At 44.5% G+C, this 69,540-nt stretch overlaps 7 protein-coding genes and 1 pseudogene across 14 annotated transcripts in view; 2 read left to right on the top strand and 6 right to left on the bottom strand.

The window, feature by feature from the left end:
* The window catches only part of rrbp1a (ribosome binding protein 1a), an 18,346-nt gene extending 12,540 nt beyond the window's left edge, over positions 1–5,806 (bottom strand). For all 4 annotated transcript variants that reach the window (XM_084459291.1, XM_084459294.1, XM_084459293.1 and 1 more), the window contains exons 1-3: positions 5,604–5,806; positions 2,738–4,427; positions 32–183 (exon numbers count right to left, since the gene is read on the bottom strand). In XM_084459291.1, coding sequence (XP_084315417.1) covers positions 32–183; positions 2,738–4,412 — 1,827 coding nt within the window. In that variant the 5' untranslated portion in view covers positions 4,413–4,427; positions 5,604–5,806. The remainder of the gene's footprint in view (positions 1–31; positions 184–2,737; positions 4,428–5,603) is intronic.
* A 7,633-nt stretch (positions 5,807–13,439) lies between these two features.
* Positions 13,440–20,707, bottom strand: snx5 (sorting nexin 5). The gene is made up of 13 exons (XM_084449421.1): positions 20,557–20,707; positions 19,703–19,807; positions 19,474–19,584; positions 19,077–19,198; positions 17,456–17,579; positions 16,742–16,837; positions 16,434–16,539; positions 16,258–16,333; positions 16,114–16,153; positions 15,876–15,962; positions 15,564–15,723; positions 15,383–15,468; positions 13,440–15,269 (listed from the first exon to the last, which is right to left on the bottom strand). Exons 1-13 carry the CDS (start codon positions 20,590–20,592, stop codon positions 15,219–15,221), a joined length of 1,200 nt encoding a protein of 399 aa, XP_084305547.1. The 5' UTR covers positions 20,593–20,707; the 3' UTR covers positions 13,440–15,218.
* A 2,050-nt stretch (positions 20,708–22,757) lies between these two features.
* Positions 22,758–24,807, top strand: mgme1 (mitochondrial genome maintenance exonuclease 1). Its single transcript, XM_084452740.1, has 4 exons — positions 22,758–23,383; positions 23,808–24,051; positions 24,191–24,323; positions 24,432–24,807. Exons 1-4 carry the CDS (start codon positions 22,849–22,851, stop codon positions 24,564–24,566), a joined length of 1,047 nt encoding a protein of 348 aa, XP_084308866.1. The 5' UTR covers positions 22,758–22,848; the 3' UTR covers positions 24,567–24,807.
* On the bottom strand, positions 24,799–25,938 carry LOC311321358 (glycine N-acyltransferase-like protein 3; annotated as a pseudogene). The gene is made up of 2 exons: positions 25,743–25,938; positions 24,799–25,364 (listed from the first exon to the last, which is right to left on the bottom strand). The product of its transcript is annotated as a glycine N-acyltransferase-like protein 3 (transcript).
* A 9,877-nt stretch (positions 25,939–35,815) lies between these two features.
* On the bottom strand, positions 35,816–38,062 carry LOC311328819 (glycine N-acyltransferase-like protein 3). Of its 3 annotated transcripts, XM_084461323.1 has the most exons (5): positions 37,907–38,062; positions 37,666–37,773; positions 37,452–37,572; positions 36,899–37,031; positions 35,816–36,735 (listed from the first exon to the last, which is right to left on the bottom strand). In XM_084461323.1, the coding sequence occupies exons 1-5, from the start codon at positions 37,979–37,981 to the stop codon at positions 36,336–36,338; spliced, it is 837 nt and encodes a 278-aa protein (XP_084317449.1). In that variant the 5' UTR covers positions 37,982–38,062; the 3' UTR covers positions 35,816–36,335. The 3 variants fall into 3 exon arrangements, with proteins under 3 accessions (XP_084317449.1, XP_084317450.1, XP_084317451.1); XM_084461324.1 differs by lacking the exon at positions 37,907–38,062 and having other exon boundaries at positions 36,899–36,999; positions 37,666–37,679; XM_084461325.1 differs by lacking the exons at positions 37,666–37,773; positions 37,907–38,062 and having other exon boundaries at positions 36,899–36,996; positions 37,452–37,492.
* An 808-nt stretch (positions 38,063–38,870) lies between these two features.
* cst3 (cystatin C (amyloid angiopathy and cerebral hemorrhage)) lies at positions 38,871–41,135 on the bottom strand. Its single transcript, XM_084456069.1, has 3 exons — positions 40,793–41,135; positions 40,506–40,616; positions 38,871–39,187 (listed from the first exon to the last, which is right to left on the bottom strand). The coding sequence occupies exons 1-3, from the start codon at positions 41,006–41,008 to the stop codon at positions 39,092–39,094; spliced, it is 423 nt and encodes a 140-aa protein (XP_084312195.1). The 5' UTR covers positions 41,009–41,135; the 3' UTR covers positions 38,871–39,091.
* A 282-nt stretch (positions 41,136–41,417) lies between these two features.
* On the top strand, positions 41,418–47,982 carry ephx5 (epoxide hydrolase 5). Of its 2 annotated transcripts, none has more exons than XM_084456050.1 (9): positions 41,418–41,555; positions 45,459–45,672; positions 45,769–45,949; positions 46,057–46,266; positions 46,364–46,493; positions 46,815–47,029; positions 47,254–47,362; positions 47,476–47,601; positions 47,695–47,982. In XM_084456050.1, the coding sequence occupies exons 1-9, from the start codon at positions 41,533–41,535 to the stop codon at positions 47,894–47,896; spliced, it is 1,410 nt and encodes a 469-aa protein (XP_084312176.1). In that variant the 5' UTR covers positions 41,418–41,532; the 3' UTR covers positions 47,897–47,982. The 2 variants fall into 2 exon arrangements, with proteins under 2 accessions (XP_084312176.1, XP_084312177.1); XM_084456051.1 differs by lacking the exon at positions 41,418–41,555 and adding an exon at positions 42,205–42,780.
* Positions 47,983–48,123: 141 nt separating this feature from the next.
* On the bottom strand, positions 48,124–50,274 carry mad2l1bp (MAD2L1 binding protein; the record flags this gene model as incomplete). The annotated part of the gene is made up of 3 exons (XM_084453311.1): positions 48,124–48,990; positions 49,119–49,325; positions 50,218–50,274. The coding sequence occupies 3 exons, from the start codon at positions 50,272–50,274 to the stop codon at positions 48,457–48,459; spliced, it is 798 nt and encodes a 265-aa protein (XP_084309437.1). The 3' UTR covers positions 48,124–48,456.
* Between the last annotated feature and the right edge of the window lie 19,266 nt (positions 50,275–69,540).

The following is a 69,540-nucleotide window of genomic DNA, read 5'->3' as shown; positions in this document are numbered from 1 at the left end:
GACCTCTCTGCCCGGCGGCTTCTTGCCGTACCGTGTGCCAGGTGTCCTGGACGACGCCGGCCTTGTCAGACAGGATGTGGATGAGCCGCTGAGCTTCTCCCTCGCTGAAGACCATGCTGCTGATGGTGGAGAGCAGAGCCTCGTAGGGCAGCTGGAGGGGGGCGTCCGCACCAGAGTCCACAGCTGGAGGAGGAGAAGGAGGAGGAGGAGGAGGAGATAACAGGATGTGGAGGAGGAGAGGAGGAGGTGGTGGTGGAGGAGAGAAGAGGATGTGGAGGAGGAGGAGGTGGTGGAAGAGAAAGGAGGAGAGAAGAGGATGGGGAGGAGGTGGTGGGTGAGGAGGAGGTGGTTGGTGACGAGGTGAAGAAGAGGGGAGGAGGTGGTGATGAGGAGCAAGATGAGGAGTGAGAGAGGAGGTGGTGGAGGAGAAGGAGGAGGACATAGGTCAGACATTGTCATTAAACACCAGTGTTTAACTGTAGTCAAGTGTATGTGTGTGTGTGGCACATATGTATGGGGGCTGTACTTAGGGTTTGTTTTTTTAAGGGTCTGGGGAGGTTAAGATGTGGGTATAGGGATGAGTGAAATCTCTGCTATATAACTTTTTTGTATTCCTTCTATGTATGTAACTCTCCTACTGTATACTATTTGCTCCACTATTTTAAGAATGTATATTTATTTGACCAGGGACTGCGGGTGGAAATTAGCTTTTTTAGCTATAACCTTGTGCAGTGCATCTCTCCCTATTCTATAGGGTAAATGTCTACTGTACCTTGTCCCCGTCTTACAAATAAATAAAAATCAATCAATCAACAACACACAACAACAGTATAAATCGATATCAACTCCTCTCAGCAAAATCCTAAGTACAATAATTAAGCTACAATTGAAGCCTACAGACGAATAAAGATATGTGCCATTTACAGGTGTGTTACTGTGTAATCCTAGTGTCTTATGACTTTTACAGCAAAAGAGGGTTAAATTAATATCACTACATACTGTAGAAGACATTGTATACTACCAAGTGATATGAGTGAGAGTATATCATTCACACAAAATATTATTAAGATGGTCTGTACATCTGTTAATGATCAAGCTCTCACAAAAAAAATCCAAACGCACATATATGGTTATTCGTTTATAGGCCTCATTCTGATTCTGATTCAATTGGGAACGGTTGTTGACTTGTGACTGTGGTTGCAAAATTCCAGGAATATTCACAAACTGCCCAAGATTTCCAAGGGGAATTAATGGTAATAAACCAGAAATTTATGGGAATCAAAAGGAATACATTCTGTACCAGTTAATTCCTGTTAATTCCCCTTAAATTGAAAAAGGTATAAGGCACGCACTAAAATCCAGGTGCTGGACAGAGAAACGTCAGTCTGAGGAAGAGAAGGCTCAAAACATTACACACACTAGGGTGTTAACCTAATAAATCAATTGGGAGCTATACTAGTGATGCGGACAATCTCTTTTTCAATTCCCCTTTAAATTCCCATAAATATTCCGGTATTTTGCAACCCTACTTGTGACATACAGTATAGGGAAAGGCTATATACTGTTCTCTAAGGTCTACTGGTAATACAAGTCAAACATTTAGAGAACGTTGTGCTCAATACCCTGCCAAAGTACAGGACAGTAAGACTGATTTCCCACACTGCGATAGGGCCACAGTGCCAGGCTGGGGTGGGGCAGACTTGGTGATGGGGCAGGTTGGCACCACGCAGAAACTGCCCTAGGTGGCAGAACAGGAACCTCCATTGTCAGGGCACTGGGAGCCTTTGTCAGCTAACACAACAGGACAGGGCTGTTTGGACAGGCCAGGGTGCTCCGTGCCCCTCCAGGGTGGTGTGCCAGACGTGGACCACCTTTGTTCACTGGCCTCACCATAGGACGCAGAACCAGGCTCCTCACCACTGACAAGGCTTACTGCATCTAATATTAGTGTGTGTGTGTGTGTATATGTGTGTACTGTAGGTGTGGTGGGTTAGTGTGTGTGTGTGTGTGTGTGTGTGTGTGTGTGTGTGTATGAGTGAGAGAGAGAGAGAGAGAGAGAGAGAGAGAGAGTGAGTGAGAAAGAGAGAGAGAGAAAGAAAGAGATGTTTCCAAGGAAATGTGAAGAGTATGACGGTCTGTTGACGCGCACACGCACACACTTATAGTTTTGCATTTGAAGACTGTACTACTAGCGCTAGACAGTGTTTTGACTAGCATAGTTCCTGGCTGCCTAGACAACCGTTTCCATTCATTCAAAGAGGGGGCTATTTTTAACAAGGCTAGGCCCCCCTTTCTGTGTCTGCCAATCACGCATTACTCATCTGAAAATGGTAAGACGGCTATTCAAAGTCAATGTTTAGATTTAATAAGCGATCCGCTCCCCAGGGTCTAGTCTGCAGTACATCTTTAACATGCAAAGCGATAGTGATCCTCTAGTGGTGGATCGTGCCCCATTAGCCATCGTACTGTGACACCCGAGAGAGAAACACATTCTCAGCAGGCTGCATCCTTTAGTGCGGTCGCTGGGGTTAGGGTTAGGGCTACAACATTTACAGCAAGCCTCAGACCATGTCCTGCATACTGTGCAGTATTTGAACCGGACGTATGCCAATTATGTCTACAGAGAGAAAAACCGGGCAGTCCGGCCTCTCAAGACAGATCTCTTAGGATTGCTTAACTACAACAAATCAAGAAAAAAGCCATCCAGAGTGGATTTACTGAGAATTTAGTAGCTCACCCAGCTCAGCCTTCTTCTTGGAGGTGCCCTTCTTCTTGGAGGGCGGCGTGGCTTCTACCTTGGCCTCCTTTTGGACAGCTGCAGTCTGCTGGGATCCCACTGGGGACACTGCCATCACTGGGGCCCCAGTAGACTTGGCAGGGGCCGCAGCAGACTTAGCGGGGGCTGCAGCAGATTTAGCGGGGGCCTTAGATGATTCAGCAGGGGTCTCAGAGGACTTGGCAGGGGCTGCAGCAGACTTGGCGGAGGCCTCAGATGACTTAGTGGGGGCCTCAGATGATTTAGCAGAAGCCTTTGATGACTTAGCGGGGGCCTCAGATGACTTAGCGGGGGCCTTAGATGACTTGGTGGGGGCCTCAGATGACTTGGTGGGGGCCTTAGATGACTTGGCGGGGGCCTCAGACTTGGCGGGGGCCTCAGACTTGGCGGGGGCCTCAGATGACTTAGCAGAAGCCTTTGATGACTTGGCGGGGGCCTCAGACTTGGCGGGGGCCTCAGATGACTTAGCAGAAGCCTTTGATGACTTGGTGGGGGCCTCAGATGACTTAGCAGCCTTTGATGACTTGGCGGGGGCCTCAGACTTGGTGGGGGCCTCGGACATGGCGGGGGCCTCAGATGACTTAGCAGAAGCCTTTGATGACTTGGCGGGGGCCTCAGACTTGGCGGGGGCCTCAGATGACTTAGCAGAAGCCTTTGATGACTTGGCGGGGGCCTCGGACTTGGCGGGGGCCTCGGACTTGGCGGGGGCCTCGGACTTGGCGGGGGCCTCAGATGACTTAGCAGAAGCCTTTGATGACTTGGCGGGGGCCTCAGACTTGGCGGGGGCCTCAGATGACTTAGCAGAAGCCTTTGATGACTTGGCGGGGGCCTCGGACTTGGCGGGGGCCTCAGATGACTTGGCGGGGGCCGCAGATGACTTGGCGGGGGCCGCAGCGGACTTGGCGGGGGCCGCAGCGGACTTGGCGGGGGCCGCAGCGGACTTGGCGGGGGCCGCAGCGGACTTGGCGGGGGCCGCAGCGGACTTGGCGGGGGCCGCAGCGGACTTGGCGGGGGCCGCAGCGGACTTGGCGGGGGCCGCAGCGGACTTGGCGGGGGCCTCCGAGGACTTGGCGGGGGCCTCCGAGGACTTGGCGGGGGCCTCCGAGGACTTGGCGGGGGCCTCCGAGGACTTGGCTGGGGACGCTTGGACTGGCACCACCTTAGCCACCTTCTTCTCCTTCTTCTTCTTTGGGGAGGGCGCAGGTGGGGCCTCGACAACTGCAGCAGGGGCCTTGGTTTGAGCATCAGGGTGCTCAGGGGCTGGTGCAGGGGCTGGGGCAATGGTTGGTTCCGGGGCAGGGGCAGCTGGTTCTGGAGCAACGCCGGGCTCAGGGGCCGGGTCAACAACAGCAGGCTCAGAGACTTGCTCTGCCTCTGGGAGCTCTCCATTGGGCTTGTCTTCCTTCTTCTTCCCCCGGTACTTCTTCTCGGACGCCTTGTCCTTCTTCTTCTTGTCGGACCGAGGTGCCATCTTGCCCAGCTCCCTGCGCTGCTTGGCCAGGGCGTCCTCGTAGGACATCTCCTTCATGGAGAAGGTGGACACCAGGGCGATGCCGATGGCTGAGATCACCATAAAGCCACCAAACACCATGAAGCCCAGGGTCTGGGGGTCGTACAGGCCTATATCCAACATCATGACGGCTTAGTTGTCCTGTTAAAACATGCAAAAAAAAGGGTTACCACAGGTAGGCATCGGCTAGCACGACTATATTGCCCAATACTAAATAAAGTTTAAGAGCTTTGGGGCGAATGGCCACATGTACACGCACACAAACACGTCAACACTGTCAACTGACACAGTTCTACTGAAACAGGAATACAAGGAAGTAAGGAAATGACACAGGGAAATGAATTTGATAAGGACATGTATGCCAAGACAACCATACTGGAATTAGTGTCTTCCTGATTGCTCTATACAGGAACTTTGCTCTCAGTTCCACAGTCCACTCTCTCACACCAGGGTTTAATTTAACCACACACACCTGCTCCACAACAACAACAACCAGGGCTCTAATTCTCTCCTTGCCAACCAAGAAGTGCCAGACCTTGAAAGGTGAACAGCAAATAAAGGAAGTCATGACTCCAGACACTCCATTTGGCTGACAAGGCTCCAGTTGATGTCTGTGCCTGTGGCTCACGCTGCTGCATATGGATCAAAGCCTCATGCAAAAAAGCAGAGCAGTAGCGTAGCCTACCTTTAAACCTACCTACCTGTAGCATACGATTTGAGGTGCTGTCATCCTCCTCCTCCTCTCTGCTCATACAAACAAACCACAAACCCACATACCACTAATTGTGTCGTACCCGATATATAGGTACGTACAGTAATGTTAACGTTAAATGATGCATATGTTTGACAAAAAACATTGTTCATCATGCGAACTCCGCCCAACTGGCCGTGAACCGACTGTCCCGTGTAACAAAACGTGGGCACCCATAGCTAGCTCGTTTCAGAATGAATAGTTATTCATATAAAAGAGGCATGCAACCCTAATATAAAGTTACTAATGCCACATTCGGACAACTTGGAGTGGGTAAGTTAGCTCTTACTAGCAAGCAATCTTCAAATGGCCAAAGGCGCGAGCTTAGCCGGGTGGTCCCCTGCAGGCTCAGCAGACCAATACCTGACTAGGACTGTCTCAATACAAAATAACCCACACATCAGTTTAGCGATTTTAAAAGCACTCTAACCGGTAGCACTGACTCGCCAGCTAGCAAGCTATGGCTGGAGTGTGGATTACTAATCAGCATTTTTCCTAAATGGATTGCAGCTGCTGCTTTCCGCCGCTCCTACAGCATCCATGCGAAATTCCATGAGAATTCCTACCTTATCACTGTTGCTGATGTTGCTAGATCCTTTCAGGTGGGAGAAATGACACGGGCAGAATTATTAGAGTTAAATTCAATCAAGGAAGCTAACAAATCAATATTGTTCGCAAATTTCCCAAGCTCTCCTTCTGTCTGTCTGTCCGTCTGTCTGTGTGTGTGTAAGAGAGAGCAAGTCTATGAAGTCGTGGCACTTTGAGCTGGCTAGACTCTGTGGCCCCGTGGCCCAGATAGCTACCAATAATCCAGAAGATCTCTAATTGGCTAGAATGTACTCAATCATACAGCCAACCAGCATCTCATTACGAAAGGTGCTCCTGGGAGTTGTAGTCTCATTTTAAGATACTTCTCTACTTTTATGCTCATGTTGTTTTACTCTGCAGCACTAGAGATTTGTTTCAAGTGCATTACAAATAAAATGTATTATCATTATTATTTATTTATTTTTGTTGTTATTGTTATTACATAACATAAAGGACTACGCAGCGACCATGTTGTCACCAGCCCATGATGATCTCCATGTCACCTGTGTAGCTGACTGTCATTGTGGTAACGTCTAAAATATAGTCTGGACTGCCTGAAAAATAGAAGATATAGGAGGACTGAGTGTGCATTTACAGCACCTTTCTCCTAAAACACAAAAGACTCTTTCGGGTATCAATCAGAATCTGCATGGAGGGTCCATTATTGGGGGGGGGGCGGGTCCGTTACTGGGGGAGTCCATTACTGGACCTTGGAGGGTTGTTTATTTGCCACACAGCAATTACACACAACACACATGTTAGTGAGAGGACACACAACACAACTCACAAGCACATCTTTTCTTTTTTACAGTTTTTTTTCGGTGGAATTTATTCTCTCTACATTTCTTCCATCCAAGCTGTCCTCCTCCAGGGCAGCGAGGAGCAGTGGGCAGCCTCATCAGTGGTGCCCGGGGACCAAGTCCAAGTGTTCAGTTTAAGTCCTGGTCAGGGACAGGACTGAAGAGCATCCTGGTTTGTTTATGGGTGAAATATTACCTGTGGAACAGGTAAATGTCACTGTGTACACACTATTGACACAAATCCATAGGATAAAAAATGGAATTAAGTTAAAACTGCAGTCGAGAGTATACCACCTGAATCACAATTGCATCCTCGACATGTATCTGCTCAAGCAGCAGGGTAAGCCTTGACAATTGTAAGCACTGGTCCAGGAAGCATTCGTTTCTCTTGTTACACAGTTACAAACCTAAAACCAGTATTATCCTAGAAACTGTTATTGAGTTATTTAAGACACTTAAAGTGTTTGTTTTTTTCAATTTAAAACAAGGTAAGCCTACATATTTTGTTTTCCACAGAATATCCCACCATGCTTCAATACCCTTCTTCAGAATCTCATCATGATTTGATTTCCAGCACACAATGGTGCAACTGATTTTAATTGCGTCAATGGAAGTGTGTCCAAGTTTCAGGTTTCAAGTTTATTATCATGTTGGCTACTTGATACTTGATGGGTACTAGCTTCAGAGCCAACTCAACCTTGTATAAGATAACACAAAAAAAACACCAAGAGCCTCTTTTGAAATATTGTGAAACACACTAGCAACAGATTGAGTACACAAACCTAACTGGAACCCAAGACTGCAATTTCATGTTTGACACATAATAAAAGTTTCCATAAGAAATAATTTCATCATCCACAGCCACCTCTTTCTATCTGCCTACCCTGCTGTCTGCAAAACCCTGTGACTCATTTCCAGTTTCTAACAGTTCAACATTCACATCAGCTCACAAATCCAGTTCACAAGTTAAACACGTTATTCCTCTCAGGATTCAAGACATATTAGTATGTCACACACTTTAATAAAATGAATTAATAAAATATGTATGTTAGACAGCTGCACCCTTGAAGAATACATGTAAGGTTCCCTGGTTTGTATAGCTGTTTTTTATAGTTGCCCTTTTGTGTAGTGTGTTGTGGGCATATTCGTTTTATCAATAGTGACATTTTGATGACATCAGTATTAATGCCGCAGTAGAGCACTCTAACCCAGATATGCTTATGAAATACTTGCTTAAGTACACGTCACATCTTTACTCAACACAAACGTGTGGCCTCAGTCTCACCCATGAAATGCACTGCAAAAGCTCATTTAGCCTATCACCTAAAGCCTACTACAGTATGTTGTGTAATTTTCATCAACTATGTTTGTAATTTAAAGAAGAGGAACATATTAAATTCTCCAACCCCTGACGGGGAGGCAGTTCTGGGCAGCTCAGAGTATAGCTGTCAGCTCATGTTAGCTTCAAAAAGTCAGTCCCACAGCTGTAGCAGCCCCTGGGACACGCTAAGGAAATCCCCCATATGCCCTGTATTCATGACTGACAGCGGTCTGATAGGCTACTGTGAAATTGCCAGGGGCTGTTCTGCAGTTGGTCTACAACTGAATACAGCTGCAGATGTGCCCCACCTTTCTGCGCCGAGGGAAAAAACTGTACACAGCAGTCTTTGACTCATGAATGACAAGTCATCTCAATTCTTTCACTGCAGGTGCATCTTTTCAAGTCCCTTGAGCGTAGTAGTTTTGGTCAGTTAATTGTTCCCTTCACACTTAATATTCTTCTTATCCCACTTCATTGTAGGCATCAAACTTGAAAACTTGACTCCTCCATTGAAATAATGTAAGTCTGTACATGTTAAGACACAGTATCCAGGGCCGTCCAGATGGTAGAAAAACCTCTGTACTTATCATGCAGACAGTATGCAAATGTATGAATGTGTTTCAAATATGATAAAGATGTGAATTGTCAAAACTGAGACCTTTAAAAACCGATGGGAGAGCTCAGGTTAATGGTTAATTTTCTCATCCACATAGTCTCAGCTGAGTGTTTGCTCTTCCACGTTTCAGCAGAGTGTTTGTTCTTTGGATCCCTACTCTGGGATCTAGTGACTACAGGTAATTGTCAAATGGCATGCTTCAAACACATGCTGTTTGCTGGCTGGCTGGGTCACAGCTGGCAGAGGATTTCCTTGAACACTGATATGATGTGTTGAGATTTCATTGGTTCTGAGTGAGTAGGCATGGCGTTGCCACAGTGACTCACCATGTCATGTCTGTGGGTGGAGGCTGCAGACCAGAGGCTGGAGTTGGCAACACATTATAGAAAATCATAGAGTAGCCTATCAACAGTACTGTATATTCCTTCCATGGGTGAGTTGTTTGAGTGATCATAATCCATTTCTTTGTTCATCATAACAGCTCTTTGAATTCTCTCTTGACTTAAAGGATAAGTTCACTATTTTGGACTTTAGGGCCTATTCTCTGTTTGTTTTACACAAACCTGACCCTTAGAGACCATAATTTCTGGTAAGATTACACCCTCCTGTTTCAGAAAAGCACATTTACTGTACTTTTTCCAATGTCTTGACTACCCCATTGACTTCCATTGTAGCCCAGTGTGAGCATGCAGAACTGTAGCTAGCTCAATATTGAGGCGATCATGGAAATGATACGTCTCTACGTGTCACATTCATGTAAAACAGACTGAGAATAGGGCCTAAAGTCCAAAATAGTGAACTTATCCTGTAAAGGGGCATTACACGGTTTGTGATTTCCTGTTAGACTGAAAATGCCATCAACAAAAAGGCCCCTCCCTTCAAAGCCACTCCTCCAAACTGGGGGAAAACGAATGACACTAGCTAGGTCAGTTGACTGAGAGCTAGGACATCCAATCATTTCAAGTTGGCAACTCAAAATGATTGGACGTGTTTACTGTATTAGTCCTGGGACTTCCACAGATTACAGATTTATTTCATTTTAGTGTCAGAGCACTTTATTTATTGCTGTCAGGATGTAATGAGAATTGCCAAAAATATAACAAAAAGTGCTTCTGCAGCCAAACCGCATACTGCACCTTTAATTTTCTGTATGTCAATATGGCATTTCAAGTCACTCTCCTGGGTGCTGACAGGGTGAACGTGTTCTTTACAAGGTTAGCCTGTGGGGAAGTCGGTTTGTGTGTCAGAAAGTCAGTCTGTGTTTGCTGCCCTCACATCAGTGCAAGGTTTGCTTAGAAAGTCTCACAGCTCCTTACTCTGGAAGACACACTCACAGTGTGCGCATACATACTGTACTTCACATGAGATTCATACTGGGAAGACGCACACACGTACTCTCACACATATACACACATAGGGGTGTGCCGGGAGCCCACTATTTGTATGTATTTGACAGCTAATTATTCGGATTCGGAAGCGGGCGGGGCTTAAACCGGAAGTCGGTTCAAAACGGTTTTAATATGAATTGGCATTGTAATTGCTGTGCTTTCAACACATCAGAATTGCTGTTTATATATATATATATTATTATTATTATTATCATTAATTATGAAGTATAATTCCTCCTCCTTATCATCCTGTATGTTTTTATTTTAACAAACTATGAAGTGTCAGAACCCCACCACCACCCTTAACTGGGGGACATTCTACATTTAGTTAGAAACTGAAAAACATTTTTCTAAATCAAAATATAAGTCCTCATAGCAACTTTGCTAGAACAGCTATAGTAGCCCTATTTCTCCCGTCATAATATATTATCTACAACCATGTGACACAGGAAACGTGGTGTACTAGTAATGGTTTTCACAAACCCAGCAATAGACATGTATTACTATCAATATAATTAAAAAGATAAACATTTTACACTCAAACCAATAAACTAAACTCTAAATTAATACATGCCTATGTTGTAGGGTTTGTGTTAGTTTGGACCGGTTGCATTTTAGCTGCGGAAAGTGAGGACGGGCTCGGTCAAATTGATTAACTTATTGGGTGGAAAAGTGGTTAAAAAGCCTTTAATCCATATGTAGGCTACAATAAAAACCGAAACATGTTGGTGTTTTAATTGTAGGCCTATATAGCCCGATGGATTAAAGGCTTTTTAAACACTGTGTGCTTGTTAACCCAGAAATAACTCAGAAAGTTGTCAGGAGTCCGTAATCCAAAGTTTCTGCTTTCTATTTCCTTTTCCAAACAAATCGGAGGGGTCATATCATGTCACTGCTTCAGCACAACCATTAAACACAAATTATATAGGTCTATTCAAATTAGGATCATGTGTGAGCCACTACAATAAAGCGTAGGCCTAAATGGTTCAAAAAAGCGTTCGCCTCTAGAACGCACTCTATGGACGAAAAGAACATACAAATGTTCAATAAACAATATTCCAACAACCCAAATATCCAATTTATAAGCTACATATTCAACCACTCATGCATTTGCACAGCAAATATGACATAAAGCCAAATTAAATGTAGCCTAGGCTAATAAGCCGAGGAAAATGACTAGGCCTAATTGTAGGCCTAAAGCCTACTCAAGTTTGAACAGTGCTTAAACCATGGGTAAGTAGGGTATTGTAGTGAAATTATTGTTATTATTTAAAAAAAAAAATCTGTTTAAATAGTTTATTATTGTTATATCACATATAAGGACTTTGATTATAGCCTATCCTAGGCCTACACTAGACTACTCTGTTGTGCTGAAAACTGAACGGCATGGATCAAACATTTGATCAGTTGTGTTTCAGTTGTTAAAATATACTTTCATAATTATTTCATATTTCAAAATCGCCGTACATTGTATAGGCTAGTGAGAGGCTGAGCATGCGTAGCTGAAATAGCTAGTGTTAGCTAGATATAGGTAGCCTACTACACTGAGCTAACAAGCTAGCTACCGGATCCTCTGCTCAAACAAACGCTACAGTTCACATAGGCTATTGCAGCAGGTAGGCTACGACAAGAAAACAAAATCCAATAACTGTCTCAATAAACCAGTTAACTAGGGACAAAAGCCCTCGGTGCTGCTTACGTTCGTTGCCTGCCTGCCTACTATCAGCGCGCTCCAAACTTTCTCTCCCTCTCTGCGTTGTCTAGAGTGTAGACAGACAGCAGGTGCGAGATGGCAAGCGTGTGCGCCTCCGTCTCTCTCTCTCCCTCGTCGTGTCATATCAACAAGCAGACAGAACGTGCGCGTATCGCTCGCTCATACAGTATTTGACTGTTCCCCCCCCTCCCAATTTTTTTTTTTTTTACAATATTCGTACAAATTTACTATTCGGGAAAAAGCTAATATTTGTACTCATCTGAATACCGTATTCGTATTCGGGCACACCCATAATGGATAGATGACCCTGTTTGACAGCACATCTCGCCATGACCTTAATGAGGCTGAGTGTCTTTAGTAGGCTAAACACTCATGACCGGAGGTAGCCTACGGAACAGTTTGAGGAGACTGTTTAAAAACCAGAGATCTGTTCAGAAGGTAGGTAGAGACCGTAACATTCGGCAAAGCACAAGAGGACCTAGACCTGGTCCAGGGCGATATCTATACGGATATCGCCCTGGACCAGGTCTAAAGAGGACCAGACCATAAACATTAAAAATCCCATTCACAACAAGTAGAAATATGTTACTAGCTTGAGCAGTGCATGATGAACAGTTTGTTTAGCAGGGGGTTGCTAAATTACACTCACCAAGCACAATACGTGGAGTTTGCTTAGGTGGCGGTGATTCCCAAGAGCACTCCGGCATTTCCTCTTAGCTCACCTTAATACTACTGTCTCAGGTAAGGATCAATGATGGCCGATGACTTCAACAGTCACATACATGCGCACGCACGCACGCACAAACAGCAACTGTAGCAGTCAAACTCACTGAAAATACCAAATATCCTGTCAGCAAATCTACTTGGCAGTGTACTTGATAAAGGCCTATATTTAGTGTGCGGAGGCTGCAAGATTCTACAGTACACATCTCTGGTTTCATACAGAGACAAAGCATTTCATATTAGAACCATAACTTTCAGCACCAGTAAATTGGACATAGCCAAAAAATATGATTTGATTTGGTCTAATGAACCTGACATGTGTGAAGAAGGCACAGCAGAGGATGTCCTACTTCCTGAGGCAGCTGAATAAATTTAGACTACAGTACCAGGTGCTCTTCTACACCTCCATCATCGAGTCCATCCTCACCTCCTCCATCACCATCTGCTACTCCGCCGCTATAGCCAAAGACAGGGCCAAACTGCAGCGCGTCATCCGATCCTCTGAGAAGGTACCCCGCCACCGTTGAGACACTTGCACATGACGACTGAATGCACTGTACATAGGACACACTGCACTCACATATCACGCCGCACACGCCATATACACACTCACACACACATTACACTTCACACACTCAATGTATATACTGCATTGTATTAAATCTTATTTTGCACTAATATTTTGTACTGCTCCTTGCACTGTCCTGTCTTTGCGCTGTCCTGTCTCGTCCCTGCACCCTGTCCAATGTCTCCATGTTATGCACCATGCCCGAAAGCAAATTCCTAGTATGTTGAAAAACTACAATGGCAATAAAACTTCTGATTCTGAACACAGAAGCAAATTGTACCCTTGTGTAAGAGGACTTTTTTCCTAGTACTTCTGTGGGGCAGACACCGCCATCTAGTGGTGCAAAAAAGTCATGGTCCAATGCACATTAACTACAACCTGACCTACAGCATGTGCTTGCAGTCCCTGTGGTCTATAGATTTGAGCTGACCCAGTGCGGAGCCATTTAAAGATCCGTGGTTCAGTCACGCATGCTGAGAGCACAGCATGAAGTCACTCAATAAAAACAGCAAATTAGCATACATGTGAAGTTCTCATGTACGCAATTCATTATATCGTACATTGTAGGCCCCCCTTAAATGTGGCATCTAAACCTACTTGAGCTTGAGCAAGAACGTTACTGTCCAATTCAATTTAACGAATAACATCGGTGAAGATTTTGGAAAAGTATTTATTCAATGCCATTATTGCAAATTTAGAAAATGCAGATGCTCTGTAAGAAAAAAACACCATGTAAAACCCCAGTCACATAGTTGCAATCCATTAGAAATACATTCATTTATCAAAAACACTATCTCTTAACACCTCAATGGGCTTGGAAATGATTGCAATGCATTTACCTTCATAGTGCATTTTTACATTAATATCAGTTTTTCTAAAACAATGCAGGAATTCAATAATTGTGTCCAATATTATGAACCCTTTTGGTCCATTGTCGAGTTTTCACAGGTAATAAGCTAGTAGATTCCATCATCATCAGTGGTATCGTCAGTAGGAGCTGGTAAATGTAAGTCTCCAAACGCAAAGGAAGTGAGGGACAGACTGAGGGGTTAGTGTCTCAACACCGTCAGGTAGGAGCAGCCCAAGTTTTAACACTTTAAACAAAGTTTAAAGTAAGCACCCAATAGCTGGTGAATAAAGTGTAGCAGTAAAATAGCTACGGGCAGAGGCTGCAGCTCTTGAGACAAAATGTCATATTTATCTGAATAAGTGCCCAAAGTGATGACTGTCCACAGGCCAGAAGTATCAGTGTAACTTCCCTTGCAGTCTATTGCTTAGTACTCACTTTTGATACTATACAGAATACAATGCATCAACGTAATACAACTGCTGGAAAGGAGAGTGGACTCAGCCTCCAGATCACACCTCCACCTGATGACTCGCTGTCACACGGTCAGCTACGGCTACACGGCTGGACTTCACTGACCATGTCAACGGCTCCAGTCCACACTGAACATTCCCACTGAGCAGGCCTGACTAGGCAGAACCTAGGGCAGAGAAAACTGTACGTACTGTATACAAAGTGGATCTTGTCGACAAGAGTGTGCATCTTCAGAGAAAAGGGATTGTTGGCCCTAGATATTACTGTCTGAAAGGAATCTGAGCAGATGTCAGGCTGCCATTCCTGAGGTATAGCCATTCCTATGTGTAGGAGGCTGTTTCCACTCCTCCTAACCACAAAGAGTAGTTCACCAGTGCTTCAGTGGAATCTGGCTTGGTCACTCTCCAATCTTGTTATTATGTGAACGCAGAGCATAAGGACCTTTATCTGGTCAGTAGGCACTAGTCTGTCACAGTTCTTTCCCAATCACCGCATCTTCTCATTCTAAAGAATTTCATCACTAAAAATCTTCCATTACTAAGCACAAAAAGTGTCAACTGTCAGCATGTCAACAATGAATCATAAGCATTAGAGTGGTTGCGTAACTGGCTATGCAAGGAGAAAACAAAGGAGAAAAAAACGCAATCTGAGAGTCTCACTCTGAAAGTGAGAAATTCAAAACTCCACTCTGCCTAATTAGTTATTGTTGGTGTCTCTGCTTACACGTATGCAAAGAAGCGAAGGGTTAAAGTGTGCCTTTGAGCAAGCAAACATCATAGTAAACGCTTAAGTCCACCATCTGCGTCAATGAACATGGAGGAAAATGCAAGCACACACAAAATAGAAAAAACGATAATATAATCCATGATGCCAAAAAAGATGCAAGGAAGATCATGAGTGTGTTGGCGGCTGCAGTCCCAGGTCCCCCTGGGGACCCCGGGATACATGGAAGAGAGAGGACAGGGTGTGGGAGGAGAGAAGGTATCTGTAAACATGGGGGACAGACAGAAGGCGGCTCCTGTGCAGGTTTCTGAAGTGGCATCTGTCTGTGGTTAGGGAGTGGAGGTGGAAGGGGAGGGGGTTCCCAGATCCCTTCTCACAGACTGGTCACTTGGTGGTGGGCGGGGAGGGCCGGCCACCGGTCAGTTGCTTTTGAGTTGATCAATGCAGCCCTGCAGGAGAGCCACGTTGTTCTGGGGGTGGTCAAAGAAACAGACACATCACCGCGGTGCATACACAACGCTATTAAAGTATCCCCGTCTAACAGAGACTGTGCACGCCAGTGGCAGTGTGCCAGCGCTCTCACCTTAGCGTGCTTTATCTCTAGTTCTGCCATCTCTATGAGGTTCTTTCGGAAGGCCACCACGCGCCTCCCCTTGAAATTGGTGAGCTCTGCGAGCAGAAGGGCAAAGCAGTTGAAACGAAACGCTGTAACCATAACAGAAACCAGTAAACCAAACAAACATTGTGCACACACACCCACCCACCTCTCTTCCCAGACTCTGAGAGCTTATCAAACTTCTTCAGACACTGTTTCTGGTGGTCCTCCGCCTGGGAGATGTCTTTGCTCTTCAGCCGGGCCTTGTCCAGGGCCTTGTTGGAGTTCTCGTAGTCGGCCAGGGCCCGAGCTCGTCGGTACAGGAGGTCCTGACAGACACAACCACCACCTCGTTTCAGTTACGTCGCAAATTCAACTTATCTGGTAGAGTTGCCTGACCACATCAGACCTGGCAACAGCCGAATGCGTCTGCGCGCGCTGGGTCTTTCAGACGTGGGAGTGTAAGATGCCAGCGCCTAACCTTAGCAGCCTGGATGTCCCTCATGTAATATCTCAGCAGTTCTGTGAGCTTCAGCTCCTGGTCAGATGCCACTCTACCTTCCACTTTCTGCAGGAGGAGACAGGAACACAAATGCCACCATGCACAAGATAGCACACACATGGTTATGCTGTGCATATGAGACTGTGATTACATCCATGTGTTTAAGAATCTGTAGGAAAGGTGTTGGATGTGAGCGGGAAAGAATGGAGGCCTCTACCCTAAGCTTCTCAAACAGGTCTGCAAACTTCTCAAGGTGCCTAAAAGGAGAACACAGATAATAAGCATACGATTCACAGTCAAGAATCTCGTTTTATGCACATGTAATATGTTTGTTTCCATTACGTTTTTTCCAGTCACTCACTTTTTAAGGACTGTGTTGTCATCAGCGGAGAGACTGTTCAAAGTGGCAGAGATGTGAATGTAATCATCGGCAACGTCTAAACAGAGAGACAAGCACAATCAACGCAAATTTCCCCCAAAATGCTCAACGGTAGCAATACTATTGAAGTGATTAAAAACCTCTGTGCTTATGCATACTTTTGTGAGAGCGTGTCATTTTCTCTGCTTTGGCAGTTGAATCCTTTATCTTGCCAAAATAATCCAACAGGAAAGTCTTTTCCTGCTCAAAGAAGTCATCAACTTCCTGCAACAGACAAACCAAAATGAATGTGAATGAAAATTGTATTTAGAAGAAAACAACTTTTAATACAAAGACACGCACGCGCGCACACGTACACGCGTACGCACGCGCACACACACACACACACGCACGCACACGCGCACACGCACGCACGCACACACACACACACAAACAGATCTTCATCCTGGAAATGCACAAGCCAGACCTTTATCCCTGAGATGATGACCTCGTCAGCAGTCTTCACCATGTTCTTGAAGAATCCCCCAAACATCTCCTTAGCATTCTTCCTCCGCACGGTCAGCTATAACAGACCAACAGAGAAATACAGCTATTAGGAAACCTCAAGAAAGAAAACAATATGAATCTCATAAAGTCCATTACAATGTGTCATGTCGTAGGGGTGGCTATAGGTCAAGAGAGAGCGGGTCTTCCAATAATTGTAGGGTCGCCGTTTTGAATCCCTGCTCCTCCCAACGACATATTGTCTTTGGGCAAGACATTGAACCCCAAATTGCTCCCAATGAGCAGGCTAGCACCTTGCATGGCAGCTGCTGCCATTGGTGTGTGTATGTGCGTGTGAATAGGTGAATGAGAGGCCTTCATTGTAAAGCGCTTTGGATAAATGCGCTATACAGTATAAGTGCAGTCCATTTACCATTTACCATGTCCTGCTGAGGTCATTCATAGTCTTATTAAGCCTTAACTGAGTATGCCAAAATACTACGATACCTCCCAGGTTGTCATAACTCTCTTAGCTGACTTGACTACCATCCTAACCAGCTGAACTAAGCAGGATGCGTGTGTCACAGGCGCCCTATATCCTTCCTCCCACCAACTTCTCCTCCTCTAGGCCCCCCATCACATGACAGGCCAGGAAAGGACGTTAGTTTTGGGAAAACATGTGGTCTGTTGGACTCACATCCTGGTCATACTCCAAGAATATCTGGAAGTTTCTGTCCTTGCTCAGGACGGGGTGAGAGGATACTCTCTGCAGGAAGACTTCGTGGACCTGGACAGTCTTCTTAAATACCGCCAGGTACTCGCTGAAAGACCAAAACACACATTTAGAATGAAATAGAACAGAAATAGGTATAGGTACATTGGAATTCTTATAGCTTGTCCCTACAATATCTTATCAGCACTAATCAGTTCCTCATTCCAGGTCCTAGGTACGCAACTAGACATTATAGAGAGTAAATTGTTATTGTCTATTGTAAAGGCAAGTTGTTCAATTGTTCAGGTGTTGGTTCAAGTGTTCATACACTGGACACACAGTAAAACTCAAGTCATTGGTTGCAATGACCATGTTTATGTTTCTTCACAGTACACAGAGCGCACCCCCCCCCCACACACATATATATATATATTATATTATTGAAAAATCGCTTCAATAATGTTAATCAGGCAATGACGCAACTGTTCCACCTACAGCTGGACGAAATTGATAAATACGATTCATTTGTGTTAATCTTTATTAAAACGTTAATGTTTGCATAATTAATTGTTAATCTAATTAACATGTTAATAAAGATTAACGCAAATTAATCGCATTCATCGATTTCGTCCAGCTGTAGGTGGCACAGTTGCGTCATTTCCTGATTTAACATTATTGAGGCGACAAACTTAATTTGGACCTGAATGACCCCGTAGGCTACGTCGTCACAAAAGCATTGACACAAAAGCATCTTTGCCTTCAAACAAACTTGTGGAGGCGGTTAATCAGACTTTTGTTTGGCCCTCTGAAAGGAAAGTTTACTTTAAAAAAAAAAAACTCCCAGATGGGACAGTTAATAAAAGTGTCATGTGCAATATCTGCAAGAAAGAATTTGCATACCATCGGACCAGTTCAATCCTAATTTATCATCTCAATGCTAAACATGCTAACAGCTGTCAGCCCCATTACTAGCGGATTTCACCAACCCACACTCACTAAGAACAGGCTCCAAATGAACAAGTCTACCTCTGAAAAATTGACAAACTCCATTGCAAAGTGGATTGCTGTGGACTGCAGGCCAATTTAAATGGTAGAGGACAAGGGCTTAATGGAAGCGTTTTTTTGTAACTACGGTGCCTCTTGAAGGCGGCATGCGAGTTGCATCAGAGGAAGCAATTTGCTTCCTCTGATGCAACTCGCATGCCGCCTTCAAGAGGCACCGTAGTTACAAAAATCCACCTGCTGTATGACACGGAAAAGATGACAAGAATGGAAGTAGCCTACTGGCGCTCTAAGCAGGGGTCCCTGGAAGTAGGTCAGTAATCACAATCACAAAGCCACAATAATGTGATATCTTTGAATTTAAATATCTTCATTTGGGGGCTTTTGCCAGCAAAAGATTTATATGCAATCAATTTGCAATTAATTAGATTAATTAATTACAGGACATGTAATTAATTTCATTAAATTGTTTAATCATTTGACAGCCCTAATATAATATAAAAACACAACATCTTGGATTAATTCTGATACCATTGTTAAATAAATATGAAATATGATGGTTGGCTTGGTGATGTTTGGCTTGGTGAAGACGGGCAAAACTCACGCTTCAAGCTCCTGTTTCATCTTGGTGTACTCCTCCTTGGTCATGGTCGCCTCCCCCTCCCCTAGTTTGTGCATTTTTTCCCTGGGGCTCTCAAAGTCGGGCTTCGGGGGAGCTGGAGGAATCTGCAGAGGTGATGGTGGATGAGACAAGAGAGACACCGGGAGGGAGTTTGATAAGAGCTCTCCCGGACGGCTTTTTTTCTTTACAACTCTCCGATGCACAGACACTACAACAGGCCCTAAAAGAGACCCTACAGCCCTGAACAGACACTACAAAGTCTTCCCCTTCATCAAACACTCCCCTCATATAATAAGGGGGGGGGGGGGTACAGTGCTCATACTAAGAATATGTTTGCCAATGTCGGTGTGCATGTGTGTAGGATGAACTCCAGACGTACAATGAGGCCAGCGTAATCCTCAGTCTCCACCAGCGTGTCGTGGAGCCAGATGAAGTCCTCATGCTGTCTGGGAACAGAGAAGTCCGGCTTCTGGAAGGAGGTGAGTGTGGTCTAGGGGAAACAGCATCACATACCAAATGTAAACGTTCATAGTAATATTGTAGTTGAAGCACTGGATATAAAGACAACCTCTTTGCTTGGGCCGAAACACTTCGGGTGAGCTTTTAACCTTGGTATGGACGGTGAACTTGACTTTGTCTCGTTCACAGAGTGCATCAGGAATGTCAATGAGGAGCGAGGCATCGCTGTTGAGGTCCACAGACACAGAGCGTGCCTACGGAAGAAGAACACATAGCACACAGCTAGTCAGAATACCAAGGAATGATGGATTCACCTTAAAGTTCTGGGCTGAGAAGAAATGTACATGGGACTCCTAAACAACAGCCTGTGACTCATTGTCAGTAACAAAGTCAACAACATACTTCACTAATCTGTATTGAATGTGATGGACAAGATAACTGCATGAGATAGGTGGACATCAGTCTCATAAATAGCATCTCAAGGAAGTATTCATTTTACACATCAGAGTAGAAAGAATTCTTCTCACAACTGAGTAAAATCCATAGACCTTGGCAGCTAGGACTATTCAGAACCGTGTCAATCAAAATGCATTAAGTTTGAGATTCTTTGAGAATGGACAATAGTTTGATAAAGTTTGATCCGTCTTGTGCAGTTTAGCAGTGTCGATAGCTAACATTCCACAACACAACGTTAAGACAGCTAGTGTTCAAAACAGTGTGCTCAAAACAATTAAACAATCAATCAATAAAGCAATCAATCTTGTCCACAAGATTTACTGCACACAATAAGTTATCCAAAGAGATAAGCCTGGAGTCTGGACTGGTTGCAACAAAGCACTGTCCTACAGAGAGCCTGATGCTGCCAATGCCAACTATTCGGCTAGTTAGCCGTTAGCCTAAATATTGCCTGTCTGCATAGCACTAGCCAGCTAGCTAGACTAGCTAGGGCTATTGTAATGCAAGATAATTGCTAGCTAAAAATAACTTACTATAAGTAACTTACCTTTTCTTTTTCACTTTCATCGAGGGAAGATGTCATGATTAGAAAGGTGAAAAGTGTGACAGGTGTTTCTTGTCTCAATAAAAAAGTATTTTAAAGTATTTTAAATATGTATATCTTAGGCTCGCCAGGCCAGCTAGCTGTCAGAGTGGGTTCGTACTGTCTGTTGACCCATTTCGCTCTTCTTCCTGTCATATGACAGGGAAATGGCTAGTTCCCATACACGCAGAGGCCGTTTAGGTACAGAACCGTTGAGAGAGTTGCGACACCACTTCTGTTGTAATCGTGGAATGCGGAAGTAACGCGTGTCGTGGGCATGGATGTATTGTCGTGGGGCTACCTAAAGTTCCAAAACATACAAGTATGTGTGTGTGTACGTGTGTGTGTTCAGCTCAGTGTACAGGTCACTCCAAAACATTATTCACGTTATAAAAATCCTGTAGAAATTTGAGAACTTCCCTGGACAATGTCAACTATTACTATGTTTTGAAGGTGTACAGTATATCTACTATATAACACCAGAAGCAGTGTTTATAAATTGCTTTTCTTCATTCAAAGTCCTTGATCACACACAGGATATGTTCTGAGGCCCCTAGTTGTCCCTGTGAGTAGTGAAGTTAAATACTAAGGTACACAAGCAAGCATCAGTCTTCGTCGCTGCTCCACACATCTTCAAAGGCAGAGTTGGACCTGCCACCACCATCCTAGCATACAAAAACACACTTCAATATTCAATTTTAACTCAACTCATACTACACTCAACATCCATTACCCCACTAAACAGCTAAAGGATACATGTTTTTGCACCACTAGGTTGATACTAGGCAATTCAGAACTGGGTATGTGTGTGCCTTGCTGTTTAGAGTTGTGACCCTAAATTCAAGACAGCATAACAAAGTAATGTTGTCAGTAGAATGCCACTGGGACCTGCCCTCTTACCTACAGTAGCACATGGAACAGTAATGGGATGACTTGAAGCCATGTCTGTGTAATTATGTAGCACCTAATACTATTAGTGCATAATTCATATTAAATGTGATATAGCAACTTACCATTTGTAGGATTAGGAATGATGGAGAGGCTGGTGGAGTGATGGAGAGGCTGGTGGAGTGATGGAGAGGCTGGTGAAGTGATGGAGAGACTGGTGGAGTGATTGAGAGACTGGTGGAGTGATGGAGAGGCTGGTGGAGTGATGGAGAGGCTGGTGAAGTGATGGAGAGACTGGTGGAGTGATTGAGAGACTGGTGGAGTGATGGAGAGGCTGGTGGAGTGATGGAGAGGCTGGTGGAATGATGAAGAAACTGGTGGAGTGATTGAGAGACTGGTGGAGTGATGGAGAGGCTGGTGGAGTGATGGAGAGGCTGGTGGAATGATGAAGAGACTGGTGGAGTGATTGAGAGACTGGTGGAGTGATGGAGAGGCTGGTGAAGTGATGGAGAGACTGGGGGAGTGATGACAAGGCTGAGGGAAAAACAGTAAGGGTAGGTTTGAATGTGCTAAGATATACAGAATGAACAGTATGAACAAAGTGGTATGAATACACTACGATACATTTTCAGCATAGTGAGGAATGAACTAAGCAAACTGTTTATCACAGAGGGAGGTGTGGATGATATAGCCTATGTACAATTTAAACCAGTGTGTTGCCCTGTCTCCCAACTGTTAGCTAGCACTACCCTACCGAGCTGTCTGATAAAACTGGCAATTAATGTAATGTGTATAATGCAAAATAATAAGATAAAAAAGCCTCATCATCAGGTAAATACACTATGCTTTAACAATTGGTAATGCATAGCATGTGTGTACGGCAGTAATTCATGAAGATATCTATACCCTGGTTAAGGCTAGGGTTAGGTTTAAGTTTAGATTAAGGATAGGGTCAGGATTCGGATTAGGGTTAAATTTGGGATTAGGTATAGGGTTGGGTGAAGGATTAAGGTTAGGATTAAAATTAAATTTGGTTATGGGTTGACCGGTCTCTGCGTTTATGGGAACTAGCCATTACCAAGAAAAATAATAGATGACGATCGTTAGATCCCGCCTTAAGATAATTTGATTGGACAACGTCAAATCCACAAACGCAACGATTGCATTTTAGGTGAGTCAATCAAATATGACCGTTTCCGACTCAAGCAACTTGCTAGTGCTAGCCAGCTAGTAGACTATACTGTAGTTTATTATTCCGATAACTAAGAATGGTTTTGTCCAAGTGTTTTAATTGTGTTTGACTGTACACACATGTTGTAGAGTGTGTGTTCATTGAAACGTGTTAGATAACTGCAACTTTCTAGAAGAATGTTAATTTACCAATCGTTGAGATGTGTCCAGCGTGGGGAACTAACGTTACTGAGACTAGTCTCTGGGCTGGCCTCCCACTGCGGCTATACATCTTCCTCTGTGAATACTTTCTCCACGTCCCACTCATGCAGAGCTCGTAAGAAAACCAGTCCATATAGTTCCGTTGACAGTGAGCGCTATTCCTCACTACTCAAAACGGTGGTTTCTTCGAGAGTCAATTCCCAAACCCCAGAGACCCTAGAAGAGGAGGATATGCACATCTACGGACCTGTTGTAAAGTCTCAAATACCTTCTCAAAGACTTGCACCCAAGATCCATCATCCTTTGCTGAACCCTAGTAGGAATTATGAACCTGGGCTTGGACCTCCAACACGAATCACTTTGCAGAGAGATCAAGGCATGTCCTCAGTCCCTAGTGTGACCCGCATCCTTCAGCAGACAATGTCTCCAGAGCAAGTGCTCATCTTGGAGAGATGGAGGAGGAGGATGATTGCAGAGCTGGGAGAGGAGGGTTTCAAAGAGTACACTCAAAGTAAGTAGGCTAGTAGTGGCTATAACTCATCTCAAACTTTATTTATATTCATTTTTGGGGGCTAGGGGGCCCAGAGCACCAACAGAGTCACCCAAGAGAGCAGGATGTCCAAACATCTTGACCTGTCTTCTTGTCATTTAAGTTCAGGAAGTTAATGTCCATCCAGGTTTTTATGTCCATGAGACAAGCTAGTAGAGGCTGCAGAGACTCCTTGCATTTCGATTTTAAAGGTAGATAGATCTGTACATACATCATCAGGTTAACAATGGAAGGACACATTATGCTTCTGGAGAATGGAATATAATAATATATATATGGTTAATTTAGAACAAAACAAATACTGTCTCTAGATGCTGTAAGAATGTGTGCATATCGTCATGACATGCTGCATCAATTCTCTCTTAATAACATGTTTTTGTCTTAGATCTATTCAGGCAAGGGAGGCTTTTCCACACAGCTGTGGAGGACTTTTTGGCACTGGTAGACGGGGCGCCTGTGGAGGACACAGAACCTGAAACGGCGTCTGAATGTCCACCAGTTGTAGAGGGGTACATGGAGAGTATCCGCCACGTACTGGAGGATGTCAGAGGAGTTGGAGCCATTGAGAGTGCTGTACAGCATGGGACTCTGGGTTACCGGGGTATAGTGGACTGTGTGGCCTACTACAGGTATAAAAAAAAAGAAAAGTATATCTGGTTTTAATGGAGACACGCTAAGATGTTAGGCTACTTGTTTGTTATTATAGTGACTTTTTTCCTTTCATGTTTCTAGTCTTCTGTTCCCTCATACTCTTGATTTTGTCCTCAGGGGTGTACTGTGCGTGATTGACTGGAAGACCTCAGAGAAGCCTAAACCCTCCCTCAACAGCACGTATGATAACCCTCTTCAGGTGGCGGCCTATGTCGGTGCCTTGAACAACGATGACAACTACAGTTATCAGGTGTGAATAAGAGCATGTACCACCATTGCCCTCAATCTCCATGTAATGACTAGATTCGTTCTTTTTGCCTGTGCCTAATGTCATCCACCGTATCTCCCTGTACTGTAGGTGGAAAATGGACTGATAGTGGTGGCCTACAAGGATGGATCACCAGCCCACCCTCATTTAATGAGCCCAGAGCAGGTCCTGCGTTATTGGGAGAGATGGCTGGTCCGACTGGAGGAGTACACAGAGAGGAAGTGAGTGACCTCAGTCACTTTGGCTGATTAACTGGAAGGAATCACACTGCCTGCCCTTAAACATTTGGTACACCGTGTTAATAAGGCGCTTTTGGGCTCTGCCATCATCCAACCATTAAAGGAAGTGGGTAGGTCAAGAACAAATTTCAAGACTGGAGGAACACACTGAAGTGCATATTTGATGATGAAGTGTACTGTACCATGGTTTCACCACCTGATGTCAGTATCAGCCTATCTAACTCAAAACTCAGAACGCCCATTATGTCTGCCTCATTGTCAAAACGTTGAATTGTTCTTAATTCAGTTATACAATTATAAAGCAATGTGCCTTCCTTTCAGCTACAGTTTGACTGTGTTTACAATTTGGAATCAAAAGATATCGCACAATAGTGCTCCAGTGATATGGGATATCACATTTTTCATTACAATACTGGTAATAGATGCCATACCAAGAATGCACAATATGTTATATGACATTCTATGCCTATGTGGTTACATTTGGACAATGACATATTACACACTCCAGTGTCGATATTTGAATTACAAAAATTATACAAGAAAAAAGTTTTCTCCTGTATTTTTTACTTACATTAAGTACCACTTACTTGAATTAAGTTACATTGAATCTGTTTATTTCTTCCATGGGTCTGTGTCACAAACTGTTAAAAACAAACCAAATCCCTCCTGTATGAGGGATCCTCAGTGAAGCCCAGGTCTTGAAAGAGCCTATAGGACAGTGTGTACTCCTCCTCTATGAATCAGTAGACTGGGTAGCCCTGAGCATGGAGTTTCCTGGGCCATGCTGCTGGCAAAGACTTTGGCTTTCTTATACATGCAGAGGCCGTTTATGGTAGGTTAGGGTTAGGTTTAGGGTTGGATTAAGGTTAGGGTCAGGATTAGGATTAGGGTTAAATTTGGGATTAGGTATATGGTTGGGTTAAGGGTTAAAGTTGGGGTTAAATTTAGGTTTGGTTATGGGTTGACCGGTCTCTGCATTTATGGGAACTAGCCACTACCATGAATGATAACAGACGACGATCGTTAGATCCCGCCTTAAACTAATTTGATTGGACAATGGCAAATCCACAAATGTGCCACAAAACGATTGCCTTTTAGGCGAGTCAATCAAATATTACCATTTCTGACTAAAGCATGCTAACTCGCTAGTGCTAGCCAGGCTATCCCTTGCCTCTGTGTTCAGGCTGAGTGAACAGCATACCAAGAGCACAGTAGTCATACAGGAGGATCCAGGACAGGGGTTGGCCCTGGCTGTCTGTGATGCAGCATGTCGGGTAGTGCCTTATGAGGTTCTGGATGATCATGTACCCCTTTTCATCCCGTTCGAACTTCCAGGTTTTATTCATTAAATCAATGTGTGATTCGTTCAGTGAGGAAATTCTTGATTCAATTTCCCTTTTGTGTTTGGAAAAGAGAGATGGGCAACAGTTAATCCAGTTGCAGACAGGAAGAAACAACATTACCCTTCCAACTATATTTTGAGTGAGCCCTTCAAAACATCCCTGATACCAGTAATATGTAATGTACATTGTTGTTGATGTAATATTTTTGTTGGGCTGGGGTGTGTTCTATGTTAAGGCAAAGAGAGCCGAGCTCAAGCATATCATTGTATTTCTAATACACTTTACAATAAACTTGAACATGAACTTAAAGCAGCAAGTGACTGTACAGTGTGAGCATGTGATACAGTACAATGCTTGTCTAAAGGGGGAAGGCGGGAGATATCCTGGAGGGTCATCATGTGACATGTAGCCACTTTGCAGCCCGATAGCTTTTTCTCTGAGGCCACTGTCCACACCGTCTCCTTTCAGCACAAATCTGTAGCTAGAATGAGACAGTGAATGGCAAGCTCTTTTATAACTGGGTAGCACCACACATAGCAAAAATGGAGGATACTTGAAAAGCATCTTAAAAGACTGGCTTATTGCTTTTGTCCAGCAGATTGCCATATCTGCAAATGAAACAGATTCATTGTACATTAACATAACCATCCAAAGGTTATAATTTAATGGTAGCAAAGTACTAGTGGAGGGATAATTACAGAGACAAAGATATTTGGTCCAAACAATAACATTGGTCTTTGTGAGTATTTCCCTTAAAGAGATGACACACGTGTCTTTGAATTGGTCACCCTCCTGGAAAATGAAGAATTTAATGTACTGCTTCATAGGAGTATATCATATCATAATATTATTAATGTTAAGCTATGTTAATAGCTAGTTAATTGTATTTGTGGAGGGAAAAGACTTCAATTTCAAATGGGTTCTTTAGTGAGTAAGGTCTTTCAAAGATATCAAACTTCTCAAAGTCAAAGAACAAAGAAACTTCTTGAAAAGTTGTACAAAGTATTTCCTCAAAAGTAACAGTATTTATTCAAAGAATCAAAGCAACAACTGGTGTATCAGGGAAGATGAGCTCGTAAAGCTTGTACATTAACTCAGGTTTATAGGCATCTCTCTTCTGGTTATTACAATATCTATGCATTGTTTCTGGGTACCCATCAAATCTACACATTCCAACCCTTCCCAGTCTGTGGCTCCCTTTAATATTCCTTCCCCATATCTGCACCCCAGCATCCTTAACTTCAAGTCAACTGTACACCAATGCATAGGAGAGAGAAAGAGCCAGTGAGAGCAACACTGTTAATGCACCTGTAGGGATCATCTCCAGCAGCTGTAGCTGTAGGTGGAATGGAGACTTCTGGTGCCACAGGCTCTCAGCCTATATATACCTGCTACCTGTCCTTTGAAGCTTTGAAGTTGTCTGATGAAGACCTAAGGGTCGAAACGTTGTGATATTTTCAATAAAGTGGACCGGGAGAATCAGTGTGCGGATCTTTCCTCTTCTCACGTATGTACTCCAAGATCCAGCACCTGGCCTACTAAGGTTGGATGTGCGCACAGCTCTTTTGCCTTAATGATTTACAGTAAAACACCATTTTCTATTTTGATACCATACCTTGAAACGACTTCTTGATCGTCTGGGGTCTGCAGGTACAGACTTGGGCTTGTCCTGGGCTGGGGAAAGTTCCACCTCGAATGGCAGTTTGGGAACAGGCTTGGCAGTCCCTCTCTGTGCTGAGGCAGGTGTCTGGACTCTTGGGGTCCGAGCCCCTCTTTCAAAATCAACCTCTTTGCTGTGAGGTGAGATCCTCCGTCCGTCCCTCTCGCCCTCCCAGCCTCTATCTCCCTCACTCTGTGAGTCTGGGGCAGCAGGCCAGGTGGTGAAGCCTGCTGCAACGGAGGACCCACCTACTTTGTTTGCATTGAGATTATTGTACATTTCTGGTAAATTAAACTGTGCTCTGTCAAACTACAGTACGTTCTATTAAACTATCCTCTTTCAATCTATACTTTGTTAAACTGGTCATCTACACTTTAATCTACGGGTAAATACTTAAATCTAATACTTTAATACTTTAATCTAAACTATGCTGTAATACAAAAGGTTCCACAAAGGTTTGCTTGTATAATTTGGCTTCAAATAGGTTACTTACTTACTTCATATAAATTGGCTTAATTTTTGTTAAGTTGTAAAACTTTATTATTGAAAAGATCATGTACATTTTGATGGATGGATGTGGGTCAGGTAAAAGGTCATACTTTCGACATGTGGAAGGTTAATACGCAGTACACAGGATTGTGATGACTGTAGTAGGTTTGCAGTACACCAGATTGGAGACAGTGCTGTAGTCGTGCGATGAAAACGTGATCGAGGAGGGTGTTTTTCTCAGTGGTGGCGGTTCTGATCATCTGTGTATATTCTTGTGACTGAAGGAGTGTAAAGATGGGCTTGGTCACGTTATTGGGCATTAGCTAACCTGTCACTCTTTGAATTGTTTGTGTAAGTCGGCATGTCTGTCTGCAAGATGCTTTGCCAGGTTGATCGTATTGGCTCCCTTGGTTTGTATAGATTTGTAGCATCGTTTACAGATGGGCTTTGTAATGTCCGTGGGCTTGCCCTCACTGTCGGCTATGTAAGCAAAATAATGCCAGATTTCGCTGCACGCATCAACTTTATCGACAAGCTGTGGACGGTCGACATTTGTACTTGTAGCCATCTCAGGTTAGCTACAGTCCTCTCGAAGATGCTGCGTGCATATGAGGGAGGGAAAAACTGTTGCGCTGCTATGCAGAGTGACAGAGCGCGCACACCCTATTAATATTAATACATCCATGGCACACCCACACACACACATACTGCCCCGCGACTCGGGGATCTTGGGAGAGAGAAGCAGAGCGCTATTAACCTACAAACAAACACAGCTTCACTGTCGCATTGACGCAACTCAATGTGTCTGTCCCAATTCAAGGGTTGCTTCCTACCTAGGTCGCAGCCTACGCGGTCTACGTAGGTCGCGTCCTTCAGGCCAGGTCGGATGTAAACGTTTTGTGAAATGGGACATCCTAGCCTACGGAGGATTCCCAACTCTTCATTTTGTTGCCTAGGCAGCCCCAAGCGTGTGCCAAGCGCGCCGCGTGCTGGTAGCGCGACCTGTCCTGAGGTAACTTAGCGCGACCTGTCCTGTTGTTATGGAAACACCACAGAAAATGCCTATTGAAATCCAGCCAGTCCAATTTGTATTGTTTTCTAATGTCATGCGTGGGGTCATAATTGTAGGAGAGTACTTGTGTTTTTTGAATATCCAGTCTGTAGCCGGTAAAAGACCCAAAGCTCTGGAGTAATGTCATCAATGCAGGAAGGGAAGATGAAGGATTACTAAGATAAATCAGAACATCATCAGCAAAAAGGGAAATTTTGTGTTCAGTGTCTGCTATACCTATACCCTTTATTGTGTCACTCTGTTTAACCCATTGACTTAGTGGCTCAATATACAAGGCAAAGAGCAGGGGTGACAAGGGGCATGCCTTGTGCCTCTCTCTAAAGAGATAGAATTTGACAAATTACCATTCATTTTAATTCTGGCAGAGGGTTCATTATATAGCCTATACATTTAATCGCTTTAATAAAATCATTGTGAAACCCAAACTTTCAATGATTGATTAATTTTATGTATATTGTGGTAAACCTAAACGGGGAGGAGTTGGGTTGAGGCTCAGGCTCCCCGAATTAGACTGATGAACCGCACCTGTGCCCGCGCATGGACTCTGTCCGAGACTCTGGTAACGCATAAATAGACAGAGCCGGGAGCTGAGCGGGTCTCTGGGAGAGCGGCTAGCGGTCTGACGGGACAGATAGGCTACATGTACAGAACCAGATCATTGTAACCGCATTGTCCGCACCGGTATTGGGGGGTGGGAGCCGTTCGCGGTGATTTAGAGCCGCCGGCGGTGAAGACAGCGAGAGGGGGGGAGAATTGGGCTAATAGGGCCAGACAGCGCTAGGGCCGGGTTTTAGCAGGTGCAATTTGGCCGCTCTCCACTGGTTGGGAGCGCTCCTATAGCCAAGGGGCGCCCCTAGTTCGCACACCGGGTCGACATCCCCCACAGGCTCTCCGCTACACGGGCCAGGGGCCTCATTTATAAACATTGCGTAGAATCCACGTAACTAAGTTAGCTTAGCTAAGTGATTACTAAAATATACGCACAAAAAATCTCCGATTTATAAAACGCTGCGTATCACAACCCGTGTTCACTCAGGCATGCCTACGCCAGCTGCCCTTTATAAATCACAATCAACACTTAACTTGGCGCACGTGAACGCGCGTTCTGATCACACCCCAATTAACGCCCACAATTGCCTATAAATGGTCAGTGATACGCCTATACATATGCAACGACAATGGAGCCGAGTGCAAAAGGCAGAAAGAGAAAGATACATTTTACCGATGCGAGGTGGAGGTATTGGTCAACGAGGTAGAGACGCCGCAAAAGTATCTTTTCGGAACGATGATTTCACATGTGCACGACTGATAAGAGCACCTGTTAGGCCTGAGTGGTCTGTTAGATAATGAATTATCTATCATGCAGGCTATATTGGCATTCCTTTAGTGCGGTAGGCCTTATTAGGTGGCTGCTTATATCCAAACTGATAATCATTATAAGCCTATAGTGTTGTTGCATGGGTAATGGGGTTTGGATCTATATTGCACGTAATCTAATGCTTCACAGGGTGGCCCATGAATAAAATGCCTAACTTATCAACGTATAAACGGGTCAATTTACAATGACATCCATAACAATGCAAACATGTAGGCCTATAGTGACTACTTAAGGCAAGTATCCCCAATTTAACTGTACGACAGATTTGAGGGTTCTTTGCAGCAGCCAATTTGTGTATTTTCCGCGATATCATGCATTTCACATACTTTCTCAAAACATTCTGTAGGCATATAGAAGCTGCGTGTTCTAATGGATGTTGCGGGATAGCCAAGCACATATTAGAACATCTGTGCCAAGTCCCGGCATATCCAAGGCCCCGTGCGTCATGGCCTACTATAATCCAGCTATATCAGTGCCTGTATCGAGGTCTTGTAAATATATGGGGTCCATGGATGAGTTTCATGTGATTCTATAAAGGGTAATTATTGCTACACACATGACGATTCGGCAAATTTATAATCTAACTTGCTCCCTTGTGTTCTTACAACTTGGAGACGCATCAACTCCATGCGCTGTTTTGCGCACAGCTAATTCTACCAAAGCGGCATGTGAGCATTGGGATGACATGCGTTTTTAGGCCCACATTCCTCGTATGCCTGCTACATGACAATCATACGACAATATGAGGATATATGATGATGTACAATATAGCCTAATGTAGCCTACAGTTGCCTCAAGTAGGACATTTCCATTCAGCGCTCAACATCATTGTTGCGGCTTGCCTCAGTGGTCATTCGGGTTTACATAAAAGCCTAATCAAATATAGGCTATAAATACATAAATACATTAACGAATGAATAGGTGGATAATTAAACATACGAATAATTAACTAAATAAATGATTAACTGAATAAATATACTTCAACGCCGAATGCAACATTTGTTTGGTGCGGTATAGGCCTTATAGTTGTAGGCTATCGACATACGGAATCATTACTATGATAAGCCTATAGGCTCGTGTCGTGTTGTGTTATCAACGTAATATGTGGCTTTTATTCATAGGCTACTGCACGTGATGCTTCTCGGGATAGCCTATAAATGAATAGGCCTACAACATAACATTATATTATGACACAAATGGGTCAATTCACAGACACATCCAAAGCAATGCCGACATTATTTCGTGATTAGGCTACGATGGCGATTGATTCCGTTTAAACTGTGTGACACATTGGAGGGTTTCTTGCAGCGACCGATGTATTTATTATTCAATATGTCATGTGTTTCGCAGACTTTCCCGAGTTTCATCTCTTTGCCATCGGAGTCGCGTTTTCACCTTTCTCCAGAAACGTGCTTATCGTAGTTAAAGGAGGGTCGAAGTGTGCGTAGAGTTACGCACACCTTCCGCCAACTTATCGCTCAGCTCGTTTTTTATAAATACCGAAAGTTGCGTAGAAAGTTGCTCAGCATGGGTTACGCACGCTTTTGTACTTACGCAACGTTTATAAATGAGGCCCCAGGTCGGCACGGTGCTTCTGCTCAGACCCCAGGGGGGGGTCTCGTCGCCTGGCGAATTAAGTTATTTTAATGCAACCACAGTCTGTTTAATGTTGTGTCGTCTTGTGTTAGGGGTAAGGGTTATAGGGGTTTTAATAAAAACGTCAGCAGGGGCGCACAGCGCAACCTGCCACCTTATAGTCTGGAGCGGCCTACCAGGGGCGAGGGGTCCTAGTCACCTGTGTGGGCAGTGTGAGCCGTGGTTACCGGGCAGAGTTCCCTATATGGTTGTGTTCGGCCGGTGTGGCAGGCCGGTTGTTTTGGAGTTTTGGTTTGACACGTTATGTTTCGTTTGCAGTGAGAGTGCAGTTATATTCTTTTGCAGTGCAGTTTATATTATTTTGCAGTGAGAGTGCAGTGTCATAATTTAAGCCCGGAGCTCCTGGGGGTGGGGCAGCTATAGGGGAGTTGGGGAGCGTCTCGAGCCATGCTGATGTTGGCGTTTTGGAGCAAATAATTAATAAAGCATGTCCTTTTTCTAAAGCCTGTGTGGTGTGTGTTCTGACCCCTGACGCCGGACCTCACCGGTTAAAAAAGGTGGTAGCGTTATTCGCTAAGGAACCCAGTAAGCAGCTCCTCCCTCTATTGGGTGGTTCGGGTTTATTTCAATATGTATGTGTCTCATAATATGGAGAGTTCTACGTATACTATCTTGTGTTTGCCTTTCCTTTATAAAGCCTGTTTGATCACGAGATATGAGCCTTGAGAGCAAATTTTCCATCCTCCTTGCCATTATAGAAGTATACAATTTATAGTCAACATTAAGGACCGAAATGGGTCTATATGATGCACATTCCCTTCTATCCTTCCCCTCCTTTGGGATTATGGAGATGATAGCTTCTCTCCAGGAAGGCGGTAATTCACCATTCTCCATAACCCAATTAAATGTTTTAAGTAGACCCAGTGTGAGTTGCTCTTTAAATGCCTTCCATTCAGAGGTGAATCCGTCTGCACCAGGTGATTTATTAACCTTAAGTCTAGAAATTGCTAGGTGTACCTCCTCTTCTGTTATTTCTGACCTAAGGGCTTCATTTTGAGCCTCAGTGACCGAGGGAAGATTAACAGATTGCAAGAAGGAATAAATCTCTGTCATTTTGACCCTGTGGTAGAGTATAGATTTTTATAATAAGATTCAAATTTACTTTGGATCTCAGGTAGCTTATGGTAAAGTACTTTAGATATTGGATCCCTTATTTTGTATATAGTTGAATCTGCTTCCTGTTTCCTTAAATTTCTTGCTATTGCTTTCATTGATTTGCCACCAGTTGCAAACTCTGCCCTTCCGTTTATGTCGCTCTTGAAGTTCTTACAATTTGAATTCTAATACATTGAGCTTCTGTTGCCTTTTTTCTTCAGAAAAGAAACTGCTGCAATTAATCTTCCCCCTCCACACTGCTTTTCCTGCATCCCAAAGTACAGACGGAGACACCTCGCCATTATCATTCAACTCCATATGTCTCAATCTCTGTCTTAATGTTCTCTTTAATTTGAGGGTTATATAGCCTATATTGAGTATATTTGAGTTAAACCTCCAAAGAGTATATTTTGGTCTGTTACCTAATTGAAGGGAGATAAATAGTGGGGCATGATCTGAAATATCAATCTTTCCGATACCACAATCAGTTATCCTATGTCTATCCCTTTTAAAAATTAATACATTTTTTTTTTTTAAATAGTCTATTCTGGAATAAACCCTGTGTGGGTGGGAATAGTGGGTGTAGTCCCGGCTTGTAGGATATAAATCTCTCCATACATCTATAATCCCAGTATCTTGCATCAAATAATGAATCTGCCAAGCCAAATTGCATTGGTATTGGTTATGTAGTTTTGATGAGTCTAATTTAGGGTTAAGACGCACATTCAGATCATTAACTTTCTCTCTCTTCAATTTGGTGAGAATCTTAGATTGTTTGATAGGATTGAGAACCCCATTTATATTGAAAGATATTATTTTAAGTTGGTCTGGTCTACTTCCATTCATTACAACCTTTTATCTACTGTTGATTCACATCTCAAAAAAATCTCCAATGTCGCTTTACAGAACTGCAACTTGTAACAATTAAATAACCAAAGAAAACTCAACAGAACTAATAAATGTCCAAACAAACTGGTGACATCCACACTGGTCCCTTTATTGCGGACCATAACAGAACTCTGGTGATAAGAGAGCTCTGGAGGGAACGCCTCCTTCTCTCGCTCTCGAAAGGATAGCGGAGGGTACGGTGGCCGACGCGTGCAAAGCACAACGGCAAATCCGGAGCACAACGTCAAGTTCAAACACAACAGCAAGTCAGAAAACACAACTTCAAGTTGGAAACGCAAATGCAAGACAGAATACATAACAGCAAGAGAGAAAACACAATCGCAAATTGGAAACCACGATTGCAACTCCCAAAAACACAACGACAATAACCAGAAATCACATTAGAAATGTGTCAACCGGAAAGGGATTTACTACTTGTTGAATCTGATTCGGCAGCTATAGTGTCAATAACAGTGGGACATGTGCGGGAAGCGAATACTCTAATTAATTTGAAATTATACGTTTATGACTGGGTTTAAGAATGGAACTATTTTTCTCCCACATGCAGGAGGTAGCCTATCTTGCCTCCTGCCAGTCTGTTATCTTGCCTCCTGCCAGGCTGTTATAAGAAGTTCTTAACTACTTGCCTGGATAAATAAAGGTTATTGTTTGCTGATGAGCTAGCTAGCTAGCTAATTGTCATTGATGTCATATCAAATATTGGACGTTTTTTCTAGTGACCTTTAGTAGAAGTGGCCTCAGTAGTTTGCACAAAACAGCTGATCAGATGTAAAGTTACGAGCCAGGCTCTTGGCTAGTCTAATGTGACACAGATGGCAATAAAAGCGAAAATAATGAAGATATGTTTTGAGTATATCTGTGGTGGTGATAGGATAACATTCATATACAGAGAGAGGACGAGTAGTTGTTTTGTTGTATATTGTATAATTGGTTTAGTGGGTAGTGGGTAGTTTATTGGTTATACATTATGCTAGCTAACGTAGCTATCTTACTCCAGCCAGCCAGCTAGCGTCAAAATCACTAGGACAACAGAATGAATGAACGCGTCATTATGAACATGTTCATTCATTCTTGTCCTAGTGATTTTTTGACGTTAGCTGGCTGGCTGGAGTAAGGGCCGACTGCTTCATGTTTAAAAGCAAAATGTCGCAGCCCAGCAAACACCCCAAGGAGGTTGGTTATTTGCAAGCAGTAGCGCCTCTGCCACCCCAGTTGGGTGGAGTGCGCGGTTCACTGGACCCTGGTTACGCACCGTTCCTGTTAGCTGGTTGGGGGTCTCTCAGTGGCACGGCGGCGGACCAGTGTCCAGTGCGCATATTGAGAGATACGGGAGCAGCCCATGTTTTGTTTGCTAGTAGATGGTATTCATTCCGTTCGCGATAACGTTATTGCAGCCAGGTAAATTCCTCCAGGGAGCCAGTGACAGGCGAGTTGAAAAGCTTCCCTCCCCGCCAGCAGGAGCTTTGGCCGCTGCTACCGCATCTCGGATAACCCGCTGAGTTCGTGGCTGCTATTTCACATTTGCCCTTGATCAATCCCAATACCGATCCATGGTAATAATGAATCAATCGTTCAGATATAGGTTGGGTTCCGGTGCATAGTTGAAATGGGATATTTTTTAGAATAACAGGAATTTATTCACATAGAACAGAACAGAGGGTGAGCTGGGGGAAAAAAGAGGTTCAGAGTCCAGGGGCAGTGGTCCAGGCCGGGAACAGGGGGTGAACCGGGGGTCCGGGGCAGGGGTGATGGTCTGGACTGGAAGCAGGGGGCAAGCAGAGCAGAGTGAACCAGGGGTCCAGGGCAGGGGTCCAGACTGGGAGCAGGGAGCGAGCCAGGCGGACCCGGCCATAACCATAACAGCATAATTTTAATGAATACATTTTTTGTCTCGTATTTTCTTTAATAGTCTACCACAAATTGTGAACATCAGCTACATGTTAGCAATGTCATTTTTGTGGTTTACAACTGCAATAACCTTTCCCATCAGAGCAACACCCTAGCATTACATATCCAATATGTCTTGGCTGGTAAACAGTAGTGGGTTATGTTTAATTTGTTTATTTGATTTGCACAAACACTAAAATCATGTGTCTGTATCGCTTTCATATGCCTGTTCCTAACACTTCGCCTTCTAAGGACTAATTCATGCACTAATAATTAAATTCAAACCAGGCCGCCCTGTATGAGGTATCCTCAGTGAAGCCCAGGTCTTGGAAGAGCCTGTAGGACAGTGTGTTCTCCTCCTCTATGAAGCAGTAGACCGGGTAGCCCTGAGCGTGGAGTTTCTTGGCCATGCTGCTGACCAAGACTTTGGCATATCCCTTCCCTCTGTGTTCAGGCTGAGTGAACAGCATACCAAGAGCACAGTAGTCATACAGGAGGATCCAGGACAGGGGTTGGCCCTGGCTGTCTGTGATGCAGCATGTCGGGTAGTGCCTTATGAGGTTCTGGATGATCATGTGCCCCTTTTCATCCCCTCCGAACTTCCAGGTTTTATTCACTAAATCAATGTGTGATTCGTTCAGTGAGGAAATTCTTGAATCAATTTCACTGTGCATTTGAAAAGGAGAGAAGGACAATTGTATTGATACAATCAACAGTTAATCTAGTTGTTGTGTGACATGGTTTTGCAGTGAATGAGTGTCATACACTGACCCGAAGAGGCTACTCCACCAATATAGTAAGACATGATAACATGGCAAGATGTGAATACCTGTTCGGGGTCAGCTGGGGTAGGGCACTACAGTCTGATAATGACATAAGATGCACGATGGTGAAGCATCTCACATTAACTCCCCTGGAAGAGGACATCTCCTTTAACAAAGGAGTGTGGCAGAAGTCAAACCCTGTAGGATTGAACAGTGTTGTTTCACATCTGGTCTGGCTCATTTGTACAATACCTTTTACTTACGTTTTTGGATGTATTGAAGTAGTTATTGTGTAATGTACAGTACCAGGTGTTTGTACATAGCGGTGTGTTTTATATAGTGAAGTATTGGTGTATTGAACTACTGATATATTGATTGATAGTATGTGTTAGTGTGCCTAGTGTTAGTGCATTCATGTATTGTAGATTAGCTGCCCCTGACCCGCCCTCCAAGGGACCACAATGGAAATAAGCCTCAGGACCTTACTGTGTCATCCTAACCCGCTGTTTTGTTTTAATGTATGGTGATGTTTGGCAGAGCTGTATTGTTTTTGTAAAGATGAAATTCGTCAAATAAAATCAATCAATCATACAGTAGCAATGCTCTGAAATGTCTTACCTCCAATCAGGAAATAAGTGCTCCAGTCAATTGCATTTTCTTTGATCAACATTCTTTTCAAGATTTGTTCATCTGTGCAGTAAAAAGTTACTTTTTTCATGTACTCCAGAGCCAGTTTGTTCTGTGTAATAAGCAAAACTAGTCAGTCAGTGCAGTTTTGGATGTTTCACTCATCACATTTTTGACTTTTCTTTTTACACTAAGAAACACTCACCCCTGCGTCTGGTCGACAAATAATGACCTTAAAATCAGGCCAGGTGTCCACCACTACTTCTAATGTGGATGGCTTGTTTCTGTTGATACTTAACAAAAATCCATACACCTGAGTGTATGAGAACATTTTATTTGTGAGCTTCCATGCATTTCTGGGCTATTTTATCATTCATTAACTTGAACTGACCCTGTAGCCTATAGCCTACATGCTACATTGTGAAATAATTATGATGAAAGCCTACCTTTGAAACTTTCGGTAAATGTGATTGCAGAATTCTCTCTGCAATGTGCAATTCATCAGAGTTCAGAATCCTCATTTCCCACAACCACAAAATAGCCTATTCTGAGATTTCAATCCAACAGGTTTCAACACGATCGGGAGACAGCCAGGCAGAACGGAAGTGTTACTGCAAAAGCGTTGGGAGTCTCGAATGAAAGTCACTGAACAAAAGCAATGAGGCTATGGGTTTATGGTACACTCAGTGGTGCCAATTTAGCGACTTTTGCCGCTAGATTTAGCGACTTTCCAGACCCCCCCTGGCGACTTATTTCATGAAAAGGGACTAGCGACAAATCTTGCTACTTTTTCTGGTCATGTGGGGAATTATTGTGTTTACAAGGAAGCGAGATCAGCTCACGAGTCACGACGAGAACTTTTTGTGCTGCCTTCACGTCCTCTCTCCCTCTCTCGCCCACACACACACCACACGCGCTGGGATCCCTCCCGCAACAACCAATCATATTGTCAGAAACGGCTAGTTTACCTAGATAATGGTGACGTAGGTTAAATTTTAATTAAGACATGTAGGCTATATTTTTTTCCCGTTATTCTTTAGGTTTACAGACCTACGTTGTTTAAAAGAAAAAAAGCAAATGTTATACAGCAACAAAAAAACAAGTTTGTAAATAAGTCAATAGTTTTGTTTGTTCCATGCCCATCATCATCACATGGCTGATGTAGGCTACTAGGGTTGCACTGTAAAAAAAGAAAAGAAAAAAAAGCTAATGTTATACAGCCCCCGCCATCTAGCGACTTCTGGGACAGCCAATAGCTACTTCCCTTACTAAAGAGTTGGCAACACTGGGTACACTTTTGAGCAACAATAGCCACCACCGGATCATTCAACTTTATTCGTCAATATAGTCATAGATAGACTTCGGCCCCATGCCTGCCCTTAGGCTACTAATCAAACAATGGCACATATGTTCAAGTTCCAAAGAGGCCATGTGTTTATTCAACAAACCATTTATTTATTCAAAAGCTCTACTGCATTAGTGTGTGTCTTATTGCGATTGTTTTTAATAGGCTAGGCTCCTAAGATTCTCACTAGGCTACAATATCAGCTTGACATTAGCATAAAAGTAACTTGTTTTAAAATCGATTATTTGTGGTTGAAGGTTGCACTTCTCCAGTGAAGTAACAGCGACTAGTAGCTTTCTCCAGGGGCTAGGCATGTGTTCTTGACCAGCTTGATGTCAGCCAGCCACGGGCGGCTCCACACCTCAAATTTGCACTGGTATGGCTGTGGGGAGAGGAACCAACATGATCAGAATGAGGAACCTAATTTGATGGAACAAGACAGTTGCTACAAGCCGGCACATAAGTCAATTGAGTATTATAGTTTATATGTAGCATAATCTTGTAGCCGGCAGCAACATTTCACTGTGACTGTTCACCGTACATTACATGACAAATAAAAGGAATCTTGATTCAATTCAGGTGCAACAAAGTGCTTCTACAATGAATGTCTATGGGGAAAATGTAACCCTTTTCAGTCCTGTTGTCGTATGCTCGCTCATGCCAGACAAGTCCTTTCACCCTCCATTCACTTCGCCGTCAAAATAAATCGGTGTCGGCCTATTTAGGAGAGGCGCTCATATTTACGGTCTCTTTGAAGCTTCAAAACACCGCCACTACCACAGAAGAAGACTACCTCGGAAAAATAATTTCACTCGGACAGAACGCGTCTAAATAAGCTATTAATGGTAGCGCCGAGGCTTCAAAACCCAGCATTTGTTTAAATAGACCCTTTTGCTTAGGTAAGTGAAGTTTCATGTTTATCTGACACTTGTAAATATGAGCGCCTCTCCTAAATAGGCCGACACCGATTTATTTTGACGGCGAAGTGAATGGAGGGTAAAAGGACTGTTGTCTGGCATGAGCGAGCATGCGACAACAGGACTGAAAAGGGCTAGGGAAAATGTAGCCTGGTATGACCATCCCGATCTAGCGAGCTCACTGCTTCGCTCCGCAATACCAGTCTGGCTTTCGCCCCATAGAGAGCGATTACGTGGGTGAGGGTACTTGCTTTAACAGACAAACACCTTCAGCCAATCAGCGTTCAGCAAACATTTGCCAAATCCAGTCGGAAGAACAGCAAAAACGTCTTTTCCACCGAGAAATTCCGCTAGTGCATCTTATTCTTGTCTACGTGTTGTGATTAAGTCTATTCCTGCAATAACTGCAATTATAGCTGCGTGTATTCTTCTAACGTTAACGTTAACACTCGTTGCTTCGGGAACCGCCATGTTTGTTTAGCGAGCAGCAGGGACACGAACCAATCAGGGACTGCTTTCCACTGTGGGACGGGACAGCAGTTAAAACGCAGTCCCTGATTGGCCCGGTATGGTCTGGATTTTGGCTGAATCGCTCTGGAGGCCAGACCGTTCTGCGTTAGTGAAACAGAATGTGAGCTCGCGAGAACGGGGTGGTCGTACCAGGCTAGGGAAAATGCCCATATGTGTGTGGTCAGCCCCAACCAGCTAGAGGCAAATGTGATGCTATTTATCATTAGAATTGACAATTATAATGTATTCCAATGACATTGCTGAAGTCATTACCAGAGCCATTTGTGCGTCCTCGTGGATAGCGCATACTTTCTCTGCACCGCCTTTCCTGCAGGAGGTCCTACCCATCTCCACCGTGAAGATGTACTTGATCCCAGCCACGACCTGAGGGCAGCGAGAGCTGAGTCAAGCATCATGTGAGGGTCCGAGGCTCCAAATTCAGTCAGCAGGAGACTGACTAGGTCTGACTAGTTGCCCAACGGTTAAGCACGGCCGAGATAAGTCTACATAAATTGAACAAATGCAATTTTGCTAGGCCTATATCTAAATCTTATACCGACCTGTTGTTGAGTCTTGATCACCCTAGCCACTTGGCTAACGAACACGTCATTTGAGTTCCTGTTGTGTTGTACCACGGCAAATTGCAAGGCATTCTGCGTGGATTTATCGTTGATGTTTCCATCCGCAATACCTCCAGTCATCTGGGCACCTCCAGTCAACGCAGCACTCGCGGTAAAGACCACCGCGATTAAAGGTACGACCATCCTCCAATTCATGATTGTTAATTATTCGACGAGTCTTCTTTGCAATAACCAACTAGCTTGTTGCGTAGCCTAATAAAACAGCAGAGACACAACAACAACTCGGTCTACGGATTGTTCTATAAATACAGACGTCGTTGTCTGCTGTTGGGGGTGGGACCTTGACGATCCAACCCAAAACACACGGGGGGATGCTTGTTTTGTTTTCCAGCGTAAGCCGAGCTGACACAACAGGCACTTGCAATAGCCTAAAGCACGAGGAACACCCCCCCCCCCCATTCCCACACACAAACACTTTAACAATTTATTTATGTCATAACGGAGAATTGGAGAAATGTTACTACAGTACTGTCAATAACCTACCCCTCCAACAATTGCCGCGTGCGCGCGCACACACAGACACAACCTTTGGAAATATTGTGAAAGTTGGACTGACTGAACTACACTGCGGTCACTGTAGCCTACGCAACACAGAAGCCTTGATAGTAACAAATCCGGATTGGAGGCCCGTTTGGGACAGCAGTACCACATAAGAAATAATGGAAAGAATTGAATATTTGAGGTAGGACAAAATGTGAGGGAGCATGCTCCCAGCAACCGTTCTTTTAAGGGTGTTTTCACTTCCTTATACTTTCCACTTTCCCTTTGCGGTCCGCTAGAATTTATGCATTAGTGAATAGGGAGCCAAAGCATAAATTACGCCCTCTACTGGTTGGGTTCGCACGGCCCTATGTTTTGCATGGGAAACGTTGAAATAATTATAAATCGATATCAACACAAAACTTATTGACAACACATACTGTTTTGGGTAATAAACTACTAACTATATCAACTTCCATCGCAAAACATGCGGTTTATTAAAAGCAGTCCTACTTTTTTTAATTCATTTTACGTTTTAGTTACTTTACAGCGAACTATGCATCCGGGTACTCTGCCGCGTTTTGAGCACTTCACTGGAGAGTGCAGCTGACCAGAGCGCTATGTTGGTGTGCTTCGTAAACAACAGTTACGCTTGAATTAGAGCACATTACTAGATTCTGTAGGCCAAGCGGAATTCAGTGATGTCCACCTCTTGAAATTTGGTCGAATTTACTGACCGCTAGATCAGATCAGAACTTGAACCAACGATCTCCCACTCCCATACTCCCAAATCTCGGTTAGGCCCAAACGAAACTTTGGGTCATTACACTAATCGCTTTTTAAAGGGGTCCACGTTTGCAAAACTAACTTTTTCATTGTTTTTGCATGTACATTTGAGTCTCCGATGGGCCTACTAACACACAAAGTATTAAGTGAAACAGCCCAGTCATTTTGTTGTGGTCAGCCAAAATGAAAATATTAGAAAAAAAGTCAGTCCCTGCAAGCCATTCAAATCTCCGGTGTCACTTTACGTCACACTCAGGAACCTATTATAATAATCCCGCGCTCATCTGAATACCTCCAATCACCTGCTTTTGTTTACCTGGCTATAGAGGCATTATTTGCAGGTCCCGCTAGCTAGCATGTCTTCGCACGGAAAATGCTCTGTTCTTGGATGTACTAAGCAGCACAGATCGTCTCCCAAGATCAAGGGCAGCAGAAAGGCACAAAGGACAGCAGAGCTGACTGGATATATTTTCTTTTTGATGGCAACGTTCCCACTGAAATTGGCAAAACACTGGCAGTGTGTGCTAGCCATTTTTTGCCCGATTGCTTTTCCAATCTGGGTCAGTACAATACAGGATTTTCAGATAAACTCTTTCCGAATGATCAAGCAATACCAACTGTCTGGAAATTATGTAGAAACTGTAAGTAATTATGCTGTGTTTGTTTGCATATAGTAGTCTACTAACGCTAGCTAGCTAACACGAACAAACTCCCCTTTTGCCTCAACCCGGATGCTTGTCTCATCAAGTTATGTTATGTTAGGGTAACGTTAATGGAATGAAATTGGTAGACTTCTAGTTCATCGTGCGGTTATTAAAAATGATGAAATGTTAAAAAGTGGACATCATTGGATTCCCCTCGGCCTACAGAATCAAGCTTTTATTGTTTGTAGTCGAATGGTGTCATATAGCCTGGTGGTGTCTAGCTAGCGAGAGGTAGCTAGAGGTAACAGCATGCAACCGTGGACATGGACGGATTATGGGGTGTGTGGGCCCCTGGGCCAGGCATCCGTCGAGGGCCCCCCCCTTCCCTCCTCCCCACGACAGCCCGCCCCCGCTACGGTCACAGCATTTTTCTTTTAAATTATTATTATTATTATTATTATTTCTCACCAGGATTTTGGCTACAGCATCAAAATCATTGCACTTCTTTCTTTTTTTTAAGCAACAGCACTATCGCTACACAACACAAGAAGGTAACAGCCCTGTGACTGCAAGAAAATCAACTGCTTGTTTCACGTAAACATAAATAATAAATCAGCTTCAGTACGCAGCCTTTGCATCCAGAAAGCACCTGTAGACATTGTGTCAAGTGGGATTTACATTATATATTTACAGCATATTTGGTATTAATATTTGCGTGTAATTGCCTATTATACAACACCAACACAAAAAGGAAGATGCGCTAACTTTTACAATATTTTTGGTTGCTCGCAAGATACTGAATAAACGTTGCCTCTTGGCTTGACATAATGGTAACAAGGCAATCAGGTGTTCTCCTACAACTGACAATTTGAACTTGATAGTGTCATATCGCTGAACAACTGCGCTCAGTCCGGCTAAGCCAAGCTAAAACAATTAGCACTAGGTATGCAACAGACAGAAAGTTGCAGTATGGACAGCGCCAGACAGTGTTAAAATAAAACCAAGCAAATATGCTGCCTCTCTGGCCAAAATCACAAATAATATGTCACCAAAATTAAAAGGCACAACCTTGCAGTGCATGTGCCTGTCATGGCCTATCTGAGTTGCAAGTAGGCCCAACCACAGGCCTTCATCAAGCAAACACATAGTCTAATCCAAGCTAATCCAAGAAAACACACAATCCACTGGACACAATCATGGCCGCATTAGACACGCGAGCGGAGCAGGCGGAGCGGCTGCCTGAGCAGCAACATTTGGAGGAGGAGGACCCCAATTCGTGGTGCGACACAGTCACCGACCCTGCATTATGGCGAAATTAATGGAGAGAGGCAGTACTGGAGGGAGGTTTAAAGAAGAGTTGTGGCCGTGATACAATTTTTAGGAGAGAGAGGGCTTGCTTTCAGGGGGGATGATGAGCTATTGGGGTCATCTCATAATGGGAATTTCCTGGGCATCCTAGAGCTATTGGCAAAGTTTGATCCATTCTTAGCTGGACATCTTATTGCTGTGGTGGACAGTCTGGGGCTGGACCTGTCGAACTGTAGGGGCCAGTCATGATAATGCGAGTAACATGTATGGAAAGTACAATGGTTTCCAAGCACATCTTAAATGATCCATTATGTCCCGTGTGCAGCGCATTCCCCGAATTTAGTTGCCGTCAACGCTGTAGACAGCTTGGAGACATTATGCACAACTGAGAGAGGTCAGATGGCTTTTTAGGAGGGCTAGGGGCACTAGAGCCCTCTAACTACCAGGGCCCCCGGGCCCTCCTATAAAGCCCTCTGACTTCCTGGGCACCTGGCCCTCTACTGGACCCTCTTACTACCAGGGCCACTGTCTCAGGCCCTCTGACTAGAATAGGCCGGGTAGTTGAAGGGATGGGGTTCCTAGTAGTCAGAGGGCTCTATAGAGGGCCAGGGGCTCTGGTAGTCAGAGGGCCCTATTAAATGGGCATAAAAAAAAAAAGATTGGTGATGGGCTTCGCGAACGCCCAGGGCGCCCCCAGGGCCCCCCCGGGCCCCTGGACGCCGGCCCAATTGGCCCAGTCCGTAATCCGTCTCTGACTGTGGAGATAATAACATGGGCACTAACGCTATCATTTTTAGTCAGGGAGAGAGGACAATGAAATTTGTCACAGTGGCATCGAGTGTGGAGGGTCGAGGCTAGCCAACTATATTTGAGGTAGCATAGCGGCGTCAACAGGCCTCGTTCTCTAGCCTGCCGATTTACTTTTAGCTGAGCTCATTTGCATATGAAAAAGCGCTCTATCCGCTCAATCTGATCACGGGGTCAACAGAGGGGTATAGAGGCATGTTAGAACGGTTATTCTGAGTGGTATTTTAAGCAAAAATACTCAAAAGACAAGTTTTGGGGACCCCAAAGATTTATATTAAATTGTTGAAAATTTGCATAATAGGACTCCTTTAAAATGACATTTTTGGCCCTCAAGCTCACGTGACACAACAATGCACTCCCAAAACAAATCCCCAGTCTGTCCCTGAAGGAATAGAGAGAAATAAATATAACTAAATAAAAGCTTATATAAACATAATTTTGAAATTCCAAACCCATATTTATTTATGGCCATTTATTTATTTCATGCTTTATTTCATAGCCGTATTTATTTATTTACTTAATATTGACTCAAATGGAGTTCCATATTTTTTTCCTTGCAGACAGATCTTCTCTGGTTTGGAGCCCCATCACAGGCTCTTGGCTGTGGGGTCTGCTGTTGCTGTGGGGGGTCTCCTGGCTTACAGGGCTGCTAAAAGGAGCGAGGCCATAAGTATTCCTATGGATGAAGGATGGTGGGGGGTTGGAGAAAAACCTGAATTAGAGGATGAGGGAATTCACCTCTTCGTGTTACAAACCTCTGATGAAGAGATACAGGTAACAGCTTGTCAAACAACTCTATTTAACAAGGGGTATATATATAATATATAGGTGTATGTATGTGTGTGTGTGTTTTCTTTTAAACATTTTTAGGATCTTCATGATCGCCTTGACAAGACACGATATACTGAGCCTCTGGAAGATGCCTGCTTCCAGTATGGCTTCAACTCCACCTATCTTAGAGGGGTGATTTCCTACTGGAGGAACCAGTTTGACTGGAAAAAGCAAGTTACAGTGCTTAATAAGTATCCTCACTACAAGACAAACATAGAAGGTACTTATGGCTTCACACATGCCATATTTTGTGGTGACAATTGCTGTGTAGCCTACCACACCCACCCATCATATCTGAAACTCTTCACGCTCTAACTCGCCCTTTAGGTTTGGACGTGCACTTCATCCACGTGCGTCCACCAAACTGTGAGGGTCAGAGGGTGTTGCCTCTCATGCTGGTCCACGGCTGGCCTGGCTCCTTCTTCGAGTTCTATAGGATCCTGCCCCTGCTCACAGAGTCCCAGGGTAGCTTTGTCTTCGAGGTCATATGCCCATCTATCCCTGGGTATGGTTTCTCTGAGGCCCCTCACAAGCAAGGTAAACCCCACATTACTAAATCACCACTGAGCAGAGAACACCATTTCTGGCAGACTGAGTTGCTGTTTATGTTTTTCTCCTGCCCTCCTTCCTCCAGGGTTTAACTCTCTGGCAGCTGCCAGAGTTTTCCTGAAGCTGATGGAGCGTCTGGGATTCTCCCAGTTCTACCTGCAGGGTGGAGACTGGGGCTCCCTCATCACCACCAACATGGCCCAGATGAATCCCCAGTAAGAGCCAAATCAAACCAGCCTTAACAGGCAGCCAGTGTTGCAATTCCACAACCGCAAAACTATTTCCATGACTCGTGTTTTTCCCCAAATGGGATTGTTGAGAAATTCTTAGTCATTTGTGAATAATGTCTGGCAGCTACACAGTGTGCACATTGTGCAGAATTGCTGAGAGCTAAGCCTACCATCACAAATATGTGGTAAAGCATATTATTTTGAATATGATTTGCTGAAATAGAATAGCTCTTATCATCAAATATAGTGTGACGAGAACCAAACAACAAGCATGTTAACAGTTTTGCTGTTTTTTTCTTTTGTGAGATGTGTGAGGGGTCTGCATCTGAACATGTTGTTTGGGCCCCGGAGGGGATTGGGAATACTGTTCTCCATCATGTTTGGCCGCCACCTTCCCTTCCTGGTGGGGTTCACCAAGGAGGACGTTCGCAGACTATTCCCTTTCATGGAAAGGAACGTGTATGAGATCCTGAGGGAGACAGGCTACATGCACATCCAGGCCACCAAACCAGACACAACAGGTTTGAGAACATAATCACCAGGATGTGCCCGTTTCCTGAAATGGGGATCAATATGTGATACTCTCCCACTGAAATAAATATAATAATAATTCAGTTTATTTATAAAGCACCTTTCATTATGAAACAAGTGCTGATATGAAGAATGCTCTATAAATATGAATTAAAATTCCAAGGTAATGACAGAGTACAGAGGTGTGATAGTGATGCCAGTGTGCCCCCTGCAGGTTGTGGTGTGAATGACTCTCCGGTGGGCCTAGCTGCCTACATCCTGGAGAAGTTCTCCACCTGGACTGACTTTAAGAACAGGGACTTGGAGGATGGGGGACTGGAAAGGTAAATGGGGGGAGTTAAGTCAAGTAATTTCTTCGCACCATAAGCGGGGGGGGGGGGGGGATCTACATGTTCTGTTCAGTTATGCACCAATCATAGCTTTCATGTTATTCTAGGAAATTCAGCCTGGATGACCTCCTGACCAACATCATGATCTATTGGACCACAGGCTGCATTGTACCCTCTATGCGTTTCTACAAAGAAAACCTTAAGACCAACATTGAGGACAGATTAGATTCCAGGTGTGTGCATGGAGCCTTGATCATTAACTCTGCCTATAGATCACTTTTGAGGAGCCTTGAGGACAAGGGCTAACATGTCTTTTCTGTTCCTAGGACTGGGGTGTTTGTGCCGACAGGACTGGCGGCCTTCCCCAACGAGCTGGTCCACTGTCCTCCACCGTGGGCCAAACTCAGATACAGAAACATCTACTCATACTCCTACATGCCTCGCGGCGGCCACTTCGCTGCCTTTGAGGAACCACAGCTGCTTGCAGATGACCTGCTCCAGTTCGTTAAGAAAGTGGAAAAGATATAAAGCTTATTACTGTAATTAATGAGTGATTCAGCACTCCTGTCGCTAAAGATGTGATTTATTAAAGTAGTCTTCATAAAATGAGTCAATGATGCATTATGAAGACCTTTTTAATCAGTAACTACAATTAATCAATTGTCAATCAATAAGTCAAAGTCAAAAAGTCGCAAGGTCTGTCAGAGAGCAAGACGCTGGAGAATAGAGATTAGTTGAGACATACAAATCTACGCCTACAAAAGCAAAATCAACATATATGCAATAGAGGTAAACCTGATGTTGGGAGCATCCATGAAAGGAGCAAAATGCCATTAAGCTAATTTACAATACAACAAAGCACCCTTTCATTACTGCACTTCAACTAAAAGTAGTGCTAAGACAACACATCATTCAATAAAATCTGGAGCATGCTAGCCATTAGCAGGACAACAGCCTATAAAAACACTGCACAGGCTTACAGACACAGAGATTCTTGAAAGTGTCCATGTTTTCCCTTGCCAGTGCACTCTGTCTGAACAGCTATAATCTCAAACTACTACAGCTGTGCGGTTTCTAACCCTGGAGGGTCACTTGCTGCTGAAGCCCTTGATGGCCATAGGGGTCTGGAACCACACATAATCCTCCCAGGCTGATGCCTCTGTTGGAGGGGCCGCAGAGCAGCCAGGGTCTGAAGACAGGGCGATGACCTGGCTCTTAACCTTTGTGGGCACCCTGAAGTTCAGTTTAGGCCGGAACCAGCCAACACCACAATCCCTGTGGGCCAGAACCATGACTGTGGTGGCCATGAGACAGACAGGTCTGGTATCGGACAGCAGGTCAGCCACAAATAGAGTCCGGAACAGTTGCCGCAAGCAGGAGGAGACCCGTAGGCTGTGGTCTCCCCCGGCAGCTAGTATTACGGCCTCCATGTTGACCTCATACAGCTCCTTGGGGAGTACAACGGAGCCGCCCAGCAGAAGCAGTACACGAGGCACCAGGCTGAGGGAGAACAGCACCTCCAGCTGATGCAACACCTCCTCCAGCTCCTGCAGCGTCCGCTCACACTTCCTCCAGTCCAAGCCTGCTGACTGCACTGGCCTCCGAATCACAAAGTCCTTACCCTAGACAGGGGAAATACATAAGCCTGGATCAAATCATAACTCATATCTAGTAAGCTATATAGTACAGGGCAACATTGTTGTTATGATCTGGGAGCCTTGGTTGAGGATGCATCCCTCCACTCACTCACCTGCCCTGCAGCTTGCTGACTTTTCTGGGAGTACAGCAGCTGGTCATAGGTCATGGGAAGTTGCTGTCTCTGGTACAGGACACACTTGAGGATCTCGCTGACAAAACGGCAGCAGCCCTCCTGTGTCACGGAGCCAGGGAAGACCACGTCCACTCGACCTTCCTCCCGGGCCCTTCGCACAGCCTCGGCATTGTCAGCAACGTCCGCCTGCCGACCGGGAGTCAGAGGGGGGTTTGCGCTTGCCTCTTCGTGTGGAGCATCAGTGGCTATAAAAAGTGAGCAATGAGGTTGAGAAATCTGCCATTGTTAGATCAGAAATATGACTTGTGACTTAAGCTTTAGCAATGCCAATCGATCTACGATTAGTTAGCTAGCTAGGCAGCTTAGACTACGGCCAAATGGAGCGTCAATGGCTATAACAAGTGAACAATAAAGTTTTGAAATGTGCCATAGAGCAGAAATTGTACTTCTACTTGCACTATTTCTGCGTTAGCAATACCAATTGATCTACGGTTAGTTAGCTAGTGGAAGAGGCTAACAGCCACTCTGAGGCGACGTCACAAAAACTGTAAATGTATAAAACCAGACAACGTTTGGTGACAATTTCGCTTACTTCGTAGCTCAAAGTGTCCTCTCAACAATTCCGGTTTTCAAATCTAGCGGCGTTGTGTCGGTTTTAAACTGGGTTTCTAATTTTGACGATAGCGCTGCAATTTGGAATCCTGGAGGGGGGCTGCGTTAACTCCCATCCCACCAACTCCTATGTACAGTAACGTTGGTACAGTAATATGGAATTCTCATACAATGACGAGGCATCACCAAGCAATATTTTCAGAGAGACACTTCACAAAATAGTGATGATTTGTGATCTTTTGTATATAACTAAACATGCACATAAGCAGAAAATATGAAGGTAGACTGTCTATGATGTGTAATTGTAGGAGAGTCGGTTACTTTTCCATTGCAGTTTAAAATGTCGCTACAAGCCCAGCCCGGCGTTACGACTACCCCTCCCGAGTACGGGCGTTAAAACAACCCTATACTCTAGCTAGACAGCTTAGACTTCGGCCAAATTAAGGTGTTGATGGACCTAACGTACCAATAGCTGGACCGATGATTGCGGCACTAACGTTAGTTGTGATAGCGTGGGTGTCATTTTCCTTGTCTTGCGAGGCCAATTCAATATGCGATAAATTCTCCTTTGACTCAAGAACGTCGGCGTTTATAGAGTTGCTTGTTATTTCCTGATTTGAGAGTTGTCCGTGGTCAAGGGCTCCTGTGATGGCAGGTTCGTTTGAGACTGCTGCATGAGCTAACGTTAGCAGCACGCTAACGTTACATTTTGTATTAGAGAGAGAGGGTGTGATGATTTCGGCTTCATCTTGCGAAGTTGGCAGACACGTTTCCCTTCGTCCATTTCTAAATTCATCTGTGAAGCTGTTCTTTAATAAACCTAACACGGGCACATAATTACTTCTCGAGTCTTCCGCCATCTCTGAAATGAACTTTTGAAAACCAGATTGCATGATGGGACACGGAGGAAGTCGCAGGTTGACTACCATGGCCGCGTTCCAAATCGTTCCATACTAAACTCGTCTAATCACTTTGAACATATCATGTTTTGAAAAAGGTTGAAACCACGAAGTGGCAATCTTATATAGGTATAAAAAAACATACAAATAAATTGGACAAAGACAAAAAACAAAGACAACACAATAAGCATTCAAAGCGAACAAGAGTTAGGAGGCGACGTAAGATGCAGAGTGGTACACAGCCCAAGTTTGCTTGTTTTGAGAGTCAGTCTGCTCCGTCCCAGCGTTCTGAACAGGGCGGTGGAGTTTAGTTTAGTTTATTGAGTTTGAAAAGGACAATGTGCACATACATTAATTGCTTTGGATAAAACAAGGCGATGCTTTGCACCAGATTTAGCAAGGATAAATATGCTTTCATGGCTTTCACACATACAGTATTTCATAAATTGTTCGTAAATGAATTCCGCATAGATCCTGCCGTATTTAAAGAAAATCTCTGAGAGATATCCAGCTCCCTCTAGAGGCACTTTGCGTTAGAACAGCAGGCGAGCCTGTAACAGGTGTACAGTAGTGAATGGGTTTCTGTGGCCTCACTGCAACATAGACGCTTGTAAGATAACGTTAAAATTGAATAATTGTAGTGGGGCTATTAGTAAATCGTTTGAAGTAAACATCACAAATGTTTGTGCGTGTAGATTGTATTTGGTGAGTTGGCTATTAAGTGAATGTATTGTTCTCAGGTGTGGTGATTTGACAAACTATGGCGTCGGTTCGAGTGGCTGTCCGAGTTCGACCCTTGAACAAGAGGTTTGTACTTTAGTATAAAGAGGTTTTTACTCTGTATAAACTCTCAATTGTCACTTATATTGGACTTGCAATGCATTTGTTCAAGATGTTTGATGTTTGTTAAACTTTGTTAAACCTTAGTTCTACAGCAGTTTGCAAGATATAGGCTATATGTTTGAAACGGATAATAAAATGTTTAAAGTGATTGCAAGAAATTGCATTCACGTATCGAAGGCTACCACAACAAATACTGTAAATTTACAAACGTGCAACAAAATGTGCAAGTCTACTTACAAATATATTAATTCTTTTTGATTTCACAGAGAAAAAGAATTGTCTGCCAAAGTGATAATCCGCATGGATGGATCCACGACTTCCATATTAAACACAAAGGTGACTTATGATGCCAGGCTGACCAGTTGAGCTTCTGAGTTACTAGTTGATTGTGGGAAGTGATGGTAAAAAAAAAAAAGTTAAAGCAATTGAAGAGTGGCATAAAGCTCTTTTGCACTTGTTTTTGTTTGTTTTGTTTATTTGTTTGAAGCGCATACCCAGAGGCATTGTACTTGATGGGCTGAAAGATGGGAAGACATTCTCTTTCGATTTCTCCTATGATTCTACTGATGTCAGAAGGCCCAGTTTTGTGTCTCAGGAGAAGGTATCAAAATCCTTGGATTATGAAGCCTTTTCACTCTTAACCTCATAACACCTCAGGGCATAGCCTTACCTGTGCAACATTGATGTGATTGCAGGTTTTTCGTGACTTGGGGAGTGATGTCTTGACAGCTGCTTTTGAGGGGTACAATGCCTGTGTCTTTGCCTACGGCCAGACAGGTTCAGGGAAATCATACACCATGATGGGGAACCCAGTAAGAGCCCTGCTCCGTTTGTGAGGCTACACTTTTAAATGTTGTGCTTGTTGTTGGTTTCTCTCCATATACTGTGAAATAAGTGTTTGTTTGGTACAGCGATTGTATAGCTTTGTATGCAAGATAAGATCAATGTTGTTTAACTTAAAACAACAGTCACAGCACTAACACTGCACTGTTAACTGTGTGCATGGGAACACACACACACACACACACACAAACAAACGATCCACTCTACATTAGACCCTGACTGATGGCATAATCTCAGCAGATAATCTGTACCTCTCCTCCACCTCTCTCTCTACATGTTTCTCTCTACTAATCAGAAAATGTGTTGATGGCAGCAGTCCTCTCCTCTCTGTGTTCACCTTGCACACTGGAAATTCTTGGCGGCTAATGAGATTTCTGCTTGTCTACCAGGAGACTTACGCAAGGTCATCAGGGGAGCTGCTGTCAACATGTTTGATAATCATATAGGGCTCTTAATATTCACTATCTGCTGTATGGCAATTAAGACCAGAGGGCACGTGAGTCAGACTGGAATTGCTGTTAGACTCCAGTGACTCCAAATCAGACGTGCTGGTGTTTGTAATGTGCATGAAACCCGTGTGCACAGGACAGTAGAGACGAGCCTCAGCTATATTATGAGAAAACTGTGAGACAGATTCAACTTCACCTGCCTTTGTACTAGAACGACTCCAGTATGTGCGTATAGACTCTGTAATATTTTTCACTTTCCCCTAGGGTGATCCGGGTCTGATTCCACGGATCGGTGAAGGCTTGTTCTGCCAGATATCTGCGAGGACCCAGAACGATGGGGCATCTTTCCGCACAGAGGTCAGGTAAGCAGCCGACTGAGTGCTTGGTACAGTTGCAGTAGCCAGAAACGAGGCTTTGCATACAGTATGTGAGCAGTATCCTTCACCCTTCAGGACTATGGGCCTGGAGCTCCATGTCCCAGAGAAGTTTTAGCAGCTTAAGTTACCCGCTCCTCTGGCTCCTGCAGTGTAATGAGCATGCTTCTCTAGCTCCTGTAGTGGGTGACAAATTACCAGAGAAGATCTGGCCTGGACCACCAGCGGTCATCTCTGTTGGCATTCACAGCAGCTCCCTGGCAAGACTGTCAGTCAGCACGAGACAGGATGGAGAGGATACGCTGAAGGTGAACGTTGGCTTCATCACCATCTGCCTGATGAGGTCCTCCTAGAGCGCTGTTAGCCCACCCGACTGCCAAACCCATCTTCATAAACGTCTGCCCTTGAGGTTATGCTGGGACTTTAACTGCTGATTTCACTCAATGAGAGGCATGGGGTAAAGAACAACACAGATATTCAGCTCCATAACCACTATTATTCTGAAGAACAGGACCATTTCCCAAATTGGATTAAACTGAATAGACAATGCACAACCAGAAAAACATGTCGTAGTCAGTTTGTTATTGAACAGAAAGAAATATAGACATGGAGAGAAGCGTTCTAAAAGACACCGCTTTCAGTTGGTTCTATGCTCTTCATGACAGAGTAAGCTGATTTTCATACAGCTCTGAGGATGAAAGAATTGAATAAACACATTCAGGGTTCTAAAAGTTAATCAGGTGGAAGTGTTTTGGCATTCATTTGTGTGCGCATAAAAATCTGTGCAGACATTAAAGGGGGCATTGTGGTTGTCTTGAGTTTTCCAAACAACTAAGCAATAACATTCACTCACTAATTCATATTAACAACCGCTCTCTTTGCTCAAGCTGTGTAACGTTCATTTGCTCAGAATTATCTTTTAATCTCAGTCGGCACAGGACAGAGAAATCAGCTTTTACTGTTCAAGTCAGGCTTCTTTAAAGTTTTAGTGGTCTTTCTGTCTTTGCGTGTCTTTTGTATGGTTAGGTGGCATGTGTTCTTTAAAAATGGAATTGCTTCATGAAATGTTATTTGTGTCATTAGATCGGTGATATTTGTTAGGATGGCTAAGAGCTGCTATTCAAGAACAAGCCTTTCCTGGAGATGCTAATTTAAACAAACTTCCAAACGCTTTTGGGCAGCCCTTCCCTGTTTGTGTTAAAATCCTCTTGGGTTTGAAACGTTCCATTCTCCTCACATGGTACCAGCTACTTGGAGATATACAACGAGCGAGTGCAGGACCTTCTCAAAAAGACATCCACAGAGCACGGCAGCCTGAGAGTGCGAGAACATCCCAAAGACGGACCTTATGTTGAGGGTAAGACTGTCGGATGACGGCACCCACAAGCTTCCTCTGTAGAGAGTAGCCTGTGGTTATGGTGCTAGAAACGCTGTGTGTGTGTGCGTGTTGTGTGTGTTGTGTGTGTTGTGTGTGTGTGTGTGTGTGTGTGGGGGGGGGTCAGGCCTGTCTAAGCACTCGGTTCAGAGCTACAGGGATGTGGAGGAGCTGATGACGTTGGGGAACGCCAAGCGCACCACTGCCAGCACGGGCATGAACGACGTCAGCAGTCGCTCTCATGCCATCTTCACCATCAACTTCACACAGGTGAACAAATACACACACACACTTCTAGGGACCCATTTGTCTTGAAGACATCTTTTTATATTCTGGAATTTCAAGCGTTTAGCTGGATACAGCCGTACATCTTAAGTGCCGCAGTTTGTGGCGGGGTGCATCTACAGGCTTCCTCTGAGATCATCATGAGAAATGGTTGAACGAACCCAGATAGGCGGCGAGGAGACTGCACAGACCTTTTCAAAAGGCTCTCTCTCGGCACAAACAGATGTTTTACCTGGTGTGTGCGTGTGTGCGTGCGCGTGTGTGTGCGCGCGTGTGTGCGTGTGCGTGTGCTGCCACAGGCTCTTTTTGATGCTGATTTGCCCAGTGAGACGGTGAGTAAGATCCACCTGGTGGACCTTGCGGGCAGTGAGAGGGCTGACGCCACGCGTGCCACCGGTGCCCGGCTGAAGGAGGGAGCCAACATCAACAAGTCCCTGGTCACCCTGGCCTGTGTCATCTCAGCCCTGGGTAAATGGACAATAACAATTGACTGTATACTGGAATTTTAATAATTGTACCGCCTATATTACAGTCACAGTCATCCATGATTGGATGCAATAAGTACTGGAATGAGGAATTGATTAGTGCTGATAAGATATTGGTTAAGATGCTGGTTACATATAGCAAATAAACTTTCTATTCTGTAAGTGGGTTATTGGATGCCTGATATGCCATGACAGCTACTGGCTCAGGAGGACATTTACTAGATCCACGGCACAAACATGACTTGTATAAACACTGACATGGCAATGCATGAGTGGCGCTAAGCGGTTCCGTAGTTATAACTACATTACTGGCTCTCGTAGGAGGAAATGCTCTAAATGTCAATGTCCTTAAATGTTTAACTCATCCGTTTGCGTTCGCTTTTTTGTAAGATAACTTTACCGACATGACTTTTATTTTTTATTTTATTGAAGTCATCAGTGTTTGATTCTCTGTCTGGCATGCTAGCTGACCTGAGTGAGAGTGGACGGAGTCCCAAGGTGGGCGGGAGGAAGAAGCAGGTCTTCGTTCCCTACAGAGACTCTGTGTTGACATGGCTACTGAAGGACAGCCTGGGAGGCAACTCCAAGACCATCATGATAGCCAGTACAGTAGATTTCTCTGATACCACCTCTACCAAAGACCATCATGATGGCCAGTAGGGTAGTTCTCTCTGATACCACCTCTACCAAAGACCATCATGATACCCAATATGGTAGATTTCTCCGAGACACTGTATTAGGATAATACCATTTCTACTAACATGCTTTTACCCTTTTGAACAGTATATCTCTTAGGCTAATACCTCTACCGAAGCAGATTTTTAGCCGTTTAGAACATGTAGATGTTTTATTGGACATGTACACACATACACGTACTAGGAATTTGACTAGGGTTAAGGTATACGCTGTTGTAGATGACATAGGACAGGACAGTGCAAATGCAATACAAAAACAGTGCAAATATAAAATTCAGTGCAATATACCAAATATGAAAAAACAAAAAACAAACTGTATATACACTTCTACCAAAATGCTTTTACTGTTATGTACAGTATATATCTTAGGCTAATACCACCTCCACCAAATCAGGCATTTATGTATCATCTATCTCTTATCTCTTATGTACAGCGCCAGTTTTTACACTTGCCTTATCCACATGAAATGGTGTCTTTGAACTGTCTATTGAAGTGGATGGTGGTTGCATTGTGTAACCCCACCTGTTGTGTTTTACGGTGATTTCCCCCATTTTGTAGCCGTTTCTCCCGCCGATGTGAACTACGGAGAGACCCTGAGCACCCTGCGCTACGCCAACCGAGCGAAGAACATCGTCAACTCCCCCGCCGTGAACGAGGACGCCAGCGTGAGGCTGATCAGAGAACTGCAGGCGGAGATCGCCAGGCTCAGAGGCATGGTGGGCCTGGCAGACCAGGTGCGAAGAGAACCGGTGTACCCCGGGACCGAGCCCTGCTGTCGGGAGCGAGCCTCTTAATGAGAATGGCGCACGCTCTGGGCTCTGTCCAATCGGTTGTTGTTGTTTGTGTTAAGAGTTGTTTCATGGTCACGCATTTGTTAAAGCTTGAAGGGTCATGGACGTGGCCATCTGTACACGTCTCTCCTCAGGCTCCCCACCGGGACCCGTCCTCCAGTCTCAGAGCAGAGCAGAAGCTCCATCAGAACGAGGCCAAGGTGAGTCACACACCTGTTCATCTAATGGACCACTAATGTGTAGGGTAATGTTCAACTGTAAACATGATGTTACCCAGCTAACTACGATGCGTCTCTGGTCTCTCTCAGGTGTTGGAGCTGACCAAGGAATGGACCAGAAAGTGGGGGGAAACGCAGAACATTCTGAAGGTAGGTGTGATATTACCTCATTATCTCCTCTGACGGTTTCATAGTCGAAACACGTACAGGAAAGAGACGGCTCAAAGGATTTTGTGTCACGACTCGTTTGCACCCTCTCTTGTGTGATTCCCTCTGTCTCAGTTCCTTGAACGAACACACACAACACACACACACACACACACACACACACACACACACCAAGCCCAACAGATGGCCTTGTGCAGTGTCTGAGCTTCAGGCCCGTCTGTCCAGTTGGTGAGAACCTCTGAAGGCCACAGGAGTTTGACACATTAGCATTATTTAATGTTTTAGTCCTTGGCTGGCTGGCATCTTCCACCATTCTGTCGCATGGATCTTTTCTGTGTGGAAGCCAACACAGGGGGAAAAAAATAAAAATAAAAGTATCCTGGGACCAATTTAGAGATGGTTTTCTAGACTCTAGAGGCCCAGCATGTCTGGCTGAGCTGTCTGGTGCAGGAAACCAGCCGGCTGATATTCAGAGGAGGGTAATTGAGGATTATCACTTGATGTAGCACTTTGTTCTCATGTTTACTAGATTCTCCTCAGCTCTCTTTCTTCTCTTTTCAATCATGGCGCCGTGACTATAAGTAGAATAATCCGACTTGCAAAACACCACAAATCATGTCAGAAAGTGGAACTGGAGTTCTGAAAACGTGTGTTTGCAAAAAGTTTATTTTGCTTTTGCTTTTATAAGGAACTTAGAGTTGACCTTGGGCCTGCGTGATCCAAACAATGTTATTGTTCCACTGTAAGCTTATTCTGTGCACCAATCCACTCCGTCATGGCTTTCTGAGTGTTGCTTGGAAGGCTTATAGCACAAAAGGTTGAATGCGCTGAGTGCCAGGGTTTGATGTTGTGGGTGCATAAAAGGTCTGTGTTTCTAGTGTTGCCAGTTACTCCTACATTAATTTAAGCCTGCTACATGAAAGCCTGCCGCCGATGGCCTGTTTCATAAATTTTTTTTTGGGCAGCGTGTAGTTCAGATATCCCACCAGCGGGTGTCACTGCGGCTCTTTTGAAAGGCGCCATCTGTCTGAGGGACCTGGGAAGGGTAATAAAAGGAGAAAGTCAACCTGGCGTTTATATTTAATTTTCCAGCTATTTAGATTAGAATGGCATCCTACCACCATTAGAGCTAGTTTAATGATCCTGAAGTCAACATCTGACATGGCGAGGAGAGAGAGGGAATGAGCTTGGGAAGCACATCTGACATGCCTTCTCAAGCCCATATGTTTCCTTCGTCTCAAGGAGAGGAGGCACGAGGCCTCAGCCCCCCCCCCCCCCACCACCACCATCATCATCACACCTCAGTCTGCCAGCCCAGAGTTTCACCCTCAACAGGAAGCAATTCTTTCCTTAGGACTCGGCTGAATTAGTGTCTAACAGTGGTGTAGTGGAGGGTATACGGAGGGATACAGATACTTTATCTATGGACCCACAGTATACCCACTTCTTTATCTATGGACCCACAGTATACACACTTCTTTATCTATGGATCCACAGTATACCCACTTTATCTATGGATCCACAGTACACCCACTTCTTTACCCATGGACCCACAGTATACCCACTTTTTTAAACACCACCAATGCAAAAACTGTAATATTTCTGCTACAGTATACCCACTTTCTTCAGTCAGAGTATACCCACATCACCACTAAGCTCCACAACACCACCAAAAAGGCATCTGTTTGGACCGTACAGAGCCATAAGGCCTGTCAGTTATCATGTGGATGGGGACGGCATCCTCATCCCTGGGGTGTACAGGCCTAATGTACTATGATACATAAGATGTAACTGCTGTGCAGGTAGGCGCTCTCTCCAGTAGCTCTTACGCTATGTCTGTCATCTGTCTCCCTTGCTTGACAGACCCGTCTCGATGCTTAACCCGCAGATAAAGAGCAACACCACCACAGGGCCTCTCTGTCGGAGGACGCGCTCAGAACAGGTCGTCCGGAATTCGAATCACATTCTCTCTCTCTCTCTCTCTCTCTCTGTGCACGTTGCCTCCGAAGTGAAAAGGCATGCAGTGGTCAGTATTGAATTTGCAGTGGAAAAGAGTAGACGCTGGAGAATTCATAATGAAGAGAGATTATGAAACGCCTCCCACCGCCCACACCTGAATCCCAGTGAGCGAGAGCTTATTAAAACGTGGGTATTGACCGCGTGTCCCTGAGTGTTTGGTTGCCGAGTGCGGGCGGACACGTGAAGCCTGTTGGAGCATATTTCAGGCCGGTGGTATTGAAGTTCATTACAAGCTGCCACTGCTGCTAATTAAGTGGTTTTGATTAGTTGCATATGGCACATTCATTGCTGTGTGTCCGGCATACTGATTAAAGTGGCCATGTTGTAAATCTCTGGTTGCGTGTTCAAGAGGGGAGTGGAAGTGACTCTGTGCTCAGGTGCTCCCAGCCGTCCCACTCCATCTAGAGAGGGCGGATATGATGCACGACACAACGTGACATCTGGGCTGGAAAGGCCACTCCTTGGTGGCCACCGGCTCGCACACCGACATTGCCATAACTCTTTAAGTGTTTGATGAACGACTTTATGGATTTGACATTTGTCTCCCCTCCCCCCCGGTACATTTGCATTCGGCACAGATGGAAAAAAAAAATGTAGAGAGCACAAAGTTTTCTGCGTGGAATGAATGGAGGAGAGCCAATAGCTCAGGCGTGTGGCTGTATCTGTTCAGAAGCACAGCGCACCTTCCTGTCAGCCATGCTTGTATCATATACGTGGCTGAGGTACCAGAAGGGCTCGGCTTAAGCACAAGTGAAGTAGTATGAACCGTGGCTTTCCTTGTTGGTAAAAGAGCTTAAGCAGCTTTCATGCAGGCTGACCTCTGACCTGTGTGCGCACGTGCGTGCGTGTTCAGGAGAGGCTCCCATGTCTCTTATGTTCTTGTCCTCGGTTATTGTCCGCACCTCCCAGCAGCTCGTTCATCCAACCTCCTCCTATTCTTCCCCCACTTCTGTGTGTGAAGGGGTGAAAGAAAGCGGAAGAGGGCCTCTAACCAGCACTAGGGGAAATTGCTGTTTAGGTTGTGAGGCGGAGAGCCGAGAACAGTGTAAACAGAATTTGAATACCCTATCCAAGGCAGATTTGGATGCAAATGTATGCGTCCTCAGCCTCCCAAGATTGGTTGGAGGGTAGGTAGGAAAGGGAAGGTAGATATTATTATGGGATGGACTGATAGAGACACGGTGGCAGGGGTGGCAGGAACAGTGAAGCAAGACACACACACAGACACACACACACACACACACACACACACACACACTGATGGCTGATCCTGCCATTTATTTCAGTTTTGAAGAAAGGAGTTTGATGATTAGTGAATTCAAAAATGTTTTGTAGGAGTTGTGGATAGAAAGAGCTCAGTGAAAATCGGTTGGAGCTTTGCTCCCCAAATGTGCTGGGAGGGATGATTGTTTTGAGTCAGTTTTTTGGAACCAGCACTGAAACCCATTTCTGTGATTTGCGTAATCTTTCCATTTCCCTTGACTCAAACCTGCTAGGATCAGCAGTCATCATAGATTGAAATATAGAACCTTGTATTTCTTGGTTCTGGCTGTGTTCACCCCTCATTGTCTGGATTCTGTCAGCACTTCAAAGACATTTTTCATCATTACTGCATTTCATGACCTTATCGTATCCACTCGGTCAGCAGCTACCCCTCATATATCATTGCAACCTTTTTTTTGATGTTCTAGAACTTTTACTTTACTTGTTAACTGTGATGGCGTGAAGCAAAGGAACTCCACAATACCTGCTCGTTCACGTTCTATGCTAGCAGCAACAACAAATTGTGAGAGGCATATATTTCGATTAACAGTGAAAACAGCAAGCAGGTAGTTATTCTCCAATCTCCTGTAAACTTCCTCCACTCAAGTTAGCACTCCAGATGAAGACCTCTTCCGTGCCTGGGTGAGGGGTTTCCATTGATGTGGGCTCGTAGTGTTTCTCCAGGCGAGGTGGACGGAGGGTGAGGACGGGATGATTGGGTAGCCTTCACAAAAGCTCTCCTGCATAGTAAAAAGGGAGGGGGGGCGTGAGGAGCTGAGACGCTCAGAAATCCATTAAAATGTTGACCCAACTGCAGATGATGCCGTTAATGGCAACTTAAATGCTGCCCGAGCCTGGCTGTTAGTTCGGAGCAGAGTTAATTATGTCTACCACCTGCCTCAAATCAGAGAGGGAGAGAGAGAGGGGGGAGAGAGGAGAGGGAGGGGCAGAAGAGGGAGGGAGGGAGAGGGGAGTGAGAGGGGAGAAGGACAGGGGAGAAAAATGTGTGAGTGTGAGAGAGAGAAGAGATGGGTGTGTGTGAGTGAGAGGGAGAGAATCTCATCCCGTCTTCCTGATGTCTGTGGAAAGTGACACAGTGCATTAATCTACCAGACTGCTCTCCACCTCTAATGAAGTCTGTGAAGAATCCTTTTAATTAAGCACAGAGCTGGAGTCGATGCCTCTCCCTCTCCATTAAAAAAAAAAGAAAAAAAAAGGATTTCACCCATCTCACTCCTGTCGATGAGGTGTGTGTGTGTGTGTGTGTGGGGGGGGGGGGGGGGGGGGCATCTCTCACTCTGCTGCTGAATCTATATGAAGGGTGGAGAAGGAGGAGGAGTTTATGTACGTTATTGGCTTCTCCATATGTGAGCCTTTTTTTCCGGCTCAGCCTCTTGGGAGAGTACTTAGGATAATCCATCGCAATTTGAGGCCTGAGTCCCACATCGTAACACACAGAGGAGTTCTCCCAGTCCCCACAGGGCCGCACGTGCGCGCACACACACACACACACACACATACACACACACTGTCAGTCGCACACACAGACACGCACACACACACACACACACACACACACACACACACACAGTCAGTCGCACACACAAACACACATACACGCACAGTCAATCGCACACACACAAACACACACTCAGTCAGCAAGGGCCAATACAGAGAACGGATCATTAGCCTTGAACCCGAGTTGGGATAGTTTGCTCTTTAATTGCTTGATTTAATGTGCCAGCTTCAGTTACTTCGTGTCTCTGAAGGCCAGGATGTTGGGGGTCTATGATTGGCTGCCTGCCTGTCTGGTCCCAGTGTCTGGTGTCATTTTCTAAGCCAAACCCTTCATTAAAGCAGACCTGTCCTGAACACCCTGACACAATTCCTTGACACAATATCACGAATAAGTCATAGGCAACTGGCTGTGCATCTTTACCTGACTTGTTTTGAGGCAATCTAGGTCACACACACACACACACACACACACACACACACACACACACACACACACACACACACACACACACACAAACCTCTGTGACTCTCTTATGTAGGCAGTGTGTTGCATGCCTGCACCAACATCAGCTGGGCAGTCGAGCAGAGCACATGCGGAGCAAACCAGAGGGGGGAAGTGTAGCCGTCGCAAGCTATAAAAATGGCTTTCACGGACGAAATCCATTTTTCTGCTTCTTATCACCTTCCTGTTCAGAGGGGCTGAAATGCCATTAAATACATATTTAAATGCCATTAAATACATATTTAACAGGTATTTCCGGACAAGGGGAATGGATTTTTCCACGTGGACATTGATTTCAGGCTGACTGTTGAGTTTCTGGAGTGACTGGTAAATGTTGGAGCGTGATTGCCTGTAATCTGAATGTCAGAATTATGGGTCAGTATTAATCATACAGGCTGTGAAATATGGACCTTAAAACCCTTTCATAAAACCCAGGATATTTGTGTGAATAAATACAGGCATCTCATAGTGGAAAATGGCCATAGTGCCTTTATGAAATTGTGTTTTATAATGATTTATATTTCTCCCCCGTATTCCGTGCCATTTTCAAAGGACATGGCATTAAATCCTGATCTGTGTGTACGAGGACACAGTGCTTCACAAGAATAGGGACAGGCTGGAGATGCTTGGAATGAGAGGTGAAACTTTGACCTCAGTTTGACCTTTCGTATGCCCCTCCTCCCCCAAGTAATGTACTGCATATAACGTCAGCCCAAGTTTCTTCTGATCCGCCACTGACTGACTTCCACTGTTCCTTATACATTAGCGTTAACGGCACTGCAGAGTGTTTCTAGGCCTGTGCCATGACTGGAACCAGCGGTGCTCTCCGTGTGTGTGCTGCGCGGTCCTGTGTGTGCGGTTAACTCGCTGCGGTTTCGCTCCGTGAATGCCGTGTACAGTTTGGCTGTAGCCATAGTAATCGGAATGATTTACGCCCACCCCCCCCGAGCCCCACACACACTCTTGCCGTTACTCTGACACTTCCCGGCAACGCGTGGTTGGACCGAGCGGTGCTATTATTCAGCGTGGCCTTCGGGCTAAGGGAGAGCGGCGCTCGTGCAGAATTCACTTTTCTGCCGTTCGCCATTAAATGTCTGTCAGCGTTTTTTGTTTTATATTGTGCACCAGGCTCTGTCTCTCCCGAGCTGTATACGTGCGGAGGATGCAATTTTCTCACTCTTCTGTCGCCGTCACTCTGAGGCCCCTGCGGCCGATCGACACAGCTCTTCTCTGTCCTGGCCCTGCAGTGGTGGAATGAACTGACCACAAGACAGCAGAGTCACTGCCCATCTTTCACTGTAGGCTCAAAGCTCACCTCTTCAAGAAATACTACCAGGATCCTACCTCTTAAAGCGCTTATTGTATTTATATTTTGCTACTCATGCACTTTCGCTTTTGCACTAGATTATGCTCTTAATCACTTGTTTATAAAGGCGATGCACTTATAATCTCTGGTGAGTAGCAGTACACTGACTGCCTTTGTTAAATGCAATTATTGTAAGTGGCTTTGGATTGTAATGTAAAGTAATGTGGTCCTACAGGAGGAGACGCTGGCGTTGAGAAAGGAGGGCAGTGGAGTGGTCCTGGACTCGGAGCTGCCCCACCTGATCGGCATCGATGATGACCTCCTCAGTACTGGAATCATCCTCTATCATCTGAGAGTGAGTGGCAAGGCCCGCCCTCCATCTCAAATCAATGCCATACACATAATCTCTATGAAGCCGGCTTTATTAAGTCTAGAGAAAATCCATACTCATTTCTCCCGCATGATTTTTATAAATTTTTTATTTTCTTTGGAGGAAAGACAGTTTGCTAACGGGCTTCCCATGTGGCTCTGTCTGTATTGTCGTTGCAGGAGGGCCGGACGCTGGTCGGTCGAGATGAGGCATCGTCCAATCAGGATATCGGTGAGTCAGGAGGAAGTGGGAATCTGCTCAGCCGGGCTGTCTGTTGAGCAGGACACTGGCTGGGAATGGATATTCTCACATCGCACGTGTAACTCACTCTCTCACTCACTCATGTTTTCTGATCTGCCCCCCAGTGCTCCATGGTCCTGGTCTCCAGACTGAACACTGTGTATTTGAGAACAGAGCTGGGACCGTGACCCTGACCCCCCAGCCTGGCGCCTGGTGCGCCGTCAACGCCATGGCAATCTCTCAGCCTTGTCATCTCACCCAGGGTAACGCCCCTCACCCAACCTCATCAACTTTCATCCAAATCGGGACCGTATTTTTGAATGTGTCTTTGTACACTACATTTTCGGTACACAGTCTGTGTAGGTGTGGTACAAGTTCATGTCCAATGTTCTTATGCAAATTCCACTCTTAGGACATGCCGACACAAACAGCTAGATGGTGGGTGAGTGCGCCAGCCCTCTGTGCTCTTGTTTTTAATTAGATCAGACAAGATTGCTGCTTTTCATCCCGCGGCTCATGGAATCCACTTTACATTCCCGTCTCCCCCATCGGTGTTGTGGCCGTGTGTGCGTGACCTGTGAGAGTGGATGTAGGCGCTGCTCTCCGTGGGGCAGATGCCATTTCTCTTACTAAACATTTTTGCCGGGCGAGAGGGCTCAGACAAAGCCTCAGACAAAAGCCCCAGGCCCCTCCACTTAATTGGCAGATGGAGCTGATAGGGCGGGCGGGTTTGAAGTGGTGCGAGAGGATTAACCTTTCAGAGGAGAGGGGCCGAAACCTGCAGTCCTCCTGGGCCAGGAGAGCCCCCTCCGCGCGCCAGCACCCCAAACCCGCCTTAACCCCGCGGCCGCCCCCAACCCCCCCCCCCCGCATCACTCCTTCTGTGCCAGATAAAAACAGAGCCGGGTGCCACATATCAAAGACTCCAGCCACGATGCTCCTCTATCGAAACCATTTCAATTTATTCAGTATCCCCTTCAGAAAACGCCGGCATCCAAACCCATTTTCTTTGAACAAATGATAGTCATTTCAGGGCCCCGGTGCGGCCCAGATCCATCACAGCAGGATTACTATTGGGTGCTCAGGAGAGGGAGCAGGAGAATGAGAGAGGAGAGCCAAAAAAAAATCTGGGAATGTGTAGCTTATGCTGGGTGCACACTATAGGATTTTACATCCAGCATTAGGCTTGCCCCCTGAAAGTTGAATCATCTGTTGGAGACCAGTCAGTTGACAGAGTCGTCGAGCAGTCTTTTTTTCTATTTTAAACAGGATATAATAGAAGCTTAGAAAATGCACAGGGACAACATCTCACTGAGGAATTATAAATAAGGGGAATAAATATATTTTCCCCAAAAAAGAATGTGCTGGTGCTGGTGGTTAACTAATCAGAGATGGGGAAAACGGAGGTGCAGTGGTTGGTAAACTAGGCTGGCTATAACCATGTCTCAGAAAACAAGCCCAAAGTGTGGCAGCATTTCAAACTTTTGAAGAACAACCCTAACAAAGGGAAATGCAAAGCGTTCTTGCACTCTGTATGCAAGAATTCACTTATCTAACCACTTGACATTGCATAGCTAGGCCGCCATTCTGCAGTTATCTGGGCTGATTTACTATATTTACAATACATATAAATTAATGCAGACAATACATTTACAAGGCTAATTCAAATATATGTTACAGTATATATTATATCTCTGCTAGGCGCTTGTTTTAAACAGAAATATGTGTGTGCTGCCTGTCATTATTCCCACAAATCCGTGTTATACTGCATATAACCCGACATTATATGCAGTAGTATTATATAGGGTAGTATGCACCATACCAGACTGTTGTTTGTGGACTTATCATCAGCTTCTAAAACCATCCAGCCTCACCTACTGGTGCAGAGGTTTGAATGTTTTGATGTGGATGCTAATGTGACCGGTCTGGTCTTGTGTTCATGTAGTTCTGCGTTGTGTATTAAAAGACAGACCGGACCTCTGAGACTGTAGCTCAGGAGGTAGAGCGGGTCGTCCAATGATCGTAGGGTCGACGGTTCGAATCCCGGCTCCTCCTGACGACATGTCGAAGTGTCCTTGGGCAAGACACTGAACCCCAAATTGCTCCAAATGAGCAGGCTGGCACCTTGCATGGCAGCTGCCGCCATTGGTGTGTGTTTGTGTGTGTGAATTGGTGAATGAGAGGCCTTCATTGTAAAGTGCTTTGGATAAAAGCGCTACATAAGTGCAGTCCATTTATCATTTACCTCTGCTTGCTGGATGACAGTTGATTTATTCTGAATAGAATAAGAAAATAATACAGCCATTATACTGAGTCTAGCTGGTCATTCACAGACTCCTCCTCAGAACGCTCTGAGCAAACTGAGATTTCCATGTTCTAATATACAGTAATTAACTAACAAAAAAACATTCTAAAATGCATCAATATAAAATATAGCTACATCACCTGTCAATCCAAAGTAGCCTATCTAATCAGTCACCAGCAAAACACTTTTCATGGACCGAAAAGCCAAAACACAGAATGAACATGAAAACAAAATGTACGCTACACAAAGAAGAAGGTTGCAATAAATACCTGAATAGAATAAGAAAAGAATACAGCTGTTATACTGTGAGTCTGGCTGGTCATTCACAGACCTCAAAGAAAGGGCGAATGAGCGGGAGAATGGCTTGCTGTATTCGACAAATTACTCCATTCACATAAGAAATAAAATGACAATGGCACTTTGGGAGCTCTATAAAACCGTTATCTTATGAATTCCAGTATTCACAAACCCTTTTGTTAACTTTTATGAACTTTTGCATTTCGATTTGACGAGCTCTGTCAGCAAACTGAGGAGGAATCTTGCACGCGATATTGATGACATCAAAAAGTACAAAATAAACGCTTGATAAACAAATGAATAAAGCTCCCAAAAACTACTCACACTTACTTAGTAAGCTCTCTGGTGAAATGCATAACACATTTTATACATATGCTACACTAATATTGTTGGCTGGATCTTTTGACTTCCTCACCAACAGATCTCAGAGAGTGAGAGTGAATGGACATTTATCTGGACTACAATTTTACCTGGCTCTCTCCAGGGCTGTGTCCTCTCTCCTCTCCTACAGCCTGTACACAAAATATTCAGTTATAGTAAGCTTACTGAAGGAGGATGAAATGTCCCATGGTCCTGTTGTAGATTACTGTTACGCCCCCTGGAGGGCGTGGTGTACCAGTGGAGGTGGAGTGGGCACAAAGTGGAGGAGGAGACCAGTTTAAGGAATAACAAAAATGGGTATTTATTTAACAAAGCCAAAATAGACCACAGGGAGCAGAGGGAACTAAGAGCGGTGTCAAATAAAAAGAAAACATCCCTACCTAAACCTACCTAGCTTACCTACCTGACCCAAACAAAAAGACTTCCCTATACCTTCCCTACCTAATAGCCAGCTGAGTGAAGACCAGCATGACTATAAAAGGACAAGGGGTTGACGCACACTCCTAAACTGGTGTATTAAACAGGGGAGTCACCTACAGGCTGAGAAGTGTAAACCCCGGGGTGGCTAGCCTATTCCTCCCCACTCACCTGGGTCATTAACTGAAACTTTGGCTATGCTACAAACATTGTGCTAAACAAACAAAAAGGCTATACAGTGTATAAAGACAACTAAGAAAATACAATAAACAAAACTAGTATGGCTACAACCGAGGACAACAAAGAGGCAACATAACTAAGGTTAACAAAACATGTAACACAAAGTCAACTGAACATACAAACCAGTAGCACACACAGCAAAGTGGCACAAAAGGCAAATGAGTAGGGTATATATAGTGGGTTGATTGGACGGCCGCAGCTGCAGGGAGTTAGTGACTGATGACCAGGAAACCGGGCCACGCCCACAGCACCTGTATGACTGAAAGGGGAGTGGGAGACAGCAGGGGGAGACAAAACAGACACATACGACACACAAGCCACAGCCAGACCACTGGCTGTAACAATTACTATTCCAAACGCCGGCTGAGATCCGAGGGGAGCGGCACTGATCGGATATTTTCCCCTCCGAAAGGGAACAGGACAGATGGGGCATGTGACAACTCAATGCAACTCAGTTTTCTTTAATGATTTTTCTTCATTGCATTTTAAGCAGGTTATCAACATTCAAAACAAGAAACAATACAAATACTAGCGATGTAACAATATATCGTGCCACAATATATTGCGATACAGAAACGCCACAATACGTATCGTCAAGGTGAAAACAATATTGTGATATGTTCATTGTATATCAGTGAACGCTGGCTACACAATGCTGGTAACAAACACGTCTTTTGTGTCTAGGCCTTTAAAGGAGTTAAAGGAGTAGTAAAGGGAAAAGACAAGAAGCTCACCGAGTGGGTAATTGGTGTCCGTTGGTGTTCTGACATCAAATTCGCCGCAAAGTATGAATCCTGTAGGGTTTTATTGATAATTTTATGAAATCCATTGACTTGTATTGACGCGACCGTTGTAGATATGTAGATCAATCCGCAGAGGGGATTCAGGAAGCGGAACTACTTACGGTAGCTATTGTTATTGTTTATGTTGCTAGGCTACCTAGTTTGCGGAAGTTTACACACGTATGTGCTGCGACTAAATAGTTCTATGCTCAATATTTAAAAAAGCCTTTCCAGATGAACTAGAATCTTACTTTATGGCGAATTATATGTCAGAACGCCAACTAACACCTCGGTGAGTTTCTTGTCTTTGAAATTGAGAGTTTACCATGTTTTTTTGAATGATTTCTCACGGTGCCCACCCACATCCATCGTATGACCAAAGCAGTGGTAGAGCAATTATCATCAAAAAAGTGCTAGTTTTGTCAACGTTTTGATCTGAACCATTGTATATGATCATAAGTAACCTTAAAACAGGGCTAAACATGCATTTTCCCTTTACTACTCCTTTAAGCTCTAAATTCACAAAGTGTAGTGGAGTAGAAATGTGGAGAAATGCACTATTGGTGTGAAGAGCAGCACTACTGCAACGCTTCACACCTGCCCTGTATCGTATTGTTATCGTCAACCCAATATCGTGTATCGTATCGTGAGATTAGTGTATCGTTACACCCCTAACAAATACACAAGTTATTATAGCATACAAAACAAACATCTCTTTGAATAA

The sequence above is a fragment of the Borostomias antarcticus genome, assembly GCF_949987555.1.
Source record: "Borostomias antarcticus genome assembly, chromosome: 2".
In the NCBI taxonomy this organism is placed as follows: Eukaryota; Metazoa; Chordata; class Actinopteri; order Stomiiformes; family Stomiidae; genus Borostomias; species Borostomias antarcticus.
Note: the sequence above shows the minus strand (reverse complement) of the source record. Positions and strands in the feature narration are given on the sequence as shown.

What these genes read in the sequence shown, in the direction of transcription:
- LOC311328819 (XM_084461323.1), bottom strand. Translation starts at nt 37,981, where the DNA reads ATGAGGATTCTGAACTCTGATGAATTGCACATTGCAGAGAGAATTCTG. An exon ending in ATTTACCGAAAGTTTCAAAG is followed by an intron (nt 37,774 to 37,906) that starts GTAGGCTTTCAT and finishes TCATACACTCAG; the next exon opens with GTGTATGGATTTTTGTTAAG. An exon ending in CCCCAGCTGACCCCGAACAG is followed by an intron (nt 36,736 to 36,898) that starts GTATTCACATCT and finishes TCAAATGCACAG; the next exon opens with TGAAATTGATTCAAGAATTT.
- mgme1 (XM_084452740.1), top strand. Translation starts at nt 22,849, where the DNA reads ATGTTAATTTACCAATCGTTGAGATGTGTCCAGCGTGGGGAACTAACG. An exon ending in TTTCAAAGAGTACACTCAAA is followed by an intron (nt 23,384 to 23,807) that starts GTAAGTAGGCTA and finishes TTTTTGTCTTAG; the next exon opens with ATCTATTCAGGCAAGGGAGG. An exon ending in ATGACAACTACAGTTATCAG is followed by an intron (nt 24,324 to 24,431) that starts GTGTGAATAAGA and finishes CCTGTACTGTAG; the next exon opens with GTGGAAAATGGACTGATAGT.
- snx5 (XM_084449421.1), bottom strand. Translation starts at nt 20,592, where the DNA reads ATGACATCTTCCCTCGATGAAAGTGAAAAAGAAAAG. An exon ending in AGGATTACGCTGGCCTCATT is followed by an intron (nt 19,199 to 19,473) that starts GTACGTCTGGAG and finishes TCACCTCTGCAG; the next exon opens with ATTCCTCCAGCTCCCCCGAA. An exon ending in GGGACATCCAGGCTGCTAAG is followed by an intron (nt 15,724 to 15,875) that starts GTTAGGCGCTGG and finishes TGTGTCTGTCAG; the next exon opens with GACCTCCTGTACCGACGAGC.
- cst3 (XM_084456069.1), bottom strand. Translation starts at nt 41,008, where the DNA reads ATGAATTGGAGGATGGTCGTACCTTTAATCGCGGTGGTCTTTACCGCG. An exon ending in TGATCAAGACTCAACAACAG is followed by an intron (nt 40,617 to 40,792) that starts GTCGGTATAAGA and finishes CGCTGCCCTCAG; the next exon opens with GTCGTGGCTGGGATCAAGTA. An exon ending in AGGACGCACAAATGGCTCTG is followed by an intron (nt 39,188 to 40,505) that starts GTAATGACTTCA and finishes CTCTCCCCACAG; the next exon opens with CCATACCAGTGCAAATTTGA.
- ephx5 (XM_084456050.1), top strand. Translation starts at nt 41,533, where the DNA reads ATGGAAAGAATTGAATATTTGAG. An exon ending in ATGGCCCAGATGAATCCCCA is followed by an intron (nt 46,494 to 46,814) that starts GTAAGAGCCAAA and finishes TTCTTTTGTGAG; the next exon opens with ATGTGTGAGGGGTCTGCATC. An exon ending in GAGGACAGATTAGATTCCAG is followed by an intron (nt 47,602 to 47,694) that starts GTGTGTGCATGG and finishes TTCTGTTCCTAG; the next exon opens with GACTGGGGTGTTTGTGCCGA.